The 72,089-nt window shown below is 36.1% G+C and overlaps 3 protein-coding genes, 1 non-coding gene and 3 pseudogenes across 4 annotated transcripts; 4 read left to right on the plus strand and 3 right to left on the minus strand.

Moving 5' to 3' along the window:
* The first annotated feature begins 2,714 nt into the window (after positions 1-2,714).
* LOC114518745 lies at positions 2,715-3,983 on the plus strand (annotated as a pseudogene).
* A 6,644-nt stretch (positions 3,984-10,627) lies between these two features.
* On the minus strand, positions 10,628-10,700 carry Trnaa-agc. Its single transcript has one exon. It is a non-coding gene; the product is annotated as a tRNA-Ala (tRNA).
* A 3,341-nt stretch (positions 10,701-14,041) lies between these two features.
* LOC114518618 lies at positions 14,042-15,088 on the plus strand (annotated as a pseudogene).
* A 341-nt stretch (positions 15,089-15,429) lies between these two features.
* Positions 15,430-17,567, minus strand: LOC114518620 (putative nuclease HARBI1). Its single transcript, XM_028538630.1, has 5 exons — positions 17,114-17,567; positions 16,904-16,963; positions 16,280-16,374; positions 15,887-16,050; positions 15,430-15,790 (listed from the first exon to the last, which is right to left on the minus strand). The coding sequence occupies exons 1-5, from the start codon at positions 17,565-17,567 to the stop codon at positions 15,430-15,432; spliced, it is 1,134 nt and encodes a 377-aa protein (XP_028394431.1).
* Positions 17,568-28,048: 10,481 nt separating this feature from the next.
* LOC114518621 lies at positions 28,049-29,368 on the minus strand. Its single transcript, XM_028538631.1, has one exon. It carries the CDS (start codon positions 29,165-29,167, stop codon positions 28,049-28,051), a length of 1,119 nt encoding a protein of 372 aa, XP_028394432.1. The 5' UTR covers positions 29,168-29,368.
* A 24,206-nt stretch (positions 29,369-53,574) lies between these two features.
* LOC114518622 lies at positions 53,575-54,658 on the plus strand. Its single transcript, XM_028538632.1, has 2 exons — positions 53,575-54,372; positions 54,503-54,658. The coding sequence occupies exons 1-2, from the start codon at positions 53,575-53,577 to the stop codon at positions 54,656-54,658; spliced, it is 954 nt and encodes a 317-aa protein (XP_028394433.1).
* A 213-nt stretch (positions 54,659-54,871) lies between these two features.
* On the plus strand, positions 54,872-57,024 carry LOC114518623 (annotated as a pseudogene).
* Positions 57,025-72,089: the final 15,065 nt, after the last annotated feature.

A 72,089-nucleotide genomic window follows, 5' to 3' on the forward strand; every position in this document is an offset into this window, starting at 1 on the left:
GATATGTTATGAAAGCCGTATGAAAATTTTGTGGGCACAATATGTTACTAACCTCACACAGCATGTGTTTTTGATTCTCAACATGATCCACGTACAATTTCGCTTTCTCGAACGTCTCTTTAGGTATGGTCGTAGGGATTGTTGACATGTCTTCTTGAGCGGCTAAGGCACATTCCATAGCATGTTGTAAAACATGGAGGGTTGCGGCCATTCTCGGTAACAGGTCCAATTTCTTAGACTTGGGAGGTGTTGTTTCTCCGTCGGCAATGGCATCGTTGATGTCACTTATGAAGGCATCCCGTTCGTTTCTCATCGCGTCTTCAGCCTCGTCATCAAACGTGTATTTAACAACATTATCCGTATGAAACTGGGTGATCAAGCGATAAATGTTGTCAAAGTCGTCAATACACTCGGTGGATAGGTATTGAAGCGATTGTTCAATTTCTTTTGATTTTGGGCACCGCGCGCTTGGAACCGAAATCAAAAAGCGATCCAGTAATCCTTGACCTTTGTCCATCTTGGCAATAAGTTTTGCAGCGTTAGGCATTTGAGTTGAACCAAGGATGGAAAAGGGTGTGTTTGCGTCGATCTCTCTCGTATTTTCAGTCGCATAATGAAACGAAATTCGTTCGCCCGAGAAAAGTTTGCACAGCACCATAGCGTCTCCTGAACAGGTTTCCTCGTCCGATTTCAAGAGTTTATTTAAAACATCAGAAACCTCAGGAGAAACGATAAATCCAGTCCCGTGAACGGAGAGATGTTTGATCAAACCGGAGGAAGTTGTTCGGTCAAGAAGGCCGTTTTTAACGTCGTCTCGCAGGACACTTTGAAGTGGCTTGATACAGCCATGTTCAATAGCAGGAGATTTCCCGGTGCCAGGGTAGCCGACGAATATCGTGTAAAGGCTTGTGGATTGATCGCGATTCACTGTTGAAACGGTAACTTTTGCTCTGCTCAATAGGTAGGAGACAGTGGCAAGGATCGTCGGTAGGAGATAGCCGAGGCAGCTGTTGACACTTGTGGCCTTATGGATCAGGAAAGTGATTATATTATCCGGCATGATTCTGGAGTAATCGAAGGTACAGTCGGACAATCTTTTCTGAAGACGGGACCATGTCTTTTCATGCTGACGTCCGATTTTCGTGATGGGATTCGAGGTTGCCATTTCGATTTTCTGATATCGCGGGTAGAGTTCGGTTGTAAAAACAAAGTGACCAAACACGTCTTGCTTGCGCATTTTATGTGCATGGAGCGGCACCGTCATGGTGTAGTATAACGGTGTAATGTTCCACCTAAGCGGCATCAGTGTTTGACAGATTATGAGTAATTAGCGTCGCTAAGAAAAATAGACTTTTCAGCCACACACAGCATTAAGAAATATTGTTACTCGAAATTGAACGTTGTGTTGTAACATTGTTAATCATAATTAAGAAAAACTGAATAGACATATATGTGTATTGAATTTAATGGGATAACTGCATGTGAAGAGCCACACAAGAGGTGTGAAATGCATCTCAATGCGTTCATCGTTATTTGCGTAATCGTTTGAAAATGAACGATTACGCTAAGTGTAAGAAAAACGCATCAATTTGAAGGGGCTATTAAAAAAACATCAATGAAAACGAATATATGTCGGGCAAACATTCAAAAACGGAAACGTTTGAAGACACTTACTTCAGCCGCGGCTGGTATTAACACCTGGGGGCGGCAAATCGGCAATAGCGGCTGAAGGCGCGGATGAAGAATTTTGTCAAGTTTGAGAAACATGATAATTCCTTTGTGTTTAATTTTGATGCAACACTGATGACATAATATCGCAGATGAATATAGTAATAGTATAATTAAAAATGATATTTTTGTGAGTTTGCACGGTGACATTAATAAGTAAATTAGCCTGTATAGGTGTTAACGTTTGAAGACAATTACTTCAGCCGCGGCTGGTATTAACACCTGGGGGCGGCAAATCGGCAATAGCGGCTGAAGGCGCGGATGAAGAATTTTGTCAAGTTTGAGAAACATGATAATTCCTTTGTGTTTAATTTTGATGCAACACTATGATGACATAATATCGCAGATGAATAGTAATAGTATAATTAAAAATGATATTCTTGTGAGTTTGCAAAATAAGTAAATTAGCTTGTATAGGTACACCACGTAAATACTGCAAAGCTTTGAGTCCGTTAAACCGGGCCTTCATCATTTGGGCTTCCTATTACACTGATGAGGGCTTTGCAGTATTAAACACTTACGTGGTGTAGCTACCGGCTTATTTAGTAATTAATAATACTTGAATGACGGTCTGCAGAGACAAGCTGAAAAATGCAAGTTACATTGAAAAGAGAAAATCTAAGCTATATTAGAACAATGCATATAGTTTAAAATACAATTGATATAGACGACGTTAAATAATCACAAAGTGTCCCACTTCTTGTAAACAATAGGGTAAGCAACTATTGCAAATCGATGGAATGGAATTGTTAAAAAGTGGTTATATGTGCGCTTCTTTTATACGCATGAAATAAAAATTTGACCGGTGTGACGATTTTGGCCGCTTAATGGTTTGAGATGATACGTTTTATCCGGGTCAACCATAACTCCTTAATTGTTGTTTACTTTGACCCTACTCTAAACCTATCTAATTAACCACACGCATTGGGGTTTCTGCAATCATGTCTAGTTTTAGTGAAAAAGAAAAATACGAGCGACTTAATAATGAGAAATTACGCAAATTTAACGAAACTGATTGATCAGAGCATGGTAGGTGTAGTGCATCAGTTGTAAACGGATACCTTGTAAACTGACGCTTTAAATTTTGATAACTTGCATTTTGAAAGCATTCGGACGCCAAACTCGAAGCGAAACGACAACATTTAGATCAAGCAGCGAAAAAATTAAGCACATCCATGGATAAGGCAATACAAGTGTGTGCAAGAAGGCAGAAAACGAATAGAACGAGTTCACAATCACAGACCGAGTGGACTACGTTTGCAAAACAAGATGCTGCTACACAACACCTTGGCGAGGGCAAAAGCTACGAGAAATACCGGGAAAACAAAACAAATAATAAGTGGACTTATGACCGTCTCAAAGAAGAAATCTTGTGTAATAAGGATAAACTGATTGGCTGGCTTATGGATGAGAAGTTAATAGCCGGGAGTCGAAAATGCGGACATTGCAATGAGATGATGAAATTAGTAAACGCAAATGACAGATCGGACGGTTTAAAGTGGGAATGCAGGAGGCAAATTGACGGGAAGCGACACAGGGTTGAAATGTCGATTCGAAAAGACAGTTGGTTCGAGGAAAGCAACCTGACCCTTGCAGAAATTGTGAAATTAACATACTGGTGGTGCAGAGGGGTAAGCCAGGAGAACATTCGGCACGAAGTCAACATAAGCGAACATACGGCAGTAGATTGGGATAGCTTTTGCCGAGAGATTTGCGAAGTCACACTTCTAGAGAGAGAAGAAAAGATCGGCGGACCAGGAAAGACTGTTCAAATCGACGAAAGCAAGTTTGGAAAAGAAAATACCATCGAGGACATAAAGTTGAAGGGCAATGGGTATTTGGGGGAATCGAAGAAGAATCTCGAAGAAGTTTTATGGTAGCCGTTGAGAAACGTGACGAGGAGACCTTGTTGCCATTAATAAAGCGTCACATAGCCGAAGGTAGCACGATAGTCTCAGACTGCTGGAAAGCGTATGTGAACCTGAAGAAGCATGGATATGTTCATAAGTGTGTTAATCACTCAAAAGAGTTTGTTAACACTGATGGCGATCATACAAACAAGATAGAAGGTCATTGGCGACAAGCAAAGACAAAGATGCCTGACTTTGGCACACGAAAATACATGTTTTCGTCCCACTTGGCAGAGTTCTTGTGGCGTTATGAACACAAAGGAAGTGACCTATTTTTAAGATTTCTTGTAGACGTTAAAAAGATGTATGGAAATTTTTAAAGTGTATCCATACTGTAATTATGTAAATAGCTAAGTACTATAATGTTTGAAAATATATAAATGTCATTATTCCCCTTCTATAACAAGTATATTATGCATATATTCTGAATAAAAAAATCGCTAATTGAAATAACAGTTAGTTATGAGAATATCTAAAATTTGTGCACGTGCATGCATGACTACAGACATTGTAGATTCAAAGAGATTTTGATTTTGCTTCAGTATATAGTTTCTATTTAAAACTAGTGAAAGTTTAGATTTTATTCATACTGATACTGAAGCTTATATGCAAATTTCCGCAAACCGTTTGTGATCACGATCATTTATAAATTTAAGACTGCGAATATAAAAGTAGGTATTAGTTTAAGTGGAAACGCGGATACGTTGATACGCAGTCGGTTAATATTTTAAAGAACGAGGCATATGATAGTAAGGGCATAAGAAATACATGACGTAATATAAATGTATGCATTAGTTTATGTGGATACGCGGATACGTGTGGTATGCGGTCGTTTGTAATTTGAGGAACAGGCAAGTGGAGAAGTTTCGGTTGATGTGATTGCCACTTCTGTGAACGTGTTAATTAAATGATCCCGCTTCACAAACAAAGTATTTGAATTAACGACCTGGAAGTTTTTCAAACTTTTTTAAGTAGATTTAGTGAAATGGATTTTGATATTTTCAAGTTCAAAGACTTCGTGGGCGCCGCGACAGCGAAGGCAATATCAGAGAGAAGACATACTCTACTGAAGCTTATAGACGGCGATATTTTCTATTCGCTGGCTTTGTGGCCGCAAGACATGAAATTAATTTTTGGAAAAAACCTATTTGCGACGTGGAATGTTTTAAGTTATTACTGTTTCTTGTGGGAAATGGGTGTCCACCTTGTTTCGCTGCAGAATGGATAATGACATCGTGTTATTGGGAGCAAAACAAGACCGTTCGCCGGCTTAATCAAATTAAGTGGATTTTATTTCAGTGGACTAGCCATTCGAAGAAATGGTTTTATTTTGACATGAATTTTAATAAATACGTTTTCTTGGATGGCAGTGACCGCGCATTGCAGGCATGAAATAACTGTATTGAAATGAATGATAAACATAATTTATTGATATCCTTACTGTTTTTTCTGGAATAGATTGGAATAGTGAGTAGCCAATAATTTACAAAACTGACAGTGTTACAATTTAATATATTTTATACTACCTCATAATTTGGTATTATTATATGAAGTTAAGACTAGAAAGCGCATATTATATACATAGAAACTTTAATATTGTTATTGTCTTGTGATGATCATTCACAATTTGTTTATCTGTTGACATTCCCCAAGTTTTACTAGGAATCGGCATGCTCGACCGAGCGTCTTTGATTTAAGGTCGATGAACTTTAGAATATTAACCGACTGCGTATCCACGTATCCGTGTATCCACTTAAACTAATACCTACATTTATATTACGTCATGTATTTCTTATGCTGTATTACCGCGTCCCTTAAAAAATTGCGGGGTATTCTGCTACATTTGCATAAACTTATGCAGTAAATGTTTTAGTTCTATATATCTGTGGAAGAATGAAGTACCCATCATAAAAAAACGAGTTACCGCTGACCTATTCATTGCTTTACAATTTTCGACTGCGTATCCGCGTATCCAGTGAAATAGTGGCTACATCATTTCCATGACTAGTGGACGGGTATTCTGCAATTTAGCCAAGAAAACTGAGGAAACATAGCTTCTACTGAGGTCTTCATGAAGCCAAAAATTGTGGTTGGATCTGAGGAATAGGCAGCAATAACAAAAGTAACAAGATGCCTGCTCAAGGGGTTTACTCTGCCTGCAGGTGAGGAAAGAAGGTGACAAAAGGTCACAAAATAAGGTGATGGGCCATTGGAATGGTTACATAATGTAACTGTTCAATTTTGGTTTGCTTATGAAACATGGTTTTCGAATGTTTATTTGTAACTTAACAATGTTTGTTCGAATATTGAATATTACAAAAGTGGTTTTTCAGGTTCCATGTTACTTTTAAAAGTTGGAATTGGCTAGTTAAGTAAATATTTTGTTTCATTGTTTCATATAATTACGCATTTATGCTTGGTAATTTGCGAACACTTATGACGTTATCATATAATGTCACATATTTTGTAATTGCAGACGAAAACAACTGCAATGCATAATAGTGCATATGTATAAATGTCTTATCTTGGCCCAATGTTTTAGATGTGATAAAGTACTAACTACGAGTTTTATAAATGGCTTAAGAAACGTCTCAGTTACATGATGGCACTGGCAAAATAATTTTCAAAAATAGATTTCCACATGCCAACAAGAAAGGTATTAGAATTTGAGCAGTTCTTGAAATTTCCTCATGTAAATTTAATGAATTTTTAAAATTATTTTTATTAACTAGCTTTAACAGCTGATTTTGGTTGATGGTGTTGCCGATAGTATGAAAAGTATTGTAACATTGGTGACTTGTGCAAGAATGATTATAAACAGCATATAAAACAATTCATACCACTTACGTTGTAAAATAATTCACTAAGTGATATGAGAATGGAAACCAACTAGTGCCGTAGTGGCTTTATGGTTTGGTGTTGTAAGGTATATGTTTATTTATTAACTTCACTCAATAACATATATCAACACATGAAAGAGAGGACAACAGAACTTACACAAGTTCCAAATTGCTAATCTAATTTAACTGTATCAGCTAATCTAACTTAACTGTATCAGCAACAATTGATATTAGTAAAATGATTTTTACATAAATTTTTAGTTTTTTAGGTTACAGACAAACATTTTGACTTATGCCAGTAAAAATATAATGAACTAGGTTAAACTCATAGGGTTGAAAATCGTGTCTCAGGAATGGTACTCAACCGGGTTCACCAAGACTGCATCTTGATAAATCATCTTGAATCAAACCCCTTTTCATAATCGCTTTTTCATCAACCATGATGAATATCAGCTGACAATCCATTATCTTTTCATCCATTAACTCTTTTATAAGATCTCTTAGATACTCCTTACAAATCTAGCAAAGAGAAGAAACATTCACTAGGTAGAGAAAATGTTAACACATCCATCGCTAATTAGCCCTACTCTGGTTTTAAATAGTGAAAGTAATCACTACACAAAAGATTACATTCACAATCCAATGTTTTGACACTCTGGTCTAGTGTCTTCATGGGGGTGATTTTATGTTGGGATGTAGTTATTTATGTAGACTCAATATGATGTCAAACTAACAATGAGATGTTAATATTCTTTTGCAGGTAAATAGCTTCTGTCATCCCTGTTTAAGGCACAAAGACTCAAATTGATATGGCCTTCCAAACAACACCATACTTCTTTTCCAACGAACGATCCGTTACTAAAACTAATATGATTCAAAAGTAGAGAAGTCAAAATATATAAAAACCCAATATCTCTGGAATAAATCATAAAAATGCATTGTTTGAACATGTCAAAGTGATGAACAATGAAATTTTTGAAAACTGTATTGAGCCACCTTAAATGTGAGCCGAACTCACCTGGCATATTATGCTAATACACTAGGACAGAGTGTCGAAACGTTGGGTCATGAGTGTGATTTTTTGCAGCGAAAAACATGTCATGTTCTTTACTATATTATCAGTTATAGCAGGTTATTGTAAGGCAAACTACAAAAGTAGCCGAAAGATACTTACCAAATATTTCCAACTGATCGATGGCCTCAATGGGATGGTCCTTCGCCTCCATCAATTGACCCTGGCTTGTATCATCAAATGATCTCTAAACCCCACTAGGTGAACCAGGTGATCCCTGGTCTCCATCAGGTGTCCCATAACTTCCATTAGGTAAAGACTCCTAAAACCCTACAGTGTTTTAAGATGTCAATCATTATTTGAGTTTAGGCACGCTGTATATTAGGCTGCTAAAACATTGTGGAATGGTGGAAGCACTATAGCAAGGATGGAGGAGAAATTGTTGAATTTGCAATGTGATGGTGGTTGAATATCATGTGTGAAAAGAGCAATGTGAGACAACTATACCTTTATGGCCAGCGTTGTATGAATGCCATTGCTGGAGTGCTTATGTTTTATGTCAGTTGAGTCATTGTCAACAACATCCTCTGAAGGATTGTTTGCAGGGGGTCCAGTACATGGAACACCATCATCTGAGATGATATTATCATCAGCCTCAACAGTCATTAGCTCTAGTGGTACACCATTACCATTTTCAGGTAAACTCTTTAAAGTATGTTCATTAATTGTTACTTAAAAATAATGTGTATTATTTTTAATTTGCTCCTTTCACTTTGTGTTTTACACAGTCACACCTTTGAATGTGTTGTCCCAATGTTTGCGATAACTTGGGAAAGTTGTTGCCAATTCATTATGTTTTCACTGAATGACATATGTACGCGGATTATTATTACACATAGACCGAATCACATTATGTGAAGCACAATGATTTTAGATCATCAAGACAATATGTCACCAAAAATTAATGCTGCAAAGCAAAAATTTATTATAAAATATTCCAAATAATTTATGAATAATTTATGTAAAAAATACTAGGAGTGGATCTAAATTTTCATGGCCTGGCCCATACCAAATAAATCATGGAAGCCAAAAAAATCCTGGACACATCAGTTTGTTTGTCTTGCTAATGTGGGATATCACAATGTCCCCAGCCGTACATCGAAACATATTTTGAAAGATGCAGGCCTTGGTGAATTTAGAGTCATATTCAGCAACAAACAAATTGGGCATGCACATGTCACACATCTGTGTATCCGAAATTGAAGGATGCTGTGGGGTTTGAAATTCTTTGTAGCAGTGGTTCAAATCAATGTTTAGAAGTAATTGATATTCCAGCAACAGATTACATAGTGCAATAATTGAAAGAAACATTGAGACAGGCTATAGGGTACATATGACCCTTGCAAAAGGATTAAAATCTTCAGCCGTTTGTGAAGGTGCAAATTAATTGCTTTTGTTTTGACAACTATGGGATAATTTACATATCTACATTTGGACATATTTACACATTTATTTACCTATTTTTTTACATATATGCACATTAGGGTGCACTGAGGCTTAATGGTTTACCATTAAATTCTAATGCAACACAAAGAAAAGGTGGTGATAATTGGGGTAATACAGTACCAATGGTTGGCTCAAATTTTATCCATTTTTGCTCAAAAATGCATTTCCTAGGATTGGGGCATTTGTAAATCTAACAAGGCAGAAATAATAGGGTCATTTATATAGTATATACAGCACAAAATAAATTGCAGCTCACATATGACATGTTTCATATAAACAGAGTTTTGTATAAATGGTCCTCTATGTACAAAGTCTTACATTTTTGCATGCTATGAACAATGTTTTTGATATGCAAGGCTAATCATTTTTAAGATGTTTTAAAGTCTGGGTATTTTTGCTGGGATTTTAAAATCTCAAAAAAGTGCTTGTCAATTTTTTGTCAAAAAGTGAGTCATCTTCATTTTTGTGGGTAGCCACACATGCGCGGCTAACCACTATGTTATAGCTGAAAAGTGTCCGCGTCCGTCTAAATGTCCACATCTTCGGAAATCTTCAGATAAGTGAACAGATCACGATTCACTGTCACGATTATGAACTATTAGTGTTTGTTGACATCTTCTGTGATTGTCAGATGACCGAAACGAACTAACATGGATGCACACCACTAACAGTTGCACAACTTCTGGAATTGGGGAACATATTTATTGATTTTGAAGTACTTTTGGCATGGGGGTTATTGATTCGTAAATACTTTTGGCATGCTATTTATTATCCATATATAATTGTATATGATTTCCAAAGGTAACACAGCATAAGTATTAAAACTTGCTTATATCGCCCATTTCATTTGTTGATTAATTTCAAAACGTTTGGGCTAAACCACAATAGATTTTAGGCCTGTTGGAAATTCAAAATGGCTTTTGTATTGTAAAACAGAGCGGATATTGATACACCCTGTATATTTAATACTTTGTTTATAATGACTTGTACATACATGGAAATGTTAATTTGCACACATTTTTATTTTTTGAATATGAAATATTTCTATTCCATTTGCTTCAAAAAGATCAAAATATTAAATGCTAAATCATGCTTCCTGTAAACACTAAAATTGAGCAAAGGAATTATGCTTAAATTTAGAAACAGCATGTTGAAGCAGTGGAACAGGGATACAAACACAACATGATTTATAACAAGATCTCAAGGTTTAGTTTCTTTATACTATTTGGATGAAACTGGCAAAAGTTATGCTTCATTTTTGAATGAAACTGGCAAAAGTTATGCTTCAGTTTCATGAGAAATGTAACACATGCATCGGAAATGTGTCAGCACCCTTTAACTAATGGTGAAAGATGGAAGGAAATGGCTGAGATATCTAAAATGCAGGGGACTTGATAGATCAGGTTGTATCGAAAAATAGTATTCAAAGACCAATATTGTCATTGCAACTAGTCCCATTCCCAAAATTCCATGTTTAGACATATAATTAATATAAAAATTTTACTCAAGTTAGTTTAAACTCACAGACAATGTGTATATTAGTAATAATGCAAAGACTCAGGTGTGTATATTAAATGTATATGTGATGTTGCTACTCTGAGGCACCAACCGGGCAAGGTGAAAAATTAGCTTGACCACGGTGGGAATCGAACCCATGACCTTTGGTTTGCTAGTCCAATGCTCTTCCAACTGAGCTACAAGGTAAGATTTTGACAACTCAAAATTGAATGTGTGTAAATTAAATTCACTTACTTAGCAACTTGAAATATCTGTTGATCATCTTGCCCGGTTGGTGACTCAGAGTAGCAACATCACATATACATTTAATGTGTATATTGTAGAAACATATGTGTATGAAAACTACTGATAATATATTCAAATCAAAACCTAACATATATATATATATAAGTTCAAAGTCATATGAAATTCTTTAATTAAATGATATATAATATATACCATTTTGTCAAACAAGAAGTGTCAATTGTCACTAGGAAGCTTAATTTAACAGAACTTTATACTTTTTTTTTTCATTTTAGTTTATTTTATGTTACTGTGCAGTTCCTATAAACATAACTTAGGACAGTTCAATGATTTTCTTCTGGATAGTATCATAAACAATGTCCAGTTCAACAATGTCTGCTATCAATTGATTGATAAGCTTTTCTGGTGTCATTTTATCTAGCAAGTCATTGGTGGAACATCTAGCTATGAGCTGATGCACAATGCTGTTGAAGGCTGTCAAATTGAATTTATGGTTGGGATTTTCCTTGCTTTGAACAAACAGTTTTACTATCCACTGTTTTGAACAATGACTTGCTTTCAGAGTAAGGTTGCATTGTGAACAGAATGCAATGGTAGGGTTGTCTTTGCTTTCAACTTTTCTTTTACAAGAGGAGCAGCTGGAGTACTGACTGGCTGAAGAAATTCCCAGTAGATTGACAGTCAATTGTTTGTTTGTTAAGGTTTCCTTACTGATATCAGGTTTGGCAAGTGGTTCTTCAATTTCCTCTGTTTCCTTAAGTGTGGAAAGATTCGGTGATGTTGTAATATAAACTCCAAAGTTGTCATTTTTATATATAAATTGTTTGAAGTTGTAAGTCTTTCCTTTCTGTGCTTCATCAACAAATGTACTCCAAAATGTTACTTTAATTGTGACGGTGGCATCTGACACAAGTCCATCTTGTTTGATGAGTTCTTGACCCGACCTGGACAGGATCTTCTTGGAGCCAAATAAGTCTGTTAAATGCCTTTAACAGTGACTTGCCGACCAGATGAAACATTGCGGAGAGAGCTGATTGTGGTATCTTGACTTACATCACATCGTTCAAAAGGAAGTATAGAGGAGGTTTCAACAATGGTGTGCCTTTCTATAATGACATTTGTTGTACCATACTTGGTCTTCTCATTATATCTTGTGATTTTGAGAGGTGCCTTGGTTTTCTCGTAGTGGTCAAATTTGTCTTTACGTTCAGGTGAAAAACATACAGCTCTTACAATGCTATCTTTAGTCTGGAGATTGCAGTCAAAGTACAGCCACTTTTTGTCACGACCAGTCTTGATTAAAGAAACTGAGTGCACATAGCAATCAATCTCCTTGGCATTTGTTTTTGGAGAAACCGGTGAACATTCTTAGAATTTAAAAAGAATATAAGATAAGAATATAATAAAAAATATTAAATATCAGAATAGAGTGAAAAGGAAACCATATACTAAGTTGGAAAAATAAAAATACACAAGTTTTCAATGTTGGTAAATTGATTTATGTCTCAATATGCCTTGACAATATAGGCTGTCATTAATCCAAAGCAAAATTGTGGTTGACATGACCAAATATTTAAACTTTGTTCCAAAGTTTTTTTTGGAAGAATTTTAATCTGGATAAATGATAATTGTAATTGGAAAAGTGGGATGGGGATCCAATTTCTAAATTGAGTTGGCAAACAGGCAAAGCCAAATATTTTATATTTATCAAGGTATTTCTAATATTATGTGAAAATTACCTGCCACTTTGCTGTTTTCAGTCATGACTCTAGGTAAGAGTCAGAAAATATACCCATAGCATTGCGCACTACATGACCACTTTGACTCATTTCCTCTAGTAAAACCTATAGGCCTATATTTAATGCTAAAAATATGAAAGGTAAAGAAGAAGTGCCATAAACATAGCTTGGCGAAGTCCGTTTTTAAGATGTGTGAATATAGTCAGCGTGGTCAGGCATGGTTGACAAATCATGAGCTCGCTTGCTAGTTGCTCTCAAAATAATCGGTCTTTCCGTCTATGTATTTTTGTATACTCGTAAAATTACAGTAAAAACACTTTATAAAGCTATTATTTTGAAGAATGCTAACGCCTCCAAGCCCAAGGCGGTTTGTCATTTGTCAGCTTTGTCAATGGTCAATTAAATATTAATTAAAGCTGAAACACACCGAAGCGATTTGACAATGAAACTATAAAAAGTGTTATTTATAACGCTTTTTGAAAAAGAATAACAGTTTTCAGACAATGAAAATGAAAAAAAAACGCGATGCTGCCAATGTAAACGGTTCTGTTTAATCTGTCACATGTCCGGTGTGTCTTGGCCATTTGGCCTTCAACAATTTAAATATAAAGCGCACTAAAAATTAATAATATAAGAACACCACACAGTGTCACACACTCACCTAGACAAATCGAAGGTTTCAACTCACAATCGCGAATGACGCGCAACGCATGTGAGATGTCCAGACAAAAACAAGGCCATGACCTTGGCCTTTCCGATTTCGAAATATAGGATTAATATCACTGAGCTATATTATAATTCCAAATTATACCTTAATTTGGAATTATTATATAGCTCAGTGATTAATATCAGCATCTTCGGCACTATCGGTGATCGTCGGATCACGTGTTTTGTCGGAAACTTTAGTATATTATTTTAGCGAACTGCTTTCAACCATATGCCTCCAACTTCCAAGGGTATTCAGTCTTTTTGTAAATATTGGTTTTTTGGGGATGATCTAAAGTCAAAGTAAGTGCTATTCTATCATTCACGTAGCTCTTATCTTTGTGAAATTACATATTTTCATCGCTCATTTGTCCACTGTGGTCGAATTGCGATCAGAATCACAGTATAAGAGCGTACATTCCAAACGAGGCAAACTTGCCTGCACTGTATAAAAAAACTAAAACAGGAGCCATTGTTGCTCGCACTGATCGTCATAAATCAGGTGCTCATTTAGCTGAAGGGCCACCTAGCAAAACTAAACCTAGCCATTGTGCAGGTATTGAAATTGAACCTAGCCATTGTGCAGGTATTGAAATTAAACCCAGCCATTGTGTGGGTATACAAAACGACAGCTGTTGTGCTGGGGTGCTTACCATTTACCCTTAAAAACCGGAAATTCCGGTCGGAAAAACAAATGGCATGAGTAATTCCAATCGGAAATTTTCGGAAAACTTGGTCGTCCGAAGGAGTTAATCCACTTTTCCCGTTTTTCCCAGTTTTTCCGGTTGGTTTGTGTACCATCTTGCCGGAATTAAAATTCCCGCTCTTTGTTTATTCAAGATGGCGAGCGAAAACATTCCTGAAGGTAAGTTTTGAAGACTTTAGTTTTATTTAGATTTATTTTGGCATCTCTTAGCACCTTTAAACTATAGCAAGAACAACTATAACTATATTTTAACAATAAATATTTAACTACAGTTTAAACTATAACTTATTTTGTTTTTACAAACGATAGTTGCATTTCTAGGAGTGACGTTCTCTATTTTCAAAGCGTAGCAGTTTTGTATTAATTTGCTTGTCTGCAAGCAAGCTAGAAAAAAGTAGTCTGACGATTCTTAAAAGTATTTTTAAACCTTTATGAAATTATTCAAATTTAATGGGTTAGCTTACTGGAGCTTAAGTTTTCTTTGTTTTACATTTTATGGCAGATTAAGTAGCTAGCCAAGGCATATCTAACCTAAGCCATTACAGTAAAAACACTATTTCTGTCTTCTATTACTCTTCAAGATGCTTCGAAAAGTCTTGACAGATGGGAAGAGCGTTATGTTCGGTTGTCAATATGTTGCTGGAAGACAAACAAGGCCTCGTTTGGTAATGGCAAAACAACAAAAAAAGAAATCTTCCAAAAGATTGCAAATGAATTCAATGCCCTATCGGACATAACAGTGACAGGGAACCAATGCCTTTGAAAATGGACAAAACTAACCGCTAAACACAAAGAAGTTGTCGACCACAATAACAAGAGCGGAAATGACAAAAAGAAGTGGAAATATCAAGATGCCATTGAAGAATGTATTGGGGAAAATCCCAGTGTTAATCCAACCTTCACCCTTGAATCTTCCTCATCTTCAAAAGATATCCAAGGTGAAGAAGAAAGTGATGACTCTGACGATGAAAATGTAGTAACACCACAAAATAAGAGGAGGCCGGGGAAAAAAGAGAAAGAATAAGTCATCAGCAGCAGAGATGTTAAGGTTCCTCAAGGAGTATCAGGAGAAAAAGGAAGAAGTAGAAACCAAAAAGCTAAAATTGCTCCAGGATATGAATGAAGAGAAAAAGGAATTTTGGAGTAGTTTGCTTGAAGTGATGAAATCAAAAGAAAAATAGAAAATGTTTGTTTTATTACAATGCACATTTAAAGAGTATAATTTATTTGTTAATTACAATTGTTGAAGTTTTTAGGGTACTGCGCTCTTGTTACATTTTAAAATTACTGTATTGTTAAACTGTTAAATGAGTTCTCATTAAATTATTTCAAAATTTTTGTTGCTGAAATTAACTTTACAATTATTTGTAAGTCAACTTTAATCAAAGACTTCTTAAAACTGCTTGAATTTATATACAACCATTAAAATTGCATTCATTAAATTATATTTTTTTACACAGGAGTTGATATTCTTAGATATCTAATATTATTCACTCCTTTCTGATGAAATGAATATTTAAAGTCATCGAGCAACAATGTTTACTAAATGCTGACGTTTTTGTTCAGCTGGCCTGTCTCCATCTTCAAGACCAACAGCATTGTTATCATCATCATTGTCAATATCATCAGTTTCGTCATCCAGAAAGTAAATGTTGTCAAAATCATCATTCACAAGACACAAATTATGAAGCACACAGGCCCCCATTATGATTTCAACCATAAGCTTGACAGCAAGATGATCAAGATATTTTAGCTTTCTCCACCTCCCCTTTAACAGACTGACTGCACGTTCTACTATCTGTCTGTTTGATGACAAAACCCTGTTGAAGTTGACTTGATTTAGTGGCAGATGTCCATTATTGCGGAAGGGAACCATAAGCCATCTGCAAATTAAGATAGTAATTTTTATGACTGACTAATCAGGGGGCAGCATTTTTGAACTAAAGTCATTAAGTTGGGTGCAAAATAAAATCATATACCTTTTAAGTGGATAGCCTCCATCACCTAGCAGGTGATAATCATGAGGGAATTTGTCAGCTGCTGTTGCACATAGAGAAGAATTTCTTAAAACTCTGGAGTCATGAACTGATCCTGGCCAGCCTGCTAAAACATCTGTCAATACCATGTTGTTGTCACACACCATCTGATGAGAAATAAACACCTGTTAGTTTATTTCCTTGTAAAAATTTCAGTATTTTGAGAATAGGATACCAGTAATCCATTCCTAATTATTAATAATATTAGCAAAAATGGGCTAAAACAGTAACACATGTCAAATTCATCAGCATTGCATAATAAGTTACATCAACTTATTGATGCAATGCAATTGTATTTTTCTATTTACAAGGCTTAGCTTGTACAGTACTATGTACCTGCAACTGGAGAGCATGGAACTTTTTTCTGCAGTTATATGCCTCTGGATTCATACTTGGTGCCCTTATTCTAATAAATGTACCATCAATCACACCTGCATATCATAAATAATAATATCAGAGAGAACAGTGTTTAGTAGAAAATTACTACAATAGAACCCAAGTACAGTCACCAATGGGTAGAAAAAAATCTGGCTGTATTAACGGAATAACCATATTAACGAGAAAAATTTATTAACACCGTTATGCAAGAAATTTGCATATTATCTATTATGTCAAGTTTACAGTCACAGAAAATACTGTGGGGTATATGGCTGGAGTGTATTGGTTGATAGATGATGGGCATAGAACAAGAATGATAATAGTTGTTTATATAGACAATCTTGTTTATTTGAAATACATTTACTTATCAAAAAATTTGGAAACTCTCCACCACCAATATGATTTTTTCCCACTCAAGGTTTCGGTAAAGACTTCAAATGAGCCAATACCTTTGTAGGAAATCCTGGCTAATGAAAACATGTTCTTGATCTCATATTCAGAATGATTCAGTGGTTGTTTAATTAAATGCTTACATATTCAACTATTTGTACTGGAGCTGTGTGATAAGTCCTAACCACTAACCTATTACTCCAGGCATGCCTCCTTCCTCAAAATGTTCAGCTATATCTCTCATCTCAGTCACTGAATGAATAATAAATTAGCAGTTAATATTAATAATGAAAAAGATACGATAATAATGTTTTACTTGAATAATTCCCATACCACAATAACACAATATTCATAAGTTAATAACACAATATTTATAATATTGTAATTAGTTAGAAGTATTACCGTTTGGCCATTTTATGTACTGTTGTCGTAAGGACAGTAACGCTGACGTTACGCGACGAAGTACTATGCCACAACTGCTCAATGTTATGTCAAATCGGTCGGCTACCTGTCGCGTTGTTTCTCTTCCGTTGGCCATCATCCACAGGTAAACTAAAACCTGCTTTTCTGCAGGAATTGCAATTCTCCCAAAGTTATTCCCATTTCTAACTTGACCAGTAGCGACAACTTCTCTGGCGAGTCTTTCAGCTGTAGTGCGTGAAAGCCTAAAATGACCTTGAAATTCATCGGCAAAATACATTGGTACGGTAACTTCAAAGAAGTATCGACTCCGGTTAAGATTCCTCCTCATGAAAGTAGAGACCATTCCAAACAATTCAATGTCGTCGTTGTCGTCTTCTAGCTCTTCTTCGTCGGCTAAAGCGATGGCAAGTATAAACAATAAATGATCGGCCATGATTGTTCACAATGATATTCACCGCTGAATTTTGCTTTTGACAGCTCAAAAAGCGGTGGTTCTTGCTAGAAGGTTCATCTTCCATTCCATCTGGTTCTTCCGATCGGAAAATCACGCACCATTTGCAAACAATTTATCAACCAGAAAGATTGGTCTAAATGGTAAGCACCCCTGGTATACTCAAACAAACTATTTAACATTGCTGCCAACTTGCAGTTACAAAACTTTTTGACAAATATACTGACGACCTTATAACATACCCAAATATTACCTGCCGACTTGCAGCAAATTACTGACAAATAAAACACTTTATAAAGTCAAGAATTATTGACATTTGGTTTCTGAGTTCTAGACCATAAATATGGGTGGGACTATTGAAGTTTATTGGGCCAGGAGAGGTTAACATCACAATTTTACAGATTGTCGCAGCAGTCTGTGTCATCTTAAAGGTATACTTTGGAATCAATTACTATTAATGTTTTACTTTAATGTATTCTGCTTGCCTTATCTCAAAAGCTAATTGAATAAGAGCCAAAAAACCAGTGAATTATGCTTACGGTATGTTCAAGTGATATACTATAATGTTTATGTACAATTATTACTGAGACTGTCGAATGATGTGGAGGAAAATCCAGGTCCTAGGACTATAAATGATATAGTTGACCCAGTCTGTACAGTACATGCTCATTTTAATCAAGGTAATGACCTAATGTTTGGTGTGAATGCTGGTAAACAGTGTGTAGCCATGTCGTTATATGCAGTCTTGTACAAAGAAATTAAGTCAGTCAATATTTGGGATCGATCAATTCTAAACACAATTTTAATAAATGGGAACAGTTTGTATGGTGTTATCAGCCAAAGTATAATAAGAGTTATTTATTATTAGCAATCATGATGCCTTTTCCCAATGTGTTTGAAGTGTTTGATTCACATTCACGTGACCTATGTGGTAGACTATCTGCATTGGGATACTGTATTTTAACATCAGTGGAAGGAATAACAAATCTTGCAGAATATTTTCAATTATCATCAATGCCCTATGAAGCTAATGTTGTAATACCATTTGAGTTAAAGGGTGTAAAGTGTATTGATAACAGTGATATAGAGACAGAATTCTCTACTAGTGTTACTACGAATCCAGATATGGCACTGAGCTATTTAACAACCAAGTACTAGGACAGTCATTGGAAATAAGGGCAGAATCAAATTATTCAACAGAACAAATTGAAGTTAGAGCTGAAAAAATCAGAAAGTATATAAATTCAAAAAGGACAAGAAGACAAAATGAGCCAACAGACAAAAGGGAAGTTAGACTTAAAAAAATGATGGAATATAATAATGCCAGAAAAACCACAAGAGACCTGGCAAAAGCTACTCACAATGAGAGATATATTAAAAAAAAAGCAAGAAGACAAAATTAGTCTAATGAGCAAAGGACAGCCAGGCTTACAAAAGATCGTAAAAGAAAAAGAGCTTCTAGACGTGCAAAATTGAATGAACAAAATGATTCCAGGGGAACCACAAAACAAACTGAGACTACTGAGCAAAGGGAAGCCAGACTTACAAAAGATTGTGAAAGAAAGAGGGCTTCTAGAAAAAAGGTTTTGTCTCAAAAGCAGGGTAGAAAAACAGATAACAGTACACATTCAGCCAAAAAAGAAATTTCAGATACTGTGAATTGCACTGAAAATATTGATATATTAGCACTTATTAGAAAGTTTCAAAACTCTGTACCTACAGGACGTGTGTATATTTGCACTTGCTGTGACCAATTATGGTATTAATTATACTGTCTCTCCTGCAGACCAACTAAAAAAGGGCAATCCTGGCATAATCAAGTACCTTCAAAATGCAAAAAGTTTTGATAATATTGAGTGGATTTGTCAAACCTGTCACAAACACTTAAAGAAAGGGAAAGTTCCCCCTTGTGCAACTGCTAATCACATGCAACTTCCACAAAAACCGTCTTTCTTTTATCTAAATGAACTTGAATGTCGACTTATTGCTCCTTGGTTGGCATTTCAAAAGATTTTTCAGGCCCCGAGAGGAAGCCAACTGAAGATCAGTGGTAATGTTGTCAATGTTACTGCAGACATTAACAGTACAGTAAATGTTCTTCCTAGATTATTAGATGAGACAGGTACCATTAAAGTTAAACTAAAGCAAAGATTGAAATACAAAAGTTCTGCACTTTCAATGAATATAAGACCTCACAAAGTAATGCAAGGAACTGCATGGTTAATTAACACAAGTGCTTTGTATCAAGATCAAGGAATTATTATAAACCAGAATTGGTTGAGAAACCTGGAAGAGTCATTAGATGTGACCAGTGATATTGAGACATCAAATGGTGCAGATGATTTAACATCAAACCTCCCTGAAGATGAATGGAGTGAGGCTGAAGCAGAAATACCAGCTGGAGTACCTGATAGTATGTTGACTCCTCCAGACTTTGTCAGTGATAGTGAAAGACAGGAAATCTATAATGTTTCTTTTGGTGAAGTAACAGGCCGTTGAGTATATTTAGAGATCAGTACTCTGAAGAAATGTCATATCCAGGCATATTTCTCGGACAAAAATGACCTGAGGACAAACAAAGGTTAAGAAGTGTTTACTATAGTGACATATGTAAATCTGAGTTCAGAAGATCTGATCGACGAGCTGCCATGTGCGTTGAAAATATATTCTTCAAAGCTAAGAAGTTACAAATGAAATTCTTGATTGGTCAGTCACAGATTGCACTCCGAAAAAACAAAATAGGTAACAGAACACTTACTGCTGGAGACCTAAAAACTACAGAAGGTTTACAAAGTTTAATAAACCATGATGATGTTTTCAGATTCTTGAAAACTCTTAGGGGTTCACCACCTTATTTTGAGCTAGCTAAAAAGGACTTGTTTGCCATGATTTGTCAATTAGGACCAGCATCTTCATTTTGCAGTTTCTCATCAGCAGAAACAAAATGGAATCATATATTAAGAATTCTTGGTAAACTTATTGATCACAAGGATTATAGTGATGAAGAGTTGAACAATCTCAATTGGGAGGAAAGGTGTCGACTAATTCAAAGTGACCCAGTAACCTGTGCAAGACATTTTGATTTTCAGTTCAATACCTTCCTAAAAGATGTCTTAATGAGTGAACTTGCTCCAGTAGGAAAAATTAAAGATTGGTTTTATAGAGTTGAATACCAACAGCGAGGATCACCTCATATTCATATGTTGATATGGCTTGAAAATGCACCTGTGTTTGGTGTTGATAAAGATGAAGATGTTGTTACTTATATTGATAATGTAATTACCTGTAGTAAACAAGAAGATGATACAGAATTACTTGATCTTGTTAATAGACAGGCACACCGGCATTCTCATACTTGCAGGAAAAAGTCTAAAAATATTTGTAGATTCAACTATCCACAACCACCAATGAGATGTACTCAGATTCTTCATCCTCTTGATGAAGATATCTCTTCAACTGTTGCTAAAGCCAGTAAAGAATTGTGGAAAGAGATTAAAACGAAACTAAATGATTTTAAGGAAGGTAAAGACATTACTTTTAATGAATTACTACAAGAGTTAGGTGTTTCAGAACAGCAATATATTCTTGCCTTACATTCATCTTTGAACACTCTGACAATCTTTTTAAAAAGAAGTCCAAATCAGTTAAGAATTAATAATTACAATCCTGTTTGCCTTCGGGCATGGCGAGCAAATATGGACATTCAATATGTCTTAGATGTATATGCCTGTGCAATGTATATTGTATCATAAATTTCCAAAGGTCAAAAAGGAATGATATCGGGAACAAATTTTTGAATTCTGTTGAAATAAGTGCACAAGAAGCCGTGTATATTGTTTTGCAATTTTCAATGCGAAAATCGTCTCATAGTGTAATTTTCATTAACACATCTCCTTCTTCTGAAAGAGTCGAATTACTTAAACCATTGAGTGAAATAGAGAAAATGTCTGATGAATTAGAAGAAATTCAGTCTGGTGGTCTTTTAAAAACATATGTGGAACGACCTGATTGTTTGCAAAATGTGACACTGGCCGACTGGGCAGCATGGTACGACTCTTGTGGTCAGAAAACATATAGGAAAACAAACAAGCCTGAAATTGATAATCTTCCATTGGAAAATGATGATGAAGATAATGATGAGTTGGTAAATGACAATAAACTTCAGGTTGTAAAAGTTCCTGAAAGTATGAAAATAAAGAAAAGATCTCGAGCTAGAGTAGGCTCAACCAGAAAAACATTATCGATTTGATATCGAAATTATTCTTGTTATGAAGAGCACTATTTAGCTCGATATAAAGAAATCAGTAAGCAAATGGAACAATATGCTGTTTGTAGTGAAGACTTGAATGAAATTGGACATCATTTAGACAAATGTGATGATGATGCCTTTGATACCATAGCACTTGTCACACAAGATGTTGAACAACAAGATCAGGATCAAGGAAGCATGGGATACACATCCAGATTTAAACGAAACATTTGATCATCTGGCAGAGAATTTGGGCATACCATCTTCTTTACCAAACAATGATCCGTTAATTTTAAATGAAATGCACGATAACGAATATCGAGCTTTCACAATAACAAATATCGAAGCAAGAAGAATTCTTCTATTATGCTCTGCATTTGATAAAAACATCAGACAAACCATTTTACCCATTTCTCAGTGGAAGTGGAGACATGTTGAATCCCACTGATTTAAAAATTTGTTATCTTAATGCAAGATCTTTGCACAAACACATTGAAGATGTACGAAAAGATATTAATTATACGTCTGCTGATATCCTAATTTTTTGTGAAACGCGATTTAGTGCAGAAGATCTTGGTGAAATGTATGCAATTGAAGGCTATGAGTTATTCAGAAATGACGACATTTCAAATCTCAACCGTTTATATCATGGAACAACTGTTTATTCTAAACTTCCTATGATAATTGGATATCCTTGTGCGAGAAACTGTCATGGAATCGAAAAACCATTATGAAGATGGTGGAACGTCCAGTCCTAATTGTAATTGGAATATACAGATCTCCAACACTTGCACTATCATCTCTTTTGGCTGCCATTTCTACGACTTTGGAGGAACATCCTTCTCCACAGGTTATAATCATTGGAGACTTTAATGTCAACTGGCTTGATGAGATAGAACAAAGATCACTGTACAATCTTATGATCAATACCAATGGCCTCAAGCAACTTATATCTAGTTCTACAACAGATAATGGAGCATTGACTGATCATCTGTATACAAATTTGATTGAAGAGGATATCCAGGCAGGTACTCTTGAAACTTACTTTAGTGATCACAAAGCAATTTGGGCCTCTCTTAAGGTAAGGAGGTAATCACATTCAAACAGCGTTAGTATATGTTAAAAGAATAACCATAGTATTGACATGGTCAGATGAACCCATGTTTATTGCCCTGTTTCCCATTTAACAAAAGGTAAGCATGTATTTTTTTCCGCTTTTTTTTGTTCTTTTTCCTTCCAATTTTACCCTTTCCTTTCCTTTTTAGGTTCTTGTGGCATTTTTTCAAATTATTCAAATAATGTTGAAGCTATAACACTAATAATTTACTGGCCTGTCTCCCATTTAACAAAAGGTAAGCATTTATTTTTTCCGGGTTTTTTTACTGTTTCCTTCCAATTTTACCATTTCCCTTCCTTTCTAGGTTCTGGTGGCATATTTTCAAATTATTCAAATGATGTCGAAGCTAAAACACTAATAATCTAAAGGTATATAATAGATTAGTATTAAATGCAGCAACATGTCTTCTTTTTTTTGATAATGCGAGTCTTTGCTTTTTACAGAACTGAATCAGCTATCCTAGTTCTTTTTTGCATACATTTTCGTCCTCGTCCACCGTAACTGTAACCTGTTTAATGCACCAACGAATGCCAAACAACAGCAAAGTTGTTCTACTTTCACAAGACAAAGGAAAAATTCATACCTTCCCGGTACAGTAGCTATATATTACTAAGCAATATATGTTTATATCAGTGATGATTGATGTCATTCAATGTTAACTCGTTGTCATACTGACATGATCAATGGAACTTACAAACAAGCCACATAGTCTTATTCGAACTTCAAACTGGTGCTATCTCTAGCTAATTCATACTGATAAATTATCGGTAATCAACATTGCAAACCACCTGTACCTTCCTGCTGGATCTCATACTGATTAAATCATACTGTCATCTCCAGCGATTATGGTGATAAACGTAAAGTCAAAAACTTTGGCAAACAAGCCTTATAATCGTACAGGAACAATAAGATCTGATATGCTAGCTAATAAATAATCAAGGGACATAAAAAAGAAATACTTTGAAACGTTTAAAAACCTCTCTCTCCTTCCTAAGAAAGCTTTATGTTATCAGAAGATTTGTACCACCACTCTGGAACCTTACTCTCTTTCTTGTTTTGTCCATCTATTCTGTTTTTAAAAACCATGCATTTCCTATCTTTTGTAGATATGCTTGTATATATGTTATTATTCTGTCGTTAAAAATGTATTTAAATAAATACAATAAAAAATTTAAATACTGCTATTTAGCGAATTGATACAATGGAAAAATTTATAAAATGAGACAAAATCGTCTTTCTAGGTAACTTTAATCAATATACTCTCACACACATTTGATAAATAATAAATTATATAATTATACACCAAAAATAGAAGATTAATATTATTCATTAATGTTTAATGTATCATCCACAATTTGTCAATTTAGTAATTAGTAATCTGTGTCCTTATAAAATTTGTTGCTGCATGCATATGCTTGTGCAGGCAAGATGAGGCTCAGTCTACTATACATCATTATCTGAAAAACTGCCAATTTGTATTACAAATAGACAACCTTAATAAACAATTTTCCATCCTTTGCAAATGCATGAACAAATTCGATTGTTTAGTTTATGAGATGCTATTAATCAAACAATATAAGCCTAACCTCAATGGACAATCGGACTCGATAAAATCAAAACTGTTCTAAGTCATCAGTTTTTACTTACTACATGTAATTATTGTAATATATTCCATTTTTATCTTTAGACTATTTAAACTAGTGTAGTATATTTAACCTTTATTCTTGATAATGATGTTAAGATGACATCGAAACGTCAAATCAATTTTTTATCGCTAATTTTTATTATTAAACACTTATATTAACCAGTGATATTAATTTAATGCCCTTACCATATGAGTTAAACAATAAGTACTTCACATCTAGATCGCTAATATTAATATTTAGTATGAACTTAATATATCTTCTAAACAATGTCAATGTGTTCAACAAGATTAGACCACATGATATTACCATATTTCACTAAAGATATACAAAGCATTTGCATAAACAAATGATATATTCCCGAGTCAGTGACCTTAGCGTATATGCAAATTTATTTTAAAGAAACTCACCTCACAGGTTTTCAAAAAATTGCAGATTCGCAGCAAGATGTCATCGGTTGATTGGATATGACGCAGCCTTTCTTTAATGATAAATCCATTGCATTCTTGTCGCAAAAGCAATAATTCCCCTGAAATACTTTAGCTTCTTCCTTGTTGAAAAATTTCAATGAACTTCCGAAGAACATCAACAGTAAAAGCTTCCATTTCGATAGCATTCGATTCTGATTTTAGCAAACTGACCAGTGTAGCTTATAGCATGTGCTGTGTAGACTAGCACCTGTATCGATTGAGTCAACAAGTGCCGAATTTTATTCTCGATAATTTGCATTGTGCAATCAAAATTGTCTGAACCTATACATCATTTAACTTGTGTCACCAAAATTCAACTCAGTATAGTCTACTTGAAGTCTATTGGACTCTTCTTAACTATGACGGGTGATCACCGCCAAAATTCGACAATGGCATTCGGCAACGCAAACACGGCATTCGGCAACGCGAACACGGCATTCGGCAACGCGAACATGGCATTCGGCAACGCGAACACGGCATTCGGCAACGCGAACATGGCATTCGGCAACGCGAACATGACATTCGAAATTAGCCATACGAACACGCAACTATAAGTACAGCGGAGTATCGCAAAAGGAATAATACGAACACACGATCTATTTGATCAGCGGTTAAAACAGTTTCCTCACTATACTTTATGTAATATTGTATATTAGCAATAGCAACATGGCGGCCGATGAATCAAAAAAACAACTTGAAGCCGCAAGGTTAATGAGAGAAGCTGCTAAATTGCTAGAATTCGAAAGTTCAGAAGTTGACAAGAAAGTAGAAACTGCAAAAGTTTCTACCACGGAAGAACTGAGGAAGCTCTTTGCGCCTTACTCTGCTGAAAAGAAAAATCCTCGTCAAACTGTTCAAAACCCAAAGCCAGCCAAACGTCAACGTTCCAGCGGCTGGTTTCCAATGTTCAACCCATCTCCAACTTGGACCCACCGTTTTTGTCTTTTAGCCGATAAAAACGCGTCTGTTGCTCCAACAGTGGCGGAGAAAGAAAAGTTGAAAGCTGCTGGGTTAGGGGAGCAAAAAATAACTTTTGAAAACAAAAAAGGAAATCACCAGTTCCTCACGGAAATTCTCGAAGAGAAATTCCCATTATTAAAGACAACTGGAGGCTATCTACTATGTCGAACAGCTGGAGGCCAACAACTTCAAGTCATACCCCCAGGAAAAAATGGTTATTCCATTCCCTACTTGCGTGACGAGTCGTCATTAAGGCAAGCAGTGGCCTATATTCGGCCACTTCAACTGTCTATTGATATAACTAGCTCTCAAATAGAAATACAGGTAAATGAATGTTTCCGCCATCCCCATCCCCAGGGAAACTTGCCAAACTACCCGAGTGAATAGGGGATTTGCATAGTTTAGCAAGATCATGGTAATATTGTTATGTTTTGTGCACAAAAATATTTCTCTTTGATCCCAGTCCCTAATTAGTAATTAATCCTATTTGGCTCCTCCCTAACCTTAACTTTCATGTGCAAAATAACAATATAACCAAGATCACAGTGACATCAAGGGGATACTTGTGTACATCTGGGAACAATGCTTCCTAATTAAACAATGTAATGTGATGCTTTGAAAATTTTATAAATTTTGTAAATTTCATTGCAAAAAATAGTGTGGGGTTTGTAGGGGTTTACAGTTTAAATTAAACACCGGTCTCATGTAGTGGGGCATTTTTGCATTTTTTCTTACCAAGATTCTTATGTCTAATTCCATGTTTCCCCAGGGAGGGTAGATAGGGTTTCCCATTAACAATTGCATAACTCAATAACTGTGCAACTTAAACCCTCCATTATGGTTCCATGGGAATCATACTGTGATATTCAAAACATCTCTCAGCCAGTACGTAGACTATAACTTTTGCTTTATTTTACCTTTCAAGGAAAATAGTGGAATTAGTGAGCAACTCCCAACTGTTCCATGCTTGAAATGCAAAATGGAAATTAGGATTGATGAAGAATCCATGCTTACTCATCAACGCCTGCACGCTGAGGAAGAACAACAACAAAAGTGCAAGTATAGTGTTCTTTCTTTTCTATGCATGTATACTGCTGCATTGCACCTTTACTTTAAAACCCAATATTTTACTATTTATTAAATCCACTTTTTGCTTGTGGCTTAGGGCTAGTGAAACTAGCAATATTGAAAAGAATCCTATTGTCATTGAGGATGTATCAGAATTATTAGAAGACAAACTGGAACCTAATGATACTTTGTCACGTGAGTTGAAGTTTTTTTAGATTTTTACTTAATGTTATATTATTATTATAATATTTAATGATAATCAAATTCATGATAATAAGCTACTGCAAATGTTTATTTTAATAGAAGAGATAAAACACGGATTAATTGCAGAATACCCCGCCACAAGAAGCTACGTGGTGAACTGGCTACGCAGTCACCTGGCCACGCAGTCATCTGGCTACGCAGTCACCTGGCCACGCAGTGAAGTGGCTACGCAGTCAACTGGCTACGTAGTTATCTGGCTACGCAGTGAACTGGCTACGCAGTGAAGTGGATACGCAGTGAACTGGCTACGCAGTGAAGTGGCTACGCAGTGAACTGGCTACGTAGTCATCTGGCTACGCAGTCCACTGGCTACGTGCATTTAAACTTTTTCAGTTAAGGGAACAATACTTGCTTTATTGTACAGTTGAAATATATTCAAGCATATCCACTGTACGCGAAGTGTGTTTTTTAAACAACGAAGCAATGACAATTTAAAGGCAACTATAGGCAAGCATAGATTTGTATTTCTAACCGAACACTGTATAGACATGCGAAGTGTGTTTTTAAAGAACGAAGCAATGACAATTTAAAGGTAATTTGGCAAGCATAGTTAAGGGAACAATACTTGCTTTATTATACAGTTGAAATATATTCAAGCATATGCATGTAACTAATAAATGTTGACCGTATATAAATGTATCAAAAATAGCAATGTATATTTAGAATGTTTGTTTGTATTAGGTATTAAAGTTTCAAACTTTATAAATCTTAGCAATGTCTTGCAAGAATGTGTTAAATAAGTTCTCCCCTCTATGAGTATAACGCCATACAAACTCTGCCAAGTAAGATGAGTAATGATGCTTCCTTCGTCCATGGGTCGGAAGAGCAACTTTCATTTGCCGCCAGTGGCCTTCAATTCTGTTTGTATGATCGCCATCGTCATTCACAAACTCTTTCGAGTGATTGACTGTTGCGTGGACGTAGCCATGTTTTTCTAAGTTTATATAAGCCTTCCAGCAATCAGAGACGATTTTCGTGCCAGGAAGAATCCACTTCTTGATTAATGGCAGAAGTGTGGCTTCATCTCTCTTCTCAACCGCAAATATGAACGATTTTCTGGATTCGTTTTCAATCCCTCCGAATACCCATTGGCCTTCGACCCTGTGACCTTTGTGATACTTACGTTTACCGATTTTAGACTCGTCGATTTGAACGACCTTTCCCGGGCCACCTATCGGAAGAGATTCTTGTAGCATGACAACTTCGCAAACTTCCCGACAGAACATGTCCCAGTCAACTCCTGAATTTGATGCGAAGCCAAGTTGTTGAACGATTTGCGACTGAGTAAGATCGACTGTCCACCAGTATGTAAACTTTATTATTTCTTCAACGGTAAAGTTGCTTTTTTCAAACCAACTTCCTTTCCTTATGCTCACTTCCACTCGATGTCGTTTACCATTTGTTGTTTTGCGGCAAAGCCATTTATAGCCATCCTTTCGATCTGTTGTTTCAGTCCAGGTCATGACGGAGTCACATTGTGGACAAAGCTGTTCGGCGGCTATTAACTGGCGGTCTTTAAGCCATTGGAATAGAAAATCTTTTGAGGAAAAAATCGATTCTTTCAGGTCGTCGTACGTAGTGAAAGGACTCTGTTGTAGTCGCTGTTTTCGTGAATAGGATATACCTTCCGATGAAGTTTGACTGGCAACCTCTATGTTGGAAAAACTGGAGGAATGTGTTTGAACCGCAACGGATTTTCTCAATTTAACTCGATACATGGTTTCTACGTTTCTTTGTGGAGATTTTGAAATGTTGCGCATAGATGTCAAAAACTTTTGTGCGACTTTGAGCGAAAGATGACATGACAGCATACATAATAGTGTTAGATTACCGTGGCCGAGTGTGACATGAATATATTAAGGAATTGACGTATTTATATATGTGATATGATAGGTGAAAAAATTTTATTTTGGCAAGCTGAGGTTGTGTGTGCAGAAGTATCGGATTTGTTGAAAGAAAATGGCTCTATTGAAATTGTCTAAACAACAGGATAAGACATGGGCTCAGCTTCATCGCCGACTAATAGAAATGCCATTCAGTTACGGGAATATGTTTGGAGAACGCACATGGAACTTGATTAACAGTAAAGCGTTGTCGATGAGTTGTGCGCCAGGTTATCTTGTGCCTTGTTTACTAACCGCAACGGGGTTTACACTTGGTTTAGAGAAGGTTTTGCTAAACAACGGTTGTCAAACCATGCCTTTAAATGTGTATATCATATTTAGTGGGGCACCTACAACTGGCAAATCTCAGGCATTGAAAGAAGGAGCGCTGAAACCGTTGGTTGCCGTGCAAGACGCGATTGATGACGGTCACTTCATAATTGAAAAAACTACGTCGTCTGGTTTGGTGAAAGCCGTGTCGACTGTTGGTAGTGGTGTTATCGTATCGCCAGAAGTATTTGATATAATGAACAAACTATTAAAGTGTGACGAAGAGAACGCAAGTGGAGACGTGCAAGTGCTGTGCGAGCTTTTCTCTGGGAAAGGTGTTCCTATCGATTCGCGACAGAAAAAGTACGCGAAATTGGGGAGAACACTGCATTTTCAATAATCGGGGCCACGCAACTTCCAAACGCGACAAAGCTAATTTGTAGAATGGATCATGGTCACGGTCTGCTCGATAGATTTATTTTTTGTTTCCAACTTGTTTAAGACCAAGTCCAGATGAAAGCGCCGAGGCGAAAGAAAGGCTGGATAGTTTAAGTGTCGACGGCTTTGAGGAAGTTTTCGTGGAAATGCAAAATGCGCATAATGGTGGCAATGGACCTATACGTTATGTGAAGGTGCAATGGACGCATTAAAATCGATGAACAAAGCATTCATTGAGGAGCTTAACGAAGCTCTATTGGCTGGAGACGTCCCGCCAAAATCGAAGAAAGTGGATTTGGTGCAACGGGTAGCTGTAGGACTTCATGTATTTAACCACACGGCCGAGGCAATCCTTGAAGGAAAGAAGCCAAGTCTTCCTCCGAATGAAGTGAGTTTAGAGAGCTTCGAGGCGGCACTGTTGTATGTTGAATATGCGGAAAATCAAAAATCCGTGGTAATTGATTTCGTGAGAGAAATTGGGTCGTCAACAAAGGTTTGTTACATAGTTAAGAGTGTAAATGAGTTGTAAATGGAAAGCGTTTTTATTAAACCATTCATTGTTTTTATTATTGTTAAGGATGCGCTAAAACCACAGTTGACGATGATGAGTGTGAAGAACGCAGTTGTCTTATTCGGCGGGCCAGTGGTAACTCTAAGAAGTTTAAAACAAAGTGGTCCGAGAAATGTGCGAAACGTATCTAGTGGTGAATTCGTGGGAGCAGTATCCGAGTTGGAGTTCTTTGGCAAAATGGTAAAGGTTCGTGTTCCACGTACTGCGCGACAAGTGGAAGTTTTTTTAAAGAAGGCAGTAAGTGATATAGATTGGTCGAAAGAAGGGTTGATGTGCAGTCGAGAGGAATATGAGAAGAGATTGACGATGCCTTCACCATCATCAATAACATTGAATATTAAGTCAGCTCTGGAGCGCGAAGGACATGTGCCGGAAGGATATTTTAATTAAAGGCATTATAGTATGGGTCATTAATAGCGTTAAGTTTCTAGCCTATACTGCCGGCTATAGCGCATGCAGTGTAACTGAAGTAAAAATCTGTCATTAAATATTCTTGGTAACTGTTGTGATCAAAAAAGAATTATAGCATCATTAAATATTCTTGGTCATTGTTGTGATCAAAAAAAGTATTATAGCATCATTAATCATTATTCAATAATTTCTGTCATGCCCTGAGCCTGTCTATAAACAGCGAAATTAATTTAAAAAAACTAACCCATTATGAGCAGGCATAACTTTGGCAAAATATAGTTCGTCATGATTAATCCGGCGTAGCAAGTTGACTGCGTAGTAATTTGACCGCGTAGCCATTTTAAGCGCTTTTTTTCTGACTACGTAGCCGGCTACACAGTAGAAATATATGTGGCAGGGTATTCTGCAATTATACCTAAAACACCTAAGAGAAATGTTTCCTGATGTAGAAGAGCAAAAACTTTTGGAAACCCTGAGAACTCATGAATACTCCTCTGAAGATGCTATTACTGACCTTTTGGGGACAGGGAATAAAGGTCAGTTGATTGCCTTGGCATGCTTAAGTTTGCGGAAACATTTATAGCCACATTCACTTCACTGTTCACCTGGCAAAATGTAGTTGTGAACCTATGAAAAAACTTATTGTGAAATAAACTTTGCATTCTGATCAATTAATGGTCAAGTCTGTCATATTGCACTATATTCATATAAGTAAAAACCATGGAATATTTTCCACTGTCAAATTTCAAAAGAAATTTGGTGCTATTCTACTATTTCTATTTTTCCATTTGTAGCCTCTAAATTATTTAGTCTCCTTAGTTTCATCTTATGGAATGTTTAAAGAATAATGAACTTGTCCTTGTTTATTCCAGTTGTTAACTACTTGTATTTAGCTACTGAAAAAAGGAAGCAGAACTTTTATTCTAGTTTATTTTTTCATTAGAAATGACAATTAACGAGGAGTTGTTGATGTATACAAAGGGAGTTGATAGAGAGAATGTAAAGATTTTGATTGTCGATAGGACGTGTTTGTGGCAAAGATCGCTTGTTTTTTACAAGAGCACTCCTCGTGAGGATCTATATCGTCTTTTATGTATCTCATTTGAGGGACATGAAGAAGCAGTAGATGCAGGTGGCTTAAGGGTCGAGTTCTTTGGTGATTTGATTCGCAACATAGATAACCTTCTTTTTGAAGGAAAACGTGGCAACCGCATCCCCAAACACAGCTGGGACAAGATCCACCTGTTACAAATGGCAGGCTTGATTGTTGCTCATTCAATACTCCAGGATGGTCCTGGTATGCCAACACTATCCAAGTATGTATATGAATTTATTGTTAGCAACGATAAAGAAAAGTGTGTTGCTGCTATAACATATGATGATCTTCCTGATATCCCTCAAAATGCGGATTTGATAGAATTTATTCGGAAGGTAAGTTTGAGGTTAAGGAAGCCATTGCTTTGTTTGGCTAGTAAACATGCATCCACTATATTTTTACTTAAGAATAAGTAGATAGAGCACTAACTGCCAAATAGAGCACTAACTGCCAAATTGACGACATGATATCAATGATATGCTCATTTGATACAGCCACATGCAACCTCATTTTGCAGACAAATGTATACTTTTGCTGACTGCCAAGATATAGCTTGTGCAGTGCCCGCTATTCTTGCATACTATATGATGGTCAAATGACTGCCTTTTTGTTAAGATTGAAGATTGCAAGAATGATGATGATATCTCCGCCCTATATGATGAAGCAAAGTTTTGTTCTATTATTGATCGTTCAGGATGGCCGGTGGAATCTGTGATAAACATGAAATGCCGATTTGATTTTGTCAGTTGTATTCTCATAGAAGAGCTGTACGATAAACGCCTGCGGTGTCTTCAAAGTTTTAGGGAAGGTCTCAATCATTTCGGATTGCTGAGATTTCTTCAAACGAATCCTGAAGGCTGGAAACCCTTTTTCGTGAAGGAAGACAGAAATCAACGTATACCAGCACAGAAATTCCTATCTTTGCTCACATCGAAACCAAAAACTAACGAAGAAAATAGGGCATACACTCACTTTGTTCAATTTGTGAATGAGTCTGAGAATCTGTCAGGTAAAAAGATTAACGAAACAAAATGTTTTGTCTCTGATTTAGAGACTATACGGGGCTAAGAGATTACTGAAATTAAAATCATCTGGTGTTAAAGTAAATTTATGTACAGACTGTACAGTGGCAGAGACCTGACATATAGATATTGTTTGTCTCTGTACTGATAAATTTTTACCAGTCTTTAAATATAAAAGTCCTCCTTCCCTGATTCTGCCACTGATCGTCTAGAGTAAATTGCTAGAAAGATTTTGGAGTGATACTTTCAATTTCCGTTCAAGTACAGTATACATCCTTTCTCATTTTAGAATGCATCCCTGTCCTTGGTGGTGACATCCCTGTTCTTAATCTTCTCCTAAAATTTTGCACATCAAATCTTGAAATACCTCCACTCGGTTTAAAATCATGTATAATGGTACTGTATGGCAACAATGATCTCACTATGGTGGATGGTGATAGTTGTTTCAACCACTTAAAACTCCCAGTAATTTATGAAGATTATGAAAAGTTCCAGAAGGTCATGATGGCAAGTTTGCGTCATGGGTCATGCTCATTTGCAGCTTCAAGGTAGTTTTAGGATGTTTATGAAAGGATCTGGAAAATTCTATCTGTGCCTTTCTACTGAAATTGACATTGTTTGTACATTGATCTAACTATTTCTTGAGTTTTTTTTTGAACGGATAAAACTTTTTTACAGTATATATTAAAAGGTTAAAAAAGTACTGTAGGAATCAGAAAAACTAAAAAAATTCTACAGTTACTACAGTACAGTTACATATGTTTTTTAGCTGTAAAAGCCTGTTCATCATTGTATATGCAGTAGACATAACAGATTTATTCATGTTTAAAGTTCACAATACAGGATTTGTTGACGTATTTGAAACCCTGAAAATGTAAATTAACCTACATGTAAAATACCATTGCTACTGTATTTTACTATTGGTACTATATTGTTTTTCTGATGCTATTATGCATAGAACAGTCAGTAACACATTGATATTTCCTTAATATTTTCTATATCACGATAGACAATCTGCAACATTTGGAAGCTCATTGTGCAACACTACATATAGCACCAAAAAACTGAATTATTTGAACTAAATAAATTGAATAGACATCTTCGAGCTTTCATGGTTCCTTTAAATGCGTCAATAAATATTGCTGTGCCATTTCCATTTTTAAAAGTAATATGGATTAATGTTGTTCAACATTCAATTTGAGTTAAATAGATGTAAAAAAACATTATAATTTGTCTTGTACATACTGCTTGCATTCCACATAAATATCTGTTCCAAACGTAACACTTTGACGAAGGGGATCAATTGCATTCTTCATGTTTCTGAACTCAATTTCAGAGAGAGGATTTCTAGTTTGAGGAACATCAACTATGCAATTTTCTGGCTCACTTGAGATTGGACCATCCCAGTCAACTCCATACTAAATACAATTAGACAATTAACATGTAAGTGAGCTATTACCTATTTCTTGTGCTGCCATATGAAGTGTTTTACATTTATAATGGCTGCCATGTAATTGCAGGATATTGCGAAAAAATCGGTTGCCAGTATAATTACATAATACATACATTAGGTGGTGCACACTGCCAAAGATCTTGGGATATTCTGTCATTGCTATTTGCAATTTGAAGAAGACCTCTTATCCATAACTGGTTAGGACTTAGGTTATTCTCTGTGCTCATTGGATGATTATTCCAACCTTCAACAAATCTTTCCAAAGAATGTGATATTCTTTGTAAGTATACATAGTGTAAACAAAACAAGTCAATTTCATCATCTGGATTCAACATTCCTGATGTTTCAAGGCTATAAAACAAATTGTAGTACATGTGCACACAGCCAGAGAATAAATCTCTCCAAAGACGCTCTATTCTCTGATTGTGTACACTCTTGCCAGTTATCATACTTCCTCGACCACCTCCTCGTTCTGGATGCTCTAGTAGGTATTGCGCTACAGCAACATTCTCTCCTCCCTTGTCTGATCTGACACGTGAAGGGAGTCCATGTTTATGAACAGCGGAAAGGAAGGCATTCAAAACTGTCTCTGCACGATTGTTTGTGCTACAGTTCAAATAAACAATTTTTCGTGAGTAGCCATCAATTCCCCCATGGACAACAAACCTCCATCTAAATGAAAAAGGAAATGGTTACAGAAGTTCTATTGATCATTCAAAAAGTACTATATGTATTTGAATAAATTTCTGGAATGTGCAAGAAGGAAAATTATAAAAGTTTACATGACGTTGATGGTTGTTTTATAACTAAGGACAAACATACAATTATTAAGACAATATACATGACAAAATAGTCTAATAGTTTTGAAAAAATTTGATATTTTTGCTTGGGTAAATATTGGTACAGTGTACATGAATTACATGGCCGTACACAGGGGGGAGGGTGTTTGGCAGCTGACCCCCTAGAGCAAGTTCATTTTTGTAGCTCAAAAATCCGGCATAGGTGAATTATGAATCACACAAAATAAAGATCAAACCATTAAAATGTCTTCACATTTATAATAGCTTGAAAAGTAAAAAAATTACAAGCCTTATCAGTTTGTGGTAGCCGTCTATATGCCAAAGTGATAAAGGTGAATTGACATGATACTGTTGCCTTTTTATCACATTCAAATCCATCGCTCGTAATAACACTCCTTCAGGATCCACTCTTCGTAATGATTCCCTAGCTCTTTGCTGTTGGATATTGACTCCTTTGGCCCTTAAAAATCCTTGAAGTCTCCTGTTGCCAACATTTGGAAACTCATTCACAATGTCTCTGACGACTGCATCTAACTCATCATTATTTATTAATGAAAATGCAGTGCTCATGGAAATTTTAAAGTCACAAAGTCTCCTTTCAATTGTTCGTTTTCCAACATTTAGCAGTGATGCAATTTGAGGGACACTAAACCCTGAAGACACCAAAAAATGCAACTGATCCTCTGTGATATGATATGCTGGGCGGCCAGGTGCACCGGTTCTCACAGTTGAAGCAAAATATCCATTATCACTCCCTTCCAGTAATTCCAATATATCAAAGGCTTTGCTTAGCAGTTGATCAACCTCTACTGGTATTGTAATTACATCAGAACAGTAAATTAAAACATGACGGAGATGATCAACCCTGAAAGCTAGACTATCGTAATCAGGAGGTTGCTGAGAGTTGCTTTCTAAAATATGTTCAATCCTCCTCATTGAGTGTTGCAGATGATCAATTACAATCTTTACAGCATCCCCCTGTTATAATAATAATAAAAGCAATTTTTCTAAATTACTAGCCACAGGGATGGTTGCAGACTTGCAGTCAGATATGAAAGAGAGAGGGGGAGCTAAGCAGAGGATGACTCAGAAAGGGGAAGGGATGCACATGATCACATCCTCAGCAAATCTACTGCTATTTGCAATCAAACCGATTCAAACCGGCCGCGCGCCGAATTTTTATTGTTGTTTTAACTAACAATCAACGTTACCTTATGCCCTACTTAACTTGTAACGTTGACTGCTAATAAACGATAAAAATTCGGCTCGCGGCGCGTTTGATTGCAAATAGCAGTATTAACCCTGAAACAAGGGAAGTCTGTCTATTAAAAAGATATAAAAATATCATTGATCATCGCGCAGACGCGCAGTCGCAGTGTATCATTCAAATTCCTATTTGGACTAATATTTTATTTTTTTAATCCTAAATCTAATTTCACATAGAAACAATTTACAGTAAATTTTTTAGCGAATCTTACCATAATAAATTTCCAATATACAATAGCTTTTCTTGTTTTTTTCCGTTTATGTCAAATCACTTATTTATTTATTTATTTATTCACTAGCCGCCATGTTGCTATTGCTAATATACAATATTACATAAAGTATAGTGAGGAAACTGTTTTAACCGCTGATCAAATAGATCGTGTGTTCGTATTATTCCTTTTGCGATACTCCGCTGTACTTATAGTTGCGTGTTCGTATGGCTAATTTCGAATGTCATGTTCGCGTTGCCGAATGCCATGTTAGCGTTGCCGAATGCCGTGTTCGCGTTGCCGAATGCCGTGTTCGCGTTGCCGAATGCCATTGTCGAATTTTGGCGGTGATCACCCGTCATACTTAACGACATAGTAACCAACTGTTTTGAAATTCAGAATATTAAATATAAATCACAATTAATTATAGGGATATATTTTAAAGTAGAGCCAGTTAGTGAAAACAGAAGTTATCAAAACAAAACATTTAATTAATTTAAAAAACATATTTACAAAAGATAGGAAATGCATGGTTTTTAAAAAACAGAATAGGTGGACAGAACAAAAAAGAGAGTAAGGTTCCAGAGTGGTGGTACAAATCGTCTGATAACAGAAAGCTTAGTTTGGAAGGAGAGAAAAGTTTTTTAACGTTTTCAAAGTATTTCTTTTTGATGTCCCTTGATTATTTATTAGCTAGCATATCGGATGTTATTGTTCCTGTACAAATTCAATTTGACAGCCTTCAACAGCATTGTGCATCAGCTCATAGCTAGATGTTCCACAGATGACTTGCTACATCAAATGACACTAGAAAAGCTTATCAATCAATTGATAGCAGACATTGATGAACTGGACATTGTTTATGACACTATCCAGAAGAAAATCATTGAACTATTCTAAAAGTTATGTTTATAGGAACTGCACAGTTACATAAAATAAACTAAACACACCGGGGATTTCTTCCCCCAAATATGCTCAAATTGGAGATTACGTCATTGAAAAATAGATCGAGCTAGGCGACCCCCTGCAAGGAACGAAAAAAGAGCGAGGGTGACAAATTCGAGCTATTTTTGTGCTTTGACAGCCGAAATGGTTGTTTCTTTTAAAACCATCGTCTTCACAAGATAATTTGTTTTCCATCAATACCTTAAATGTTAGGATTTGGTCTGGAAATCAGCCTTTTTTTTGTTGATGATTGGTGAGTACAATATTATTGTAAATGTAAATATATTATTTAAATTTTTTAGCCATCCATTGTGTTTGCCAAAAATTTAAAACGATAGCATTGTTTCTTTCGTCTATGGCTCGGTTTAGCCTTAATTTCAACCATCTTTATTGTTTTCTAGAAAATTTAAACCAATGCTCTTTTCCAGAGAGCAGTGAAGCAAATGTTACTATTCGGCAAAGTGGTCGCTTCGATATTGGAGCTTTCGCTCGGGCAAAGAAAATTGCCAAGGATGAAGCGACCAAATTTGCTTTAAATAAATCAAACGAGCTAATGAACATCAATGACAAATGTGAACAGCTGGATAAGGAAACCACTGCAGCAAAACTGAAGGTAAATTAAGTGACTTGTTGACACTTGACAGCAACAATTTTGATAACAAATGCGAAATAGCTTAATAACGAGATAGCTAACCCTATTTAATATGTACGATATTTATATATAAAATAGTTTGAAGAAAAAGGCTGTTTAATAAATATAATATTTTGAGAAAATTAATTTGACGAGTCATTACAATGTAGCATTGTAAGCTTTATCCCAGTGCAACCTATTTTATTACTAATTCACTCTATAATATGTTTTACACCAGGCTGTTTTAGCCATTTAGTAGAGAGTGCTTGCTATATATATATATGAATACTTGACCCCCCCTAATAAGGATAATCATGCAAGACCCAGTATGCCAGTCTCACAGTTGACAACTTAATATTTTAATAAGAAGCAAGCACCTGGATACCACAGAAATATCTATTCTATATGTATACTTCTCATGTGGCAGTTAAACTACTATTCTTTCATATGTATTCATTACCCCAAAGCAAAATGGAGTTTATTTTCCTTGTGATGTTACCAAGTCATTATAGTTTATGTCATATATGTACTCCTGTTGATTTCTATTCTCTAATTTTGAAGAAGCTTTAACCATAATATTACAATTTACTCATCAAAAAGCTGTGCTGTGCTGCTGTACATCATAAACTAGAAACATAGAAAATCAAAGGAAAGCCAAAAACACTTGCAGTTGCACAAGCTACCATAAAATGTGATTTAGTTGCATTTTTAAATTTTATTAGCAAGGTGTGCTTCAAAATGCTAAAGTCCACTTACCTCGAAGTGCAAAGAAAAGGAAAACAACCCAGTTCAAAGAAGGTAACAGTGATATTTTGGACCTTCCTCCAAGTTCTTCCAGGAAAAGAAGGAAACAAACAATGGAAATGGCTATTGAAATCCACAGCAATCCACAGTTGTCACCACAGAAGAAAAAGAAAGCTGCTTTGAAAGGCCTTTTCCATACCCTTGTTACAAGTGGGACACAACAAGAATTGGTAAACATGTCCAAAGATTCCCAAACCTTGAGTAAGAAAATCATGCCATATGTTGTTAATCATTCAGTACAAGAATTTGAAAAATCCCATGATAATATGATTCGCTCTGTTATGACTTTGTACAAAGGAGGACTTATTAGCAAAAAAAAGTACATTAGTATCAGAAGTTCGTTGATGTACCAATCAAAAAAGAACAAGTCTAAAACAAAAGTTAGGGCAAAATTGGGAAATGGCATATTAATACCGAAACTAGTAGGTTATAAAGATTTAATGAAGTTTATCAACTCAATAGATATTGGGGAATTAAAGCCAATCCCTCAGGTACAGTCTGAGGCAGATGAAGACTGCAGTCTTCATGTCACTGACAGTGCAACGTCAGGTAGTACAATCTCTGGTTGCTTTATTGATCTTGAGTATCAGTTGTTGCAGGTGGCATGCATGTACCTAGACATGAACAAGGAAACTTCTATTCTTACTTGGTTTGGAAACCCCCCAGGGTCTTTCTTGGTTGCTCTTGGTGCGGACGGGGCACCATTTGGGAAAGAAAATGAGGTAACTGCCTGGCTAATCAGTTTTCTTAATGTAGGAAACAGAATAGCTAGTTGTGATGAGAATTTTCTTATACTTGGTGCTAACTGTAAAGAAGATCATCCAGCCATAATCAAATACGGTGAGCAACTAAAAAATGAGATAAGTATTATTGAAAGTAAAACATTTAGTATTGAAGGGCATAAAGATCTTATGATTAAGTTCATGTTTGAGCTTGTTCCTTCTGACATGAAATGGTTAGCTAAATATTCTGGAGAATTGTCAAATGCAGCTACATTTCCCTCTTCATTTGCCAATGTTAGGTTAAATGAGTTGGCAAATGTTAAAGGTTCGTTTGGTACTAGTACTACATCTACCTGGGAACCATGGTCATATGACCAAAGGTGCCAGGTAGCTAAACTAGTTGCCAAATACAAGAATAAAACTGTTGTTAAAAGGCCTATAAAACAACAGAGAACGCTTGTCACTAAGTTTATTGCCAGCAAGTGCTCAAGACAGGAGTTTGAACCTGTTTTGGGTCCTGTTATTGGCAAGGCTGTATGTGAGCTGCTTCACCTTGGCAATAATTGTTGGCAGCAGTGGAATAAAGAGGTTATGATTATTGCATTGTCCCGATCTAATATTAGTGCTGGTGTTCTAAATATCTATTGTTTGCCTTTTGAATGTTGTTTCAGGCGATATCTTCGTGCAGTAAGGAACAAAGTGAAGTCTTGTAAGCTATATAAGAAAATCGTCCGGTGGTTTCATGAAAATAGAGATACTGATTTTCAGTGTCGCTTCGCAGGTGAAGAGACACGTAAATTTTGTAATAACTTTATGCATGTTGTTGATGCCATTGCTGTGGTTTCAGATACGGATGACAAAAACGTGCCATTGTTTGCCCTTGCTTATGCCGGATTACGACTAAGAAATGCTACTTCTTTAATGAATAGGATCACTGATATTGACCAAAAAGGTATTGCTGATTTACAAAATTACTGCTCTCAATATTTCATTTGCAATGCCCTTTTCAAAAAAGTCACTCTTAGTATGTGGACGGTGGGGTTTTGTGTTCCATATCACTCTCAGTCTCTCTTTGAAAAGTTTGGTGTTGGCCTTGGCATAAATACAATGCAAGGCAGGGAGGCCAAGCATCAAAAACTGGCAACCTATTCTAAGTTTTCACTGCCTCGAGATAGATGGCAAAAGGTTTTCCTGCACAAGCACATGTGTCTGATCTGGCTGAGGAAACACAATCCTCACCAGGTCAACAACTGCAAGTCAAAGGAAACCTACATTCCAAGTAGCTGTGACTTAGACATCTTCTGTTTCTGTGGTCTTCCAAAAAGTCCAGAAAAATCTGAATGTAGGTATTGTGGTTCTCCTTTAATGGCTGACATAGCCGCAAGTGTTGCAGCCAAGCAGATTTCTTCCAACATTATGCACATCTTAGCACATTAAATTCCCCATAATTATGTTGCATAAGTTATAAATTACTATTATCTTTGTATGATATATTTATTATAACTTATTTATTGTAACTTATTTATTATACAAGTCATGCATACAACTTATTTATTATACAATATTTTAAGCACTCTCGAACGCATGGTGTTACTGTAAAAATTCTACTGTACCTGAGTAAATCCATTTACCGAGTCAAATCCGAGCCCGAGTCAAATCCGAGCCCGAGTCAGACATCCGAGTCACGAAAAAAATGGCGAAATTGAATAAAATGATAACTTTACCGGCAGAATATTAAGCAATAACGAACCGAACAAACAATGGGAAACATTCAGTTCAAAGCAAGATTAAATCTTATATTGTTACTTTGTAAACATACAAACGACGCAATTTTCCACTTTTTAGAAGTAAACAAGACGCCCGGCAGGGCGAAACCTAGACTCGGCTACCACGGTAGCCCGAGTAATAAAACCGTCTATGAATGAAAATTTTAAAAGATATGTAGACCAAACAACTCAAAATGTTATAACGCTTATTATATTTGAAAAACTTTAACCAGTATCAAAGATATGGGTCAATAAAAGATTAAAAGTATATCAAAGATATGGGTCAATCGCGCGGCGTTGTCGAATCGCGTTCGGTTTGTCTGGGCCGCCCTTAAGGCGCGATTTCACAGCGAAATGTTTGCTTCGCGATCGCCAGTGAGTAGAAGTCAGTTCACTCACTGCGAAAGAGAAAAAAATATGAAAATTCAATAGAATCACTCATGTGTAACCATACACTATTTAGCAGACATAATTTTGAGCGAAGAATCTCGAAGAAAAAAAGCGCTTGTGGAATCAGACCTTTTGGCCCATTTCGAAAAGTACCTCACGCATCTTTTCTGGACCGGTAATGTAAGGTACCATATATGCACCAATTAAAATGGTTGAGATTACGTGACCTGAACCAATTAAAAAAATAATGTGGGCTACCCTTTAACTAACGATTTTATAAAGCTACAGTAAAATGGAAATTCAGTTCAATCAATATTATGGAATACAAAAGAACAGTAACTCCGAATAACATTTTGTAGCTTTAATGAATCTACGTTTCAACTATATTTTAGTCATCATCTGGACAGATTAGTTTAAATTTACAGTTACTGATATATATAATATATATATATATATATATATATATATATATATATATATATATATATATATATATATATATATATATATATATATATATATGTATATATATATGTATATATATGTGGTTCCCGTAATATTATGGGTTCAATGGATATTTAACTGGATATTACACTGCTGCAATGTTGTCAAAATGCAATTAATTCATAAACAAAACAACCAACAAAACATATGAAAAGTCATTAACAATCTAAACCATATTTGCGGACTTCATAAGTCAATTGTCAAAATCCAAAGGAAAATCAAGAACAGTTATCTGTTCCCATTCCTCGGGAGTAAAATCTACTGATGTATCCACACGGAACTGTGATGGATGACCCCTGATGGTGCTATCTTTCGGGGCATCTGCGTTAACACAATCCAACTTCAGGCAAAAATGAAATGTCCTTGGTACCGTAAAATTTCTACCATCCTGGGTTTTATGGGGTGGCATCCACCTTGCATTGCAAGTAACCTTTAAATCCCCATGTGTAATCTCTGTGCGGCATGTGGCGCATCTTGGTTTAGTGTTCAGTACATGTTTGGTTACAGACCACTTGCAAAGATCTCTGTCCAGGCTACTTCCACCTTGGCGTTGGTCACCTCCTTGACCTTGGCTACTTCTTTGTTGGGTGATACTTCCTTGGCTCTTGTCTGGCGTGCCCGGTGCACTTTGGCTGGGATAAAAAATAGTATCAAGTTCGTGGGCTGTGTATCCCCGCTGCTGTAAAAGAAAGCTGTCGTCGCTTACACGAAAACGATTGAGTAGTAACCAGATTATATGGCTACACACATCGCGATCATTACAATACCGACAAGAACAGTTGGGAAAGGTATTCATGTCAATGTCATAGTTGACACCTGAAGATGATACCAGAGTGAAATGGCGTTCGTATTTTCCTGTAGATAGTTCACTCTTTACAGTGAGAGATTTAATTTTTTTTGCAATATCTAGAACTCTAGTAAAGTTCCTGCTGCGGGTCTTCCTTGTGGGGCACGGACGTTTTAATGGTTTAGATGGTTTTGAAGGTCCAGGTGTTTGCTTCGTTTTACTGTAATGGCGAGGTGGATCATGTCGGTGGGAGGCTTGTTCGTCAACAAATGATTCATGTGTTTTCGGCAGTGGAGCATCCTCAGCGCGTTTGGTTTCTATGTACCCAAGAAGCTCATCGCTGAATGCTTGGGCGCGCTTCTCTTGATCAGCGTATGTTCTCTTTGAAAGCTCGTTTTTATTCGGACCTTTCCCGCTGTACGATCCACGCTCGTAGGCTTGAAGATTTGCACGCAGTTGTAGATTTTCTGCGACGTCCTGTCTTGCTGCATCCAAGAGATCAAGATGAACAGTACCACTGTTCTTCCAGGAGGAGTGACCACTTTCCGCTAGATTAGTTCTTGGTGCATTTAAAGACGGTCGAAAAGCACGAAACACGTGCCATTTTCTCCTTTCCCACCAGCTCCACCAATTGACAAGATCCTTCATTGGATACTTCTGTTGGAACATTTCCAAACGGTCTTTTGCAACCTCAAACATATTGGGAGTAGCACTCTTTAAGATTGCTGAAAATTAAAAAAACGTTGTCACTCAAATGTTTACATTACTGTAATAATTCATTATGAGCTTGATAGCAAGCCACTGTCTTTGGCAAATACATTTATGTCACTTCCTATGACATTATAAACCTAAAAAACCCCATATAATTTATTGTATGCACAATGCAAACGTTCAAACAACTCATCATAAACATGTCCAGTGCTTTCCGTGTGATTGTCCCAGTACATATAGTACTGTACTGGACATGTTGCCCAAAGTAAACGTCCCTGACGGAATCATTATTATTGTATTTTTCAATGTCTTGAATATATCAGGTGCAAACAAATTAATAGTTACCATCTGAAATATCAACAAATTCTTTGCTGACATCAGCACCATATGTAGATTCGATAGCAGTTTTATTCCGCTTGATGGTGAATTTCCAGTGCTTTTCACAGCTAATAGTCCGGTCAATAATACCGTCTTTCAACTCTTCTGGAATAGATGACCACCATCCCCCTCCCTCATCTACCATAATGCCACTCGGATTGAAAATGTATCGATCATCCCCAGATATTTCTCTTAGTGCTTCATTTAGAATCCTCCAGAATATCCTGATGTTTTCCTTGCTTTCAGTCTCTGTCTCCATAGTAGCAAGCTTTACAATTTGTCGCAGAAGAGGGTGATATACCTGTCAATGTAAATAATAATAAAGGCTGGATAGCGCTAACCACCGGATAGCGAATTTTTCAGTCTTCCTAAAGTTGTCCGTTGATTCAAAGAACCCAGATTAAGCTTTAGTATTTATAAAACAAAGGTTGTTTTTCTTCATCGAAAAATTTGCTATCTGGTTGATAGCGCTATCCGGCTTTCGTACAACCGGCCCCAGGCGGCGTTTTGGAAGAACTACCAATTAATTATCATGTCTAATATGATAAAACGCTCCTTCGCGTGTTTCAAATAGTGCATATATACAAGTTACAGTATGCATCTTACCCAAAGAGTTAAAGTGACATAACCAGGACAGCGCTTGTGGTTGCCATCTGCAAAACAGACCTCCGTCTTCAGTAATCCATCTGCATCCTTGTCCATGGCTAGAGCCACTTGAAGCTGGACTTCACTACTCTTGAAAACATAGGATGGGCCACACGACAGCTTGCCATTCGCGGCCCGGTAGATAAGGAACTTATCCAACTTGTCTGTTGTAGCTTTGTATTTGGCCAGGGCATCAAAGCTATGTCCTAAAGAATTCATACTTTACTTCACTTTTTCTTTGACATGGGATACCTGTTAAGAACATACAGTACTATATATCTACTGTATTTTGAACCTATACAAAAAAAACTAGAACTGTGGCTGAGATGTACGAAACTGTAATTAAGAGGGTTAGCAGGTGCTGAATAAATAAGCCAAATATTATTATCATAACCTTTGTGTAGGGCCGTTTATAACAATGTTTGCTTATTTATTCAGCAACCTACCAACCCTGGTAATTAAGCAACTCAGTTGTAATACAGAGATCGGTTTTATTCACGCAATTCTTGCAACGCATCTGTATAATCTTTTTTAGCAGACTGTTAAATTAAAACATATATTTCTCGTTACAAAATATAATAATGCTTTATTTCAAGTCTTGCAAAACAGTTTTGTTTAAGTTTAACACTTAAACAGTACCTTGTTTGGAGTTAAGTCAGAAGCTAAGATCATGACTTCGTCAAGACTCTTTCCTTCCTCCACTGCTTGAATGAGTTGGCCACTTGCATAGGCCATCGGGCCTAGTTTCTTGATGGTTTGAAATTTCGAAGTTGCATCTTCAAGGGTTTCTGAAGAAATAGTACTGGAAGCACGTGGAACACATGTGTGAATACCATGATGGTAAATAATTACCACTCCACCCTCGTCATTGAACTCCCATACTTTACTTGCTTGACATTCAACAGCAACGGCTGCTGATCCACAGCTGTGACAAACGCTCTCGCCAAATTTAGTTTGAAAATGTACCCTGTTTCTTTTAGAGAACTGTTTTAAATAGGAGCAATCATCGTTTATGCATTTTGAAGAGCCTTTGCATCTAGCTAATCTGCGAATTCCATGGAATCCACTTCTTCTAGAAGTCATAAATCCTCCCCATGGTCTACCATCTTTGGATGACTTCATTCTCGCTTCTTTTTCAAATGGAAGTTGAAACTTGACTAGGCCATTTATATCAAATGGCAGCTGCTGTACCTTTTGGCACTCTACGTCAGCCCAAAGATGTGGCACAAGGGCAACTTTGATATTCCTGCAAAGCAATAATTTAACTATTACTCACACTAAATCAAATTGAATATTTAAATTCATGACCATTCCATTCAATCTCATATGTAAGGAGAAAAAAAATAGCAAGTGTAAACAGGCCTTTAATGTAAAAAAAATCTCTCAAGTTCTTAACCCACTAAAGCGCAAGTAAAATAAAAAGAGAGTAAAATAAATCGCGTGTTGTTAACCAGTCAAGGGTCTCCCCTTGATGAGTAAAATCGTCTGGCGTTAGACAGAGTAAAGTCAGGATGGCACTGTGGCGCAATGCCGTTTAATGGGTTAACTTACTTAACAGGGCGAGGTAAGTCTTCCTCTTTACTCATCATCTCACCATCACTATCACTATCACAATCAAAACTAAATAAAAGAAATAGACACTGAATTTAAAACCAACCAATTCATATTCAATTTAAACCTTACAGAATATAATATATATATGATGTTGAATATGATATATATATATGATGTTGAATATATGTTGTGTTGGAAAGATTACTAAAACCTTGTAAATAAGCTAACCTTTTGCTCTTCTCCAATTTTAAGTCAAACAGCTTTCGTCCTGCTCCCATTTTTCTCTTCCCGCTTTCATCTGGCTCTTTCACAGGGGAATCGTTTATCTAATTAAATTTTTGACATTTTGACCATCTATTATGCTCTGATTATTTATCTGTTAATTGAATTTTTTCACTTGTAAGTCCTATTTGTGCGTTGATACAGCTCTATTTAATACTTGTGTTTTGTGATGATTAATTTTGTCACAGTGGCACTTTAAAAGAGAAGAGGTAGTAAACATAGTGTCCATGAGGGTCTGACAACGAGATTATGCAATTTGTTTACGAGTATGTGAGTACAAACAAAAAGTATAAACTTTTCCACAGCGTTTTTCCTACTTTGGAATGCCCATGAATGAGCAAAAACATATATACTAGAAATTCCAAGGAAGGGGAGAAATAACTGGATAAGCCGGATATCCTCAACTCCTCATGTGCAGACCTGATGTCTCAGGAATAGAAAAATCCTGCATTCTGAGAGACTATTTCTATTCAAATTTCCCTTTTTCTTTATTTAAGGGTCCCCTTTCAAATCAGGGCTGAGGGCAAATTTCCCCCTGTGCCACCCCACCCCCTCTGGGCACCCCTGTATATAATTAAGCTTTTCATACTTCTATGCAAAATTTGCGACAGGTTTTTCTCTCTTTTTCATCATCACTTAGAAAACAAAATGGACAGATGTTAACATAGTAATAAAAAAATATAAATGTAATTAAATGGAGTATACTTTGTAACATTTTGCTTACCTAAGTGTTAGGTCAACCATAGAAATATCCTAAAGAACAAAGTTCAACAAAGCTTGATTTGTCATTTCTATTCATAAAAATGTGAAATATCAATGAATAAAAACACATAGTTATCTAATATTAACCTTTTCCTCACTTGAACCAGAACTGTCATAAATTCCTTCAAAATAGAAAAGCTAAATCAAAACAAATCGGCGTATAGCTTATATAAATACGAGTTATAAACACACTAAGTTTCTTAAACATATTAAAATATGGGCATATATTATTAGAAATAACCGGATGCAAAGAGATTAGAAGCTATTGCCCACCTTCGTACATGCTGTCGTCGTCCGCCATGTTCGGTAGGTAACAGTCCAGTAACACTGATCTATATTACAACACTGTAAAGATTACATGAAGTACGTACCATTCAGTGACTCGGACATTTGACTCGGGCTCGGATTTGACTCGGACTCGGTTTTGACTCGGTTAACCGACAAACTCTACTGTACCTTTGTTGCAGCTTTTATGAAGGTTATATGTATATGTTAGAGAAGTGAATAAATTATCATTTTAAATGCTGTTGAAGTTGGTATGGAATTATTGTCTGTTTGACCTATCAAAATTCAGATCTAGTCCATAATGGAAATGGTAGCCTTATCAAGTGATCTTGCAAGTGGTCATGCTTTCCAACTTTTAGACATCATTGGAGTTGTAGAAATGTATTGACACACTAACACAAGCATGGTGTTTTAAATATTTTTTGGAACATGCTAGGTAGTCTTGGAAGGTTTGGCCTCCCTCTCTCTATATATACGGCTTATGCAATATAAGTTTTCCTCTAAAGGTAAAAACTTACAACTGCAAATCCTCTACCACTACAACCGAAAAGCACACCGAACCTCAATAAATTTCCATTTTTATGTAAGTTTTCATTCACAGCATTTCAAGCTACACTGTTCATGACCTCACTTGGTGACCGCATCAATTTTCACAATATACTAACAATGAAAAAAATGGCAATGATATATTTCAAGGTGGTATTAACAATTACCGAGTGGATACAAAAATTAGCCAACACAATGTTACACATACTGTATACATAGGCCCATAACTCATGGTTTAGCTCATTACAACTCAACAAAAGAGAATATATGTAGTTTATCTACAAATGCTGTGGAACACGATACTCGTTCCACACACCATAAAAACATAAAATATTTAGTGTCTCAGTTGTTTTCCTGTACCTTAATACAAACATCTTAGCTTTGGATACAATAAGTTCAACACTGCAATTTCCTTTTTGGGAAGATTTTGGTTAATTATGTCCTTGAAAAACAGTTTGAGTCGCCTCTTGCTCCAAACTTTGATATCGATAAAACTCTTTGTCAGCTGTATATCCAAACCATAGTTTGACACACAGGTGAGAAAATCTTTTACTGAGCAAAATATCTCTTCGCTCACTCTAAGTGTGATATCTATACGGTACGGCGAGCAAAGCCTTGGAATCCTACGCATTCTTCTTTCAATTAATTTTCTCTAGAAACACACGTCTTTAATAATTACAACATGCAGGTTTGCCATTTGCAAATCACATTGTAATTTCTCCCATTCATCCAAAGCTTTATACTTGCGAATTAGCTTGCCTTTAGCTGATCTCAGTTCTTTAAAAAAGTCCATAAGTGCAAGCTTTTCACTGACATATGCTCTATCGATCTTACGATAAAGCTGAAACTCTTTTTCTCTGAAGACTTTATCCAAAATAGTTTCAAGATTTGTCACAGCCAGCATTCTTACACCGGCCATGTTTTATCGTTAAACCTGCGAACAGGCATGCTATCGGAGACAGGATCGGGCAAGCCTCGATATCCTGTTTAGCGCTTTCTTAGTTTTAAATCCCCGGTGTGAAAACAACAAAAAAAAGTTCTGTTAAATTATGTTAAACTTCCTAGTGACAATTGACGCTTGTTATTTGACAAAATGGTATATATTTCATATCATTTAATTAAAGAATCCTATATATATATAGTTTTAATACTTATGCTGTGTTACCTTTGGAAATCATATACAATTATGTATGGATAATAAAGAGCATGCCAAAAGTACTTACTAATCAATAAATATGTTCCCCCATGCCAAAAGTACTTCGAAATCAATAAATATGTTCCCCAATTCCAGAATTTGTGCAACTGTGTGCATCCATGTTAGTTCGTTTCGGTCATCCGACAATCACCGAAGATGTCAACAAACAGTAATAGCTCATAATCGTGATCTGTTCACTTATCCAACGATTTCCGAAGATGTGGACATTTAGATGGACGCATACACTTTTCAGCAATAACATAGTGGTTAGCCGTGTATCAAAATATAGAGGCCGTAGACAAAATAATTGAACCAGAACAATTGTATTGTATCATGTGTGGAAGAAAGTTGACAAAATACATTTGCCTACCGCATCTATTTGTAATCGTTGCACAGTACACAAACAAAACGAAGAATCCCAAGGCTGGCTGGCTTGCTGGAAGCGGCTGGAAAGCAGTTGGATATTGCATAAAGTGCAATATATTTAGGCAAGAATATGAGGAAAATAATGGCAAGAAAAGGATCTCTAGAAAAATGACATTTTTTATTTACGCCCAAGTGGACTGTCCCTGAAGACGTTGATCATAAGGAATAGAGCCCGCAACTATGCGATGTTTGAAACAGGCCTTATACAAACTTAAAAACCTGGAACAACTATGTCAACTATCAATATCATTCAAGTATATAAAAAAAAAGAAAAGATATTTCAGTCAATTGATATACTTTTAACCTTTATTTTTATCCATATTCCCTATTGAAAGTAGATTAAGGTCCAGGGGTTCCAAAATTACCGACTGTATCAACTGAACGCATGCCACTGAGCTATATAATAATTCCATGCAGCAATTTAATATAGAACTCAGTGACGCCTGGCCGGCATGCAAGCTACCATGTGCTTTCCATATGACAGCATTCAGTCTGAATGTTGTTACTAATTTGGTTGTGGTCGAAATCTCTATTTTTATTACATAAGAAAAATCTTGATAAGTATGGCTGTATTTCTTTCTGCTAATGTACATCAAGGCAGTGAACTTTTTAGTGTTCAGTCTAGAGGAAAGCAATGTGCTTTTATGACTTTATCGGCTGTTTTAATAGCCCAAAACAGACCATTGATAAATTGGTCAAACGTAACATTTCAGAATGGCCTTTTACAAGGGGACAAAATGTATTTGAATGCTTTAAATAGTGGTTTAATTGTCTTAGAACCAGGTGTAGAATTTCTGTCAGTAAATGACTTACCAAAAGTTGTAAGCATTGCATGTTTTAAAAATGAATTTTCTTTTGACATCAGGGGATCTGGGCATTGTCTGCCTTTTGAGCCACAAAACCAAAGTGATCTGCCCATTGTGGCAGAGCTTATTGAGGCACAAAACAAAATTGATCTACCCATTGTGGTAGAGCCCATGGAGGCACAAAGCAAAAGTGATCTGCCTATTATGGTGCAGCCCATCGAGGCACAAGGCAAAAGTTATCTGCCTATTATGTATGGTGCAGCCCATTGAGGCACAAAACAAAAGTGATCTGCCCTTAAAGAGCCCATTGAGGCACAAAACAAAAGTTATCTGCCCATTATAGAGCCCATTGAGGCAGGAAGTGAAAACAAAATTTGCTGCATAAATTATGAAAAAGAGCTTCAAGGTCTAATTATAACTGACCAAGAATTTGAATCACACTACTATGATATTCATACTGCACTGTTAAATACTTTTGCTGATTGCTGTCATGCCATTTTCATATTAGAAGGTTGTAAGATGGCCTTGATAAAGCAAACGAATTCTTTCTATCTAATTGACTCACATGCCAGAGAGTTCAATGGTGTACCTGATTCCAATGCCACAGCTGTTGTCATGAAGTTTAGTGATGTTTGCAAGTTAGAACAACATTTCTATAATCTGTCAATAGATTTGCATATCAATGTATTTGAAATTGTACCGGTCAAATTAACAAGCTTTAAGAAAACTTTACATTATATAAGTACTGAGTCTAGAAAAACGAGGCGATCAGAGGAAAACTGATAGTCACAGACAAGTTAGACTTCAGAAAGCTAGACAGTCTAAAGAGAGAAACATCAGCAGAATCTAACATTGAAAGAAAAATACAACTTGAGAAAGACAGAAAACAAAAGCATGCAAAAAGAACATTGCAGCTTCAAAAAGAAATAAACCAACAGGATTATTTAAATATGTTTGACATCACTCAAAATGGTCCTATTCATGAGCAATGTTGGGCAAAGGTTAACATGAATAAATTCATAAAATCTGTGCAATATTCAAAGTCACCTTATGTGTGTTCACGATGCTTTAGAGATAAAAATCTCCGAAAAGATTTTCATTTGAAAATTCAATGATTCCTTCAAATGTTCCAAATGAATTACAAAATTTAACTCAGATTGAAGAAATGTTAATTGCTCATGCTCTTCCTATCATCAGAGTTTATATTAAACCTGACAACCTGACATTATATCCATGGCAGTCTTGTTGTGTTTCTAATGTCATATGGTGATTAACAAGACCATTCAAACACTTATACATCTTCTTTCAAATCTTCTTTTGTCTAATGGTATCCACTTCAGCAGAGCAAGTGCTTCAGTTGAAGACAAGTAAAATGGCTGGTCAAGAATGATCTTGGCAGCTTTACTTTGTAGTACTTGTAGAGTTGCCATGAGCGTATTGTTATTTTTGTCTCCCCAGACTATGTCCGCATAATCAAAAATAGGGAGAATGAGACTATTATAAAAAAGTACACGTGACTTGAAGGGTAGAAATACCTTTATCCTTCAGAAGACTAAGCCGTTGGTTAACTTTACATGCAATATGTTCCACATGTTCTGTCCATGTGAAGTTGGATGAAATAACGATCCCCAGATACTTAAAACTTTTCACAGAGCCAATATTCTGGTCATGAATAGATATCTGTAGAGATGCCATGGCCAGAAATATGGGACATTTAAACTGCGCATACTCAACATTTAGTTAAACAAAGGTGGCGGAAAGTCTCTATAAGAATGTATTAGTGGCAGAATCATTTTCAAATTTGAGCGAGTTTGTTCGGAGCTTACTCATTTGCCGCGCTTGATATGATACGATCGAAACTTCGGTAGTTTAACAAAATTACTTTCATAATTTATTTTAACCGTCATCTGGTTACAATTCGAATGTAATTTCAATCTCTATTTCGATAGTATAACTATACATCAATGGCGTTAATCCACAATACCAAGCACTTTACTCCAGCCATAAAAGATACGTTTCACTTCTGATCAGATTTGCCGCCCTTCCTTCGTAAACAATAACACAACGAATATTCGCACAACAATTCTCGAAATAATCCGTCCATGTTAACTGGTTACAAATCAGCATGGAAAACAAGGGAATTCAACGATTTAATTTGATCTATATACGACAATTCGCGCGACCATGAGCGTCCAAAAACATTGCATAAACTGCGTTCGTTTTAAAATATTTCGCCATGTTTGGTGTCAATACAAAGCTTAGAAACCAGGCTTTTGTATAGTTAGGGATTAGAGGGGATTCGCTTTAAACCTCCCCCTATATACCCGTTTGTTCTTTTGTTTATCTAATTACCCGCCACCAAAGGCGCCACTGAGCGCCATAATTTGAATTTGCAAATTATGTCAGATATTCTGAAACAATTTGATTTAAATAAATTTAAATACAGCATCTCTTTGTCTACTGAACATTGCCTAAGTTATGTAAAAAAGGCTTCTGTGCACGAAGATGAAATAGCTTTGACGATTGGTATTCCCTATGAGCATTTGAAAAATTGGCATGATCTGAGGCGATGTAACACTTTATTGTCTGAGCATTCGTATATTGAAATTTTGAACGCTTTCATATCTTCTCATGGAATACAAATCAACGGGAGCCAGAGAATGAATGAGCTACTAAGAAGAAGTTGTGGGGAGATAAAAAGTAAATGTTGCAAGCTTAAGGGCCGTTACAAACCTGAGTATCTTAGCACAATTAAACGTATATCAGTTTTCCGCGATGGGTTATTTAACGTGGCTGAGGTACAAAAATTGATACAGTCAGTATCAGAGGAAAATGAAAGACTGGAAGAGAATGGGAGGGAGTTGCAGGCTGAAATTGGAACATTAAAAGAGAGCAAGATAGCAGCTGATAAAGCATTAAGTACTAAACAAGAAGAATACAAAGCCATCTTGAATGAAAATAAAAAACTTAATGATTACTTGGAAAAAGTTGGAATTGTTGTCAATTTTAAAAACGCAGGAAGAGAACTATCAGAGCTTGGGAAAAAACAGCAAAACCGCAAACTTACTGAACTGAAGGCAAATGTGAAAGAGAGTTTGTGGTTTGCAAACACCTTTGGTCTAACATTGGAATCTGCAGTTTTCAGTGATAAATATGGGTCAAATTACTCATTGGCATATCAAACCTCTCCACAGAATAAAAAGTACAATGAACTCCCAGAAGTGGAAAAGAAAAAGATAAAAGAAATCCTTTTTATTATGGATCACTTTTGTATAGGCGAGGCTGCCTATCATGAAGTCACAATGACCCAAGCTGGAGAGAATTTACCACGGTCCTATCTCATCAAACAATGCAAAGAATCATTGAATGCACTCACATGTATTGAGAGGACACCTGGGGTATGTGAAGGAGCACAGCTCAACTTCCATGATGCTCTCTGCAGTGAAATCCAAAAACATGTAAGTGTATCCAATGTTCAGCCACATGTAATTTAACATCAAATAAGGTAATTACTTATCAAGAGAAGGGTCTTGTGCACTAATGCATTAATCATGTTTGTTCATTCCCAAGCTTAAATATTTTTTCTAGATGGAAAATTGCAGACTGAATGGCTTGGATGTTCCAGCAAAGTATAAGATCAAGCTGAGTGGTGATGGTGCAAAAATGACGCGAAATACTGGGTTTATTGTGATTTCTTTCTCAATTTTGAATGATGGAGATGCTGTGCTAGCATCAAGAGGTTAGAACTATTTACCTTTTACTGAATGAAGTGTTTCAAATATTTTTAGTAACAATTATCATTATTTTATTTTTTTAGGGAATCACACAGTTGCTGTAATAAAAGGAAAAGAGGATTACGACACTCTTCAATCATCATGTACTAGGATTTTTGAGGATGTTAATAAAATTGTGGAAACAGGCATATTGAAAATAGCTGAAAATAATGTGCCTGTAGAGATGTTTCTTGGTGGTGACTACAAGGTGATTTGTAATGAATGGGTTTTAAACACTATATATGGGCTCCATATTCTCAGCCAGCTAGGATTAATATAGCCTGTTAAGAGTGGAAGCTAGCACATCTAACTGGCAAGAGTTGATTTTTAAAAGTTTAAATATTTTACTTACAGTTTCTTTTGTTGGTATTGGGCATGAAATCAGCAACATCAGATTATGCTTGTATATGGTGCAAGATCCAAAAATTGTTAAGGTAAAATAAAAAACTATCATCTATTGATGGAGCATTCCCAACAAAACTATTTTCAGCTATTTTCAAAATGCCAGTTTCCACAATCTTATTAAATTCTAATTAATTTTGTACTGATCCCATGTTCCTAGATATGATATGAGCAAGCCTGAAAATTTCTACTGGGCAGATGAAATAAAGAGGACACTAGATGACATCAGAGAATGCTGCCTAAAGCATCAGTTTTCCTGTGAACGCCCCCCTTTATTAAATATTCCCTTGGACAATGTGGTGTTAGATGAGCTCCATTGATGTTGCAAGTAACAGGTACTATATATTACTGCATGTTTTCTAATTAATATTGTTTTGTAATTAGCAACATTAATAATATAAGAGGGTGTCTTAGAATAGCCCCCTAATAAAGTATTAACTGAAAAAGAGAGTATAATAATTTATTTTCTTTCAGACAAACTGATTGGAAATTTGGTTGATGAGGCATTACAACAAGACAAAAGAGAAAATCTCAGAAAACGTCCATCTGACCAACAACAATTGCATTTAGATAACCTTGTAAAAGCAATTTGCAGTTGTGGTGTGACCTTTTCAGTTTGGGAAAAGCGAGATGTTGATGGAAAAGGAAGTAACACATATGATTTTACCAGCATGATGGGAACAGAGAAGAAAATCCTTCTAGGTAACCTGCCAGCAAAGTTAGATGGCATACTCACTCCAGCAACAAGTGCTACAGTGATAAGCATTTGGAAGGTACTTGGTCACATCCTAACATCTATATCTTAGCACCAAATAGTGTGTCATGTTTGGACAACTATGATGGGTCTCACTGGGGTTTAATAACTAAGTTGTGCATTAATTATGTTACTGTGAAATATGCAATAAGTGGGTATATATTAATTGTATAACAAGGGCTATTTCAATTGATTTTTAAACAGGATTTCAACCATATTTATAATGAATATATCCAGAAAGAAATTCTTTCAGAGGCTGAAGTTGATGCATATTTCAGCAAGGTACAGTATTGGGATATACTACAAATCTGGCACAATAGACACAGCACTGACAAAACACAATAGTAATGTATAGTATATTAGGTCCTGAAACATTAGGGTATGCTAATACGTGGTCATTCTAGTAAAGATTCACACTCCCTTGTATAGAAAGTTTTTGCCATCCAGAGGAAGGGGGATATATTGTACTCATGATCCTGTAATAGTGAGATGTATTTGGATGTTTAAGGGACAGACTTTCAATTTCCTCTGTGCAAAAGTGTAGGTGTCTTCTAGAAAACCCCCACTTTATATGTGTGTAATTTCTTTCTAATTCCATTGTAGGTTACAGCTTGGATATCTTTGTTCCTATCTCTAGGCGAATCAGCTTTAACAGGCTATGGCAAAGCAAATATAACACCATATATGCATGCCATGGTGTATCATGTGCCTCGCTTTATGAGAATCCATAAAGGAATACGCAACTTTTCTGGGCAAGGTAATAACTGTATTTACAATACATGATATAATATGTAATAGCCATACTTAGTCACCATTTGCGTATTATTGCAGGTGTTGAAAAACTAAATGATGACTGCAGGCGCATTCATTTACAGAAGTCAAACAAATGGGATGCATGCAAAGATGTGTTGCTTGCTGAAAAAAGGCTAGGATATTTAAGTGATGTACGTAGAACACCAAGGAGATATAAGAAGAAATCAGAAGGTTACTGGTCGAAAGGGATACAGGAAAGTCGTAGCAAGCGCCCTCGATTGTCTAACGAAACTAGCCAAAATCAGGACACACTCTCAACTCTTACCGCAGGAGAATTACGATCACGACTGAAAGATCTCGGCATCAAAACAAAAGTAAAAAATGTTACACGACTGCTTGACATGTATCGTATTGCTTTACAACAATAACTTTTATTGTAAATATTGTTAACCAAGCACATTATTAATATTACAGGCTCTCTTTACAAACATGATTACAATTTTTTCAATAGGAATTCTTTGTCCTTTTTCTAATTTCCCATTTCTGACAACAAACTTTGATGGTGTCCATGACAAAACTTGTTTGGCCTTAATGGGAAATTCTATGGCCATGCCTCCTTCACCATGTGCATTGAGGGTATAAAACCAGTCGTTTGGTAAGCCTACGAAATGCCCAAATTCATTCTTCTCGTATAATTTGTAGCCTTTGTGGTCGCGTTCTTTACCCTTGTTGTGGGTTATGTTCCTCCACACATCTAACTCCATATGCACATAAATTGGTGCATAGGACTTTGACTTTAGGCCTGACAGCACTGTGTGTACAAAATCCCGGCAAGCTCTTTCTAGCCTAGGTTCGGCAGGTTTGTATGGATGATCATAACTCCTAAAAAAAAATACATACAGTTTTGATTCTCAGCCACATGTCTAGAACGGCAAGGTCAAATAAAGTGTAAAATATGTTATATTGTCTCTATAATACCTTAGAAGCGCCGGGGTTAAATTTTCTGATGGCTCCCACGAGCAACTATGGAATGGCCATCCCTTCCACTTAATAAGATATTCATAATTCTAGAAACAATAATCGATAATCGAACCTAGAGTCAGTTTTGTGACGAAAATATCCGTAAAATCAATTTAATAACATGCATGGTATGCTAACTAGCGGTGTGGCACTGCCGTAACTAGAGATTATATACACATTCAAGTAAATAACTTACTTTCGACTTTTTCCTTCGCGCAATCACCCTTTCAGCATCATAAAATTTTGATTTTCTTCCCTTATTTGCCGTGTCGTATAAAACCGTTGAAGAAAACAAGTGCAGTTGCCTATAGTCGATATCTCTACAATATCTTTTTTCGGCCATTTTGCTTTGGTATATCATATGCACAGTAGTGGGAGAAGTCGTGCGCTATCAAATTATCATGAAGAAAACCGCTGAACACGACAGGCGCATGTCCCGCATTTCTGGCCATGATTCCCCGAGTTTACGATTACTACCGATCAACATACTCTTTGTCTTTTCAAGGTAAGTTTGTTTTCATCTAACCAATTTGCTATGAGTAATAAATCTTTATTTAACTTATCACTTAGGCACGTAGGATTAGAGCCATAACAATATATAACTGTATCATCGGCATATAATGAAACGTTTGAAAATTCTAGCTCATTCGGCAAGTCGTTAATATAGATGGTGAATAAGGGACCCAGAATTGTTCCTTGTGGTACGCCGCAGCTAACAGGCATTGGATCGGATACTTCAGTGCCACAGCATACACGTTGTTTCCTATTCACAAGATAGGAATTAAACCACTGGAGGGTATCCTCTGACACTCGTATATCCGATAATTTTGATAACAAGATTTGGTGGTTAAATGTGTTGAAAGCCTTTGTGAGATCTAAAAAAACAGCTCTACAAAGACTACCTTGCTCCATTTTTGATAACGCTTCATCCGCAAAAGATGTTAGAGCAGAAAGAGAAGAAAATCCTTTTCTGAAACGAAATTGCCGGTTCGAAAGTAAGTTATTTTCTTCTAAGAATCTCGATAATTGTGAATGCACTGCCCTTTCCAGAATTTTACTTGAAATTGGCCTATAATTGGATGTATTTGTCCGATCACCAGTTTTAAACGACACTGTTATCTTCGAAGATTTCCATAATTCTGGAAACATTCTGCTTCGTATGGAAACATTTAAAAGTTTTGTATTAGATGGAGTTATTGAATGACCCGCATGTTTTAGAAGTTTCTCACTAATTTTATCCAAACCAATCGCTTTATTCACTTTCAAAGAAAGCAAATGCTTTAACACTGATGATTCATCCAGTTCATTCAGTTGGAATTGTATTTCAGGATTGTTTGAACGGAATACTTGATGAAGATTTATATACAGAGTTATTTTGTCAGCTAATAACCTGTCCAATAGTTGCAAAGAATGTATTCATTGCCAAGGCAATGGCATTAGGAGTAATATATTGTACACCGTATGAGATAACACACTGTACATTTGCAAATCTATTTTTCTACAACTTACTTCATTAACAGCGCTCCAGATTTGCCTCCTTTACTCTCCTCAATTAAATTGCATAAGTACTTCGATTTAGCTAACTTTACCATACGATTAAGTGTATTTTGTAACTTTTTATAAATATCCCAATAGCGTTGCGTTTACAATTACTTTTAACAGCTTTGCGATGATAATGATCCCGTTCTTGCATAGTTTTGCTAATTTTTTGGTTCATCCATGGAACAGGTACACTTTTTACATGTCGTTGTTTAACTGGAGCATGTTCATCGGCAATTTCGGAAAATAATGTATTTCAGGTGAACAATGCATTGTTAATATCACTCTCCTTTTCAACAATATGCCATGGGACATTTTGAAGGTCGTCATTGAATCTGTTAACATCAAAACTTTTATATGATCGGTATTCGAGTATTCTCGGTTAAGCTTTAATTACACCGGTCTTTAATATGCTGTACGCCAAATAATGATCACTAAGCGTAAGAGAAACAATGCCAGATTTTATAATACGGTGATCATTATTCACTAAGATTAAATCAATTAACGACCAAGAGTCATTAGTGATACGTGTTGGTTCTTTTATGAATTGTTTTAAATCATATACATGTAAAAACCTTTGTATTTCCTTTTTGTCTTTCTTACAACCCTTAGCATTTGCCAACATGTTGACATTCAAATCTCCCAAAATCACCAAATCCGACTTTTCTATGTTAACATTGGACATACAGTTTTCCATATTAGAAATAAAAACCTGGAAATTCGTATTCGGGGCTCTATACGTACAGCAAATCATCGTAGGCTTGCATTTCATTCAAATTAGTTATACCCATAAACATTTGTGTTCTGCATTGTTAATATCACTTCTTTTTTCGAAAGGGTATACTTTCTCGAATATAAACCGCTACGTCACCCGAAACGCATCAAAACAGGAATCCCTTCAGTGCATGGTTCTTACTGAGTGGCTTTATTTGGCGCCAGCGCCTAAAAACATCATAGTTTCCCTCTAGCAACAAAAACTTATGGGCAATAAACCTGTAAGTTTCAAGTGTGAAACAAACATGTTTGAATTGCATGTGTGCAAGGTCAATAATAGACACATCCAAATCAAGCACCCATTCAGTGTTGTCATTAAATACCCATGACTTTACATCAGCTATTATGTTTTGGGTTCCTAGCAAGTGTGTTGCACTCAACCAAATATTGAGCTTAATAATATTTTTGATTTCCACATTCGTGGATCGTCAATATTATAACTTTTCTCTAATGCTACTTTGTAATAATCTAACAACTCCGTTTTAAATTTCTTTAGAGTCATCGTTGAACTAATCTTTAAGACTCTTGAGAGACCGTTTCAGACTCGACTTGATCTTTTTACGAAGGATTTTTGGTAAGTAGGTGTTTTGTAGTTTCCAAAGTCACAAAGTCGTTTCAACAATTGCACATGACTGACTCGATCGAATGCGTTGGACATGTCCAAGTAGATCACATCCACTTGTTTCCCGTGATCAAGTTGACGGCCAATATATTCAAGGACTTCAATGAGCTGCGTAACACAAGATTTTCGAGGAACAAAGCCATGTTGATTAGTGTTTATCTGTTCAAAAACGTGGTCTTGGATCTTATTAAAGATGCATCTTTCCAATACTTTTGAGATAAGTGAGAGAAGTTAAATCGGTCTGTAGTTTTCTACATACTCTTTTTTGTCTTTTTTGTGGACGGGAACAACATTCACCAATCTCCAATCATTTAGTAAATCACCAGTACTCAGTTATTTACTAAACAAGACAGTTAAAGATGGAGCAATTTGGTAAGCCACTTCTTTTAACAATCATGCCGGAATCCCATCTGGGCCTTGAGCTTTATTAATGTCTAAATCATACAAGACAGATAATACGTCCGCTTCTGTAAGAGTAATGTCCTTAATGATAGTATTGTAGGACAGCTGAGGAGGAACAGTGTCAGAGCTGCTGTCTTCAATATTTGGATCACTAGTAAATATGCTTATAAAGTAGTTGTTATGTAGTGGAATTGTTTTTTGCTGATAATACTGGAACTATTCAGGTTGATGTTTGGGAGCATAATATTTCATGTGTTGAAGTGGGAAAATGTGTACAAGATCTCACCAGTTCAAGTTCGTGTTTGGGATAATACTAAGAAATTAAGTACTACTCTTTTCCACAGTTGTAACACCTATTTCTGACGAACAATGCTTCAAAGAAGTTCAGGTGCCCAGAGAAGATCTTGAATCATTGAGTCATTTGGCTGTTGTAGTGGTGCCAAAGATTCATATCATTAATCAGGTTGAAATCTTAATCCAATGTGTGAAATGCTGCAAAAAAATTCTTCAAGAAACTGGGAAGAAAATTGTAAAATGTGACAGATGCAGTTCTGCCATGCGAATTTTCTGATTGCAAAATACAACTGTGTGTTGAACGTATTGTGTTGTCAGTAGAAAGAAAAAGATGGGATCAACCTTACTGTTTTTGAAGATGTATCACAAAATGTGCTTGTTGGACACCTAAAATCATTGTCTGAGGATGAGATAATTTAAGTCCTTCTGGTTTTAGAAAACCTGACAACCTTGCGTACCTTTCTTGCTATACAATTAATGATCCTATAAAGGGTGCATAAAAAAAAATTGGACAATTTTGAAAGTGCTCTCAATTCCATACATCTGTTCATGAAATTCAATTTTTTATATGTATGGCTTGTTTCAGTACTTGAAATATAGAAAATATTTTAAAAATCTAAAATTATAATATTTTCAAAGCAGGGGAGTTGTAAACTTTTGCTCAGCTAAAAGTTGCTTGCGCACAGAAATGCTAAACGTCATTTTTTAATTGATTTTATGTATGAAAAGATTTTAAGTATCGAACGTAAATCCTCCAAATAGGCTATTAAAATGTGGAAAGTTTCTCCACTGGTGCTGTTCTTGGTTTATTCTGAATTCATAAACTTGCATTTTGTCAACTTGTTTTACTCCCATGAGAATCTGTGGAATTTCTATGGAATTTGTTTTTCGAGTTGTTTGTTCTGAAACGCATGTTTTCGTATAACACTCGCTAGATTTTAAAATGGCAATGCCACAATTTACCCCACAGCAGAGAGCTTTTATGGTGTCAGAGTTCCTCCATAGCAACAACATAAACTTGGTTCGCCAAAGTTTCAGGAACTAATATCCGGATGTCCGATTGCCTTCATGTGCGATAATTTATTACAATGTTAAAAAGTATTCTGATAACAGGACGAGCCTTAACTTAAACAGAGGAAATTCGAGTCGTTTAAGAACAGTGAGAAGTGCTGAAAACATTGAAGCTGTACGCAATGCTATTGAAGAAGCCAATGGAGAGGTTTTATATGGTGAAAGGCCACGGTTAAGCTGTTGTCGAAACAGGCTTGGTTTGTCAACTTTCAACCACATAAAACATAACGACTATTTTCTTAACGATTTGCTCATCAGCGATGAATCAGGATTTGCACTGAATGCTTCGGTCAACACTTGCAACAGTCGAGAATACCAACCAAGAGGTGAAAAACGGATAGATTTCGAGTATCAGCAAAATAAAGACCGACATAAGTTGGCGATTTGGGTTGGATTCATGGGAAATGGAACTGTTATTGGTCCTTTTTTTTTTCAAAACAACATTGACGGGTTGGACTACTCAGACTTGATCACTGACGAAATTTCCCTGCTTTACAGCGGTTACCCCGTTATCACAACAGGCGTAATGTGCCATTTTGACCAGTATGGTGGGCACAGGACGGTGCTCCTCCTCACAGAAGAAGAGATAGATAGATAGTTTATTAAAGTTATGACTTACAGCTTTATAGAAGGCTGAATTATAATAACCTTTACATTAAAAAGCATATAATTATATGTTATACTAAAAATTATGTATACATTCTTAATACGAGTGTCTATAAGAATTGTATGGGATAAAACTGTATTTCAATCTGTTTGTCTTACATTTTGGGAGATGAAACATGCGTTTGTTGCGTAAGCATACAGTGCTATTATTTCTAGGAGGCAAAAGTTTATGCAGTTTGTGTGAATTATCATCGATGATTTCCTGAAATAACTTATCGTTTAAACTTTGTCGTCTACTGGACAGTGTTCCCAAGTTCACCGTTTGTAGAGCTTGGCTGTAGGGCAATTAGAGGTGTATAATACGTAGGGCACGCTTTTGTAGATTTTCTAGGTCATTGGATAGATATTGGGGTAAGAAGCCGTGGAAAACTTCATGCGGATACTCTGTTATAGGGCGAATGCAGGTGGTATAGAATAGAATGAGAACTTTGGTTGGTAGTTTAGCACGTTTATGCTGTCTAAGGAAATACAAACTCGATGCCACTTTCTTGCAAATCTCCGTGATATGGGTGTTCCATTTTAGGTCATTTGATATCGTTAAACCTAAAAGTTTTACAGCAGGGACGACTTCAACGTTCTTTCATTTATTACAATCGGTTCAAACATGTTATTAGAGTTTGAGAAACTAACACTGAGCTCTTTACATTCTGTCTCGTTAAGTTGGAAACCGTTCGCCTCAGTTTTTGTAATAAGTTCATCTGCATACATTTGCATGGAGCTAAGTTCTTTCTTTACTGATTAACCCGATCCAGCACATAACACTTACCTAAAGTCTAAAAGGATTACTCTAGTAGTGGCGCCATTTCCATCTGTGGATTTTGCCAACGAATGCATCATGCTGATTAGCGCATGTGTAGTGCTTGATCGAGGAACGGTTCCGAATTGTTGAACATCAAGCTTTTCCATAACTGCTGGTTTTACATAGGTATCCACGACAAATTCTTCCGCTACTTTCGATAGAATAGGAGTTAGGGAAATTGGGCGTAAATGTTTATTTACATCTTGAATCGGGGTTTTCTTTGATATTGGTATTATATTTGCTTCTTTCCACGACAAGGGGAGGTGACCTTCTCGGTAGGAACTATTCAAGATATCAGTGACAGTTCCAAAAAGTAAATCAGCGTTTTCTTTTAATAACCACCCTGGCCATCGAGTCCTTGCGCTTTAGTTGGGTTAAGTTTTGATAGTTTCTTAAGCACTGAATCGCTCGAAACAAAAAAGGCTTGATCAGACTGCACACTGTTGGTGAAATCGTTGATGTAATCAGCAGGAGAGGAATAAAATTGCGCATTGGTGAGATGAAAGCTTCATTAAAGGGATACAGCAATAAAAATTATCTTTGTCTATTTTAAGACAACTTGATGATTTTTACAATTGTTTGCAGATTTTTGTTAACTCATTACTTTATTCTCAAGATATTTTCTAATCTTCCATCTGCCATTTTGGATATGCATATTCTTGCCCTGATTGGCTAAGGAGCGCTAAGGTTATACACCAAAATAGCAGTCACATTAAGTAATTACCAATTTTTACTTATTGGGTTTCAAACCTGCGATTAGACTGGACTTGAGGGTTGAGACCTTTAATTGATATTGTTTTATTTTGTATTTTGACATAGGTAATTGGAACCATATTGTAGTTCTTATATAGTTATAGGTTAATTTGTAACAATTATCTGAATTAAACCAGCTAGAGAAAAAGGTTAGGTCGTTATATGTGTGGGCAAAAGGGGAACATAATAAATAATTTGTTGAATAGTTAATTGCGAAGTAAGATGCGTTAGTATGTTAGGTCACTGGGGTCAGGTGTCAAAGTCATTGTTGGGGATAGTGGAGGTTTACATGTCAATAAACAAGGGGGACTGTTTTCTGGTTCATTGTATGAGATTGATTCAATTGTTACAGCTAGAACTAAACAATATGGCGAGCTTGGTGGCGCTCTATCCGTTCCCTATAAGGGGTATCACAATGTTTATTTTATATTTTGACATAGGTAATTGAAACCAAATTGTAGTTCTTATATAGTTATAGGTTAATTTGTAACAATTGTCTGAATTAAACCAGCGTTTGGACGTTAAGGTTAGGACGTTATTTATATGTGGGCAAAAGGGGAACAAAATAAGTGATTTGTTGATTAGTTAATTGCGAATTAAGGGGTGTAAAAATAGAAATAAAAATAACCAGATGGGGTTGATGGAATGTTGTTGGACAACCGCCAACAATGTGGTGTGTTTGAAATAAAATTTTTGTAAAAGGGTTTTGTTTGTGTATGATGGAGTTCCTGAAGAACCTATGTCATTATGTGTGTAGTAAGACAGAAGACAAGATAGTCAAGCGTGCGAATCAGTATCCCCGTACGCGGCGTTTCATCCTTTTGCGGACTCGTCAGCGGGGAGCAGGGTTGGCTTTGTGTAAAAGAAACATGAAGATAAGAAGTGAGTAAAAGTGGTGTGTGTTTATATTTTCCTTTCAATTGAGACCGGTTAAGAGAATCTGCTACGGTCAAATTCTCACAATCAAAAAGAATATCAGACGAAAAATTTTGTTCAGTCGAAAAATTCCGCCTAGTGGAAAACCGGCTTTAGGCCTGTTTTCCACTTAAATCGTATTGTAGTGTAAGGTATTGTAGTGTGACTAATGACTTTAATTAAAATAATTTTAAAGCAATGAGATTCGCTAGGTTTTGCTATGGTACAGTTGAAGTAGAAACAGTTTGCTAAGAAAGGTTTTGCATATATTCATAAATTATAGAGAACAATGCAATAGAACAATGAAACAACAGAATAAGCCAATCGACCCATTTTGCTCACTGAGGGTAATACACCTTGTCAGTAACCTATTTAATCACTGCCTTCTTTATATATTTCTTAGAGAAATAATATTCAGGATTGATTAGGCAGACATTTAAAGTGCCTATGTCATGTTTGGGGAAATAGACTTTTTAGATAGTTTAGACAATTTTAAGAACTTTTGCAATATATTTGATAAGTTGAAAATTTCATCTTCATCGACTTTGAGGGCCTCAAAGTTGGTGATTTTGACTAAAACTGTGACCTTAAAAGGTCTAGGGCGAGAACGTTTGTGAGACGGGTTGTGACGTCATTTCGGGAAGTTGCATTTCTTGTAAAGCCGTAAAACACTGTATTTTATATATTGCGTGATGAAAGATAGACTTTGAATTGTACTTTTTCAATATTACTGTGGCATTTCGTTTAATTTGTGGATGCGACAATGTCGTAAAGCTTTACTTATCCGATCAGCGGCGAGGTGAATCAGAAAAAAATGCCGTACAAGCTGTTCATTGGCATTGCTACAATCGAACAAATCTTGAAGATGACGCTTCTCTGAGGCTCTGACTCACTAAGTGCTCTGATTTTTAAAATGTGTTACCAACTATTACAAAGAAAGTCGGAACATGAAGATAAATTGCAAATACTTAATATACAGTCAGAGGCTGGTTCGAAAGACGTGTAGCAGGAAAGATGGTGAGAAGGATTGTTTTTGTAATATACGCCATAATATTAAAGATGAGGTAAAGTCCATTCTGCACATATATTCCGCACAGCAACACATTCCATCAGTGGATGAGCAACTTTTGGAATGTTAATGATATGCAATATTAGCGCGTTGATGACCATTTTTAAGGATTTATTTTATACTCCTTTTCATTTACATATTCTATGGTTAGAAGTCAACTCAGTCAGAACTCAGAAGAGGTTGCTTCTTTAGGAATTTGACTCATTGCTGCCTTTTGTAAGCAACTTATATAATATTTAAGTTTTGCCAACACTTTTGCCAATTTCATTATGAATTAAAATTTGAATAGCTTGTAAAACAAATTGTGTGTGTAGCTTGCAACAAAATGTTGTCTATATTGCAGTGAACTAGTTTTTTTTAGAGAAATAAAAAATATATTGAAAGTACTTGCTTTAATCAACAGTGTGATACATTTCTCATGTTCTCTATTGTTGCAATACGCACAATATCGATGAATCAAAACAAGTGAACAGAGCATTGATGAGACTTTGCGACGGTAGTTTTGTTATAATAATTTGATAAGGATTTATTTTATACTCCTTTTCATTTACATATTCTATGGTTAGAAGTCAACTCAGTCAGAACTCAGAAGAGGTTGCTTCTTTAAGAATTTGACTCATTGCTGCCTTTTGTAAGCAACTTATATAATATTTAAGTTTTGCCAACACTTTTGCCAATTTCATTATGAATTAAAATTTGAATAGCTTGTAAAACAAATTGTGTGTGTAGCTTGCAACGGAAATGGATTAACCTAAACTAGCAAATAATTGTTGAAAACCTCGATTCTTGTACAGGTGACTAAATAGTCATGACAAAAAATTTTCACAATACCGGTATATTCAAAATTCTCAACATGGGTAAATTTAATTATTTTCATACAAAATTTACTAGTATATATGTAATTGCCAACTGCCATGCTGACAAGATCCTGTAGCCAAGTTATGCTTTTCAGGAGACTCAAATAATATAAGTTATTGTACTAGCATAAACACTTAATTAACATAGACATTCTCTAAAATAAAATATAAAAATTTTGGAGAACAAGAAAACTGTCTTATTTTTCACAGCACCCTTTCACGCCACACGATTTGTATGAATATTTTGCAACAATCATTGTCATTAATTAAAGGATGTTGATATATCAAAAAAATTCCCAAATGAAAACGGCAAGAGTTTTTGTTTTCCCGAACAGTTGAAAAATTCAAAAATTGGAGTTAAATGCAAATATCACACATACATGATCTATAGGATTGAAGAAATACTATTGGCACGTCAAAAACATAATTTACTGACAGAATAAACAAGCGATGACTGATCAAATTTCTCTGAGGTAATTTTGTGATCTTTGCTCTTAAATCATGGCTCTCCAATTAAATTGCTTGAATTTGTAACATTATTATACAAATATATATAGATGGCTACAACAAAAAGTATAACATATTTATATTGATGAATAAAATTTTCAGTGATGTGACACAGCCTAATTCTTTCCTGTCATCAGTCTACACCAGTACGGAGTAACATGAGAAGCATGCGCGCATTTCGATAGCCATTGTACGTTACCCTTTCATAGCTGTAGCATCGAAGACCTATATGGTTGGTATTATATCTACATTAGTTGCTGAATACGATTTTGCTGGTTGTTGAGTACTGCATTTGTTTTTGCCAATGTTATTTTGTGATAACCTTTATGTTTTAGATTAATTTTAACTTTACCATTCCCAGTAATATAATGGATCATGATCGGGAAACCACTGAACCTACTCAAACGACAAGCCTCAGCCAAACTGGTGATCACGCAGGCCGACCCAGCCAGACTGATGAGACACTCACTGCAGATACGGCTCGGAATCTAGCCAAGATCAATGAGAACATGAGTAAAATGGCGGCCTTGTTTCAAAAAATGTTCGAACGTAACATAGCACTTCCCAATGCGCCGCCACCACTCCTTGATGAGCGCAACGACCGCTACTCAGATGCCTCAGAATGGTCAAACCCTGATCATCTGAACAAATGCTACATGCACATAAACGCAGTGACCTCAAACTGAGCAACCTACAATCAGTGCTCCAGAAAGCATCTTTATTGCAGACTTGTGATCATATAGTCACTCAAAACACTGACGCAAATAAGCCGCCAATCGCCAATATCATTGACTCCATCGCCCTAATCGAGCACGCCATTGGAGAATTATCACACACACAAGAGTAAGACACACTAAGGAAACCTACACGCTTAGTCGTTCTCTATGTTCCAACAAAAGCAGAAGTGTTAATCCCAGAATTTACCATCCATCATACGGCCGGCATAATGGCAACAACAACAACGATATGAGGGAGGCAGCAGTTAGTGTTTCATATACAAAAAAAATCAAAACAACTAGAGCAGGAAAGCACATTGAGCCTATTGAGATCCTACCATACCCATCTGAGGGGAAATTATTTGTCAATATATATATATAAAGCCTAAAGGTTCGCCATTCATAAAGTATACTCTCATTTTGCTTTTGGTCATGATCCTTACCACTGTTTTTGCTATAGTGGCTTGTACAAACTTTTTGGATATCAATAATAGTAATTTGATACAACAAGTCCTGTCTGTATGTTGGATTAGTCGACACATGAAATTGCTCTCTTCACTTCGCGGATTAAGATGCTTTGTTTTACAAGTCAGTCCATCAATGTTGTTTGGTTGAATTTTATGACATTGCTTCTCTTTGTTAATGGTTTTGCATAAATGAATTTACCCCCGGAACACCTGATTTTTTCTCGAACATCGCAAATGTGGATGTGTTCAAAAAAGAAAACGCAACGAGAATTTGCTTCTAACATTTGCGACGCAAAAATCGAGTAAATGTTCGGGATTCTACAAAATTTATAGTTTTGTGTTATGCATTACCAGCATTCAGTAAGACATAGATATAATTTGGATGGTATATTCATTAAATAGAGAGCTTTGCACTATTCAAGAGGGGCCCAACCGATGTGGTTGTAGTGCTCATAGAGGGTTCAAAGAGGGGAGTTTTGCTATTAGTTGGGGGTCAACTAAGAGTGATGAGGGTTCTCCAAAGGGTGATGGGGGTCCCATTGAAGATAAGACATCCAGTTCTTTTCTTGAAAGATTGTTCAATTCTTCTTCTCATGTTATAAACTCTCAATGTTATTTCCTCGGATTCATCTATGTCTCATTCAATGTTCAATGCTCGCAATGTTCAAGTATTTCAGCATCAAGCTTTCTCACTAAATCTAATTTTTCGTTCAGGAGTTTATCTAGCATTGTCAAATGATCTAAGTTAGCATTATCTAACTCTTCATTGAAAATTTCTTCAGCTTCCTTCGCGTACCTTGTAATTAATTACTCCTTGATTCCCAGGACATATTGCTAATTTTTGTTCTATGGTTTCGCTCATATTTCTTCATCAAAGTCCTTGAAATCCACAATATTCCTTTGGTTTTAATTGTTCAAATTCGTTTGGCCCCCCCCCATGTTGGGCGCCATTTAAATAACCTTATATATTTGCATATATTTTAACACTTAAATTGACATAAAAAACATACAAAAAACTAACATAATTTCCCAAGGTTTACGATTATATATGAACCATGCTTTTGTCATAATAAGTTCTCTGCTCCATTGGGCATGTTTGAAAATTCACCTCAAAAGACAGCGACAAATTTTACCCATCCACAACACTCCTGGGGTTGACCACTGTATCATAAGGTGATCAATTACTAATAATTAACAACTATAATGTCAACAATTCACTGATTATATACAGTACGCATCACACATTACATTGTCTCCCTATCATTTCTCTGCATACAGCTGCTGAAGTTGTTCTGGTTCTGGAACGACCGTTTGATCACTATGATTTGCATGTTCTATATGAACCATGCTTTTGTCATAACAAGTTCTCTGCTCCATTGGGCATGTTTGAAAATTCACCTCAAAAGACAGCGACAAATTTTACCCATTCACAACACTCCTGGGGTTGACCACTGTATCATAAGGTGATCAATTACTAATAATTAACAACTATAATGTCAACAATTCACTGATTATATACAGTACGCATCACACACTACATTGTCTCCCTATCATTTCTCTGCATACAGCCGCTGAAGTTGTTCTGGTTCTGGAACGACCGTTTGATCACTATGATTTGCAGTTTCGTTCTCTGTACTTGCCTTTACCTCTAGTGGAATCAGATGTTGTATTGGTGGTCGTTTCAGTACAATTATCTTCCTTCTTTCATTGTTACCACTTACTTTTGCAGACCTTATCTTGCCGTTGTTGCTTGGAACAAGCTCCTTAACTTGGGCTAACTTCCAAAATTTTCGTCTTGTGTGATCATTTCGTAATATGACCATGTCACCAACTCTTATCTTTTGTTTGCTGTTTTCTTGCTTGGTGTAATTGGACTGTTCTCCTAAACTTAACAAGTACTCATTCCTGCATTGTTTAATGTACTGATTTAAAATGCGTTGATGATATATTGCTTGTTTGGTGAGTGACTGATTCATGCCTACAATCTACAAATGTTTGTCATTTGGTGAACTTGCAACTTGTTGTCCATATAATAAATGTGGTGGCATAAAGGAATACAAGATGCCTTGTTCATTATCGTACATAAACGTCAGCGGTCGGTTGTTAATCATATTCAATTTCCATGAGTAGGGTGTTTAGTTCTCTGATGGATAACAATGTACGCCCAACGGATTTCTTAAGACAACGTTTGACATTTCGAACCATTATCTCCCAGAATCCACCCTGCTAGGGTGCCTTCTCAGTTATAAATTTCCAGGTTATGTCTTGGTTAACAAAATAATTCTTGACTTCCTTAAAATTGCCAAACACCTTTATTTCCTTAGATATTGGCATGGTCGGTTAGAACATTAGTTGGGAGTCCTCTTCATCCTACGAAACTCTAGATGCTTGGAGAAAGGTAGACACGGACAGACTTTCTACGGGTTCCAAATGCACAGGTATTACAGCGATGTACGTCTTTTCCAGATCGTTTACCGCAGTGTCTCGAGAAGACTTCTTCACATAAATAGGTCCTGCAAGGTCAATACTGCAATTAGTGAAAGGTGGTTTTTTGTTAACTCAACATTCTGGTAGTTGGGGTGTCTTGGGCATTTGGAATTGTTTGCCTTCCATCTTTTTACACACTACACAACATCTTATCACATGCTTTACGGCTTCTCTCCTTCGGATCCAATACTTTTCTCGAATGGCATTAAGTGTTTCTCAAATCGCATTGTGATGTACATTCTTATGGTGATCTAGAATAACAAGCTCCATAAAGTAATTCATCTCGGAGCAATCCCAATTGCTTTACTAGGGGTATTGGCGATTTCAAAATTTGCTTAAGGTTTTGCAACGTGTGTTGAAATTCATCTTCTTGAATTGCCTTGATCCATAACCTTTCGGCTTCATTCAATTTATGAGCAGTTAATTCATTGCTGTCAAATTTGTGCTTCAGGTTCTGCCACTTTCTCGCACATCTCTGCACCATGGTGTTTTACGCAGCTTGCACGTGATTCCTCACATCACATACGTTTTGCTC

Source organism: Dendronephthya gigantea, unplaced genomic scaffold (genome assembly GCF_004324835.1).
Source record: "Dendronephthya gigantea isolate DGI-Jeju-01 unplaced genomic scaffold, DenGig_1.0 000011F, whole genome shotgun sequence".
NCBI lineage: Eukaryota > Metazoa > Cnidaria > Anthozoa > Malacalcyonacea > Nephtheidae > Dendronephthya > Dendronephthya gigantea.

Coding starts and splice junctions, on each gene's coding strand:
- LOC114518620 (XM_028538630.1), bottom strand. CDS start 17,567: ATGGCCGATCATTTATTGTTTATACTTGCCATCGCTTTAGCCGACGAA. Junction 16,964..17,113: donor GTACATAAAATGGCCAAACG/GTAATACTTCTA, acceptor TTATTCATTCAG/TGACTGAGATGAGAGATATA. Junction 16,051..16,279: donor TCCATGCTCTCCAGTTGCAG/GTACATAGTACT, acceptor ATTTCTCATCAG/ATGGTGTGTGACAACAACAT.
- LOC114518622 (XM_028538632.1), top strand. CDS start 53,575: ATGAATGAGCTACTAAGAAGAAGTTGTGGGGAGATAAAAAGTAAATGT. Junction 54,373..54,502: donor GCAGTGAAATCCAAAAACAT/GTAAGTGTATCC, acceptor TATTTTTTCTAG/ATGGAAAATTGCAGACTGAA.
- LOC114518621 (XM_028538631.1), bottom strand. CDS start 29,167: ATGCTGTCATGTCATCTTTCGCTCAAAGTCGCACAAAAGTTTTTGACA.